This window comes from Sander lucioperca, chromosome 19 (genome assembly GCF_008315115.2).
Source record: "Sander lucioperca isolate FBNREF2018 chromosome 19, SLUC_FBN_1.2, whole genome shotgun sequence".
Taxonomy (NCBI): domain Eukaryota; kingdom Metazoa; phylum Chordata; class Actinopteri; order Perciformes; family Percidae; genus Sander; species Sander lucioperca.
In genome coordinates, this window is record NC_050191.1 from 8,754,646 (window position 1) to 8,816,880 (window position 62,235).

A 62,235-nucleotide genomic window follows, 5' to 3' on the forward strand; every position below is an offset into this window, starting at 1 on the left:
TCAACAAGTGCATTTGTTTTACATGTAAAAGAGAAATTTAAAAGGTCACATACATTTTTTAATCATCTCATTTGTAACGTGTTTCGCTGTATCTGTATGCATGATGATTTAAACAAGCCTATATGCTAAGCAGTACCCCTCCCTGGATAAATAAATGTTAAATGTGTCATGTTACCGCTCAGCATAACAGCACACAGACAGGAGAACAAGCGAATGTGGGGAGAGAGAGCGAGAGAAAGAGAGAGAGAGAGAGAGAGAGCGCAAACAAAGACAAAGAGCAAATGTCTGATGATTTTAACTGCACAATTAATCTTTAAAATATGTTGTTACCACTTAAAGACTATAACCACTTCAGGCAGCCAACTCATATGTGGATTTATAATGTGAATACAGAGTTCATGTTAGGACGAATTATACACCAATCTCACTGAGACAGGGAGTGATGAGAATAAACTTTACCCCCCCAAAAAAATGCATGGCTTGGAGAAGACATTCTCTTCCTATGAAATGTTATGTAGCATTGATATACAGAAATATACAGTAGATAAATATGACGTATCACTGTAAGGGAACGACATGCCACTTATCTGAAACGCAGAGCCAATTCACATTGTGATTTGTTTAACGACTTCCTGAGTAATGTCAGATTTGAATGAGGCTGCACAAAAAGCACAAACAGTGCTGTTAAAAAGCAATTTCTTTTTGTGGCTCTGCATTTGTGCCCTATTTATAGATTTCATTTAATCAGATCTTTTAGACTGAGAAAAAAAAATTCATTAAAGCTTAGCTTGCTTGGTGTTCAAACATGTAATCCACATTTAAGATAGTTTAGTTAATATTTGGACATAATTCAGGCAAACTGCTGAATATAATTTTTAATCTTTTCAAATTTGATGTAATTATTTATTGCAAGAACATCTCATACCAGCTCAGTAAATCTTCATCAGATGTTAGGAAGTGTGATGTTCTCTGCTTCAGAATGCCGAAGCACATGTGGAATACCTGCTCCACTAATAGATGGCTTTTAATTCCTGGGGTTTCAATGAAAATATAAATTCTACTTGCCTTACCATGCACTGATTTTACTAAGGAAGTCACTGAAATAACTAGATAGAAAAGCACGGCTTCTAGAAGGTGCACCCTCTGTACTTTCACGTATAATGATGGTAGGAAGCAGCATGAAGATAGCATGTTTGATCACTTGTGCACATCACACAAAGGAGAAAAGCCCCTCAGAAGAACTTAGGTGTCGGTTTTTCTGTAAACTACACTGCATCACCAAGCAGTGCGAAAATGTGAAATAACATTGTACTTTGAGCTAAAGGAATACAGTACACAATGATTATAGGAGACTATTTTCCAGTATTTATGCGATAAAGGAAGAAAAAGAACAATAAGGTTAACCATGTGTCTCCTTTGTAAGTAGATGGCTCTAATGCTTCAATTAAGCACTGTGTTAAGTGGAAATCAAATCTAGTATTAACAAAGTGTAAAAAGGTATTTTAAGAGGTTGCTTATTTTGATGACATGCACTAATACATTCAAATATGATCTATCAATAACTCAACAATACTGGCATGAAGCAACTTCGATTGGAAGTCATGAATGTTAAACGTTTTTTAATGAGATTTCAATGTTATTGTAGTATGATGGCCAGTGGGACAGTCATACTGTGCAGCTCATTGCAGCAACATTGCTAAAACTCACAGAACTTTATTTTTAATTCTAGTTGAGATTGCAAAGTTTCCAAACATGTATATGAAATTATGTGCATCTTGTACAATACAAGACATCTGAAATATTTGCATTTGATGGAACATTACAGCCATGGGAAATGAGCAGATACACAATGTGGATAAGGTAATTTTTTTGCCAACATTAAAGCTTCTGAAGGGAAAAATGGAGGAAACCTGTTCATTACTACACCAGCTATCACCATTTTATCAGATGATGTAGTATGTAAGGAGTAGCTAACCTTATGGCTTGTAGACTTGAAGGAAGATCCTTGCCAGATCAAAACATTGTAGAGTACATAAGGATGTGGCTGCCAGTTGTATGATGCTTTAGATTTTCATGGTGTACATTAAACACCTCAAGCTCAACTGAGTGTACTGACTCACTATTGTCACGGATTAAAGATGTATAAACTATACTTCTACAAGCCAGTTTTGTACTGAACTGAACTAAACAGCTCGAAATAGAAAAAAAGACAGAAGCTTAAAAATGTAAACAGTAGTTTTGTGTTATATTTTGTGTACATTTTAATGAGATTCTACAAAAAAAAACTGCCAAACTCCAGAAAACTTTTTGGATTCTTAAAGGACCTTGATGATACGTGCATGGTCAGCAATCTGTCACGTCAACTCCCACCTGCTGTCCGTCCCTTTCTGCAATGCTGTCTGGTTCTGGGGTAGATGGCCATTTTGAGTAAACCAGGAACTTTGTAATTTTTTTTTGTTTAACCTAATAATGAAATTTAAAATAGGTGAAGCCTGAAGTAGAGGAGGAATAAAATCTAAACCTCAAATCCTTCAAGATTTAAGGGAGACAGAATATTCTACAAACTCCCAGATGAAGGGAAACACACAAGCACACACATCCTTAAAAGGACTTTACAATACATTTATTCACAAACCTTAACCTACACCTCAACCCAAACCTTATTAATCCTAATTATAGTCTTAACACTTGTATCGTAAGGCCTTGAAAGAGCAACGAAACAAAAATAGCAAAGATTTTCCTCAATCCAAAGATCAAAAACTCAAAGAGAGAGAGAAGCATACACCAAGGACATACACCTAGAAATCAGCAATGGAGTCCACGTTTCAGTCATGTCAAACACCCTTTTTGTGAAAGGAGGGGTGAAAACAAGCCCTTGACAAATAGAGTTTTTGTCTGCAAAATGGCGGGATGACAACCTTTGACCTCTTTAGATTTCAGCGCCTAAGAGGCGGGTCCCGCAGCCCAGTGGGTTCTCTCATTGGACAAGGTCGTTGGACATTTGAGGCCTGTGGGGGGACGTGATTGGAGCGCGAGCCTTATGCAGAGCGCAGGATTCAGGCGAGAACAAGAGACACCAACACAGCATGAGACACATACAGAGAGAGATGGATGGATAGAGGGAAAAACGGGGCGGAAGGTGTGTGTGTGTGTGTGTGTGTGTGTGTGTGTGTGTGTGTGTGTGTGTGTGTGTGCAGCAGAAAAGCCTGGATAGCAGTATGTCAAGAGTGCTGTCAGTCACTCATCCATCCAGCTGGCTAATTGGCTCCTTACCCTCTTTCTCTTTCCCTCTCTTACCCTCACTCAGTCACTCACTCTCTCTCTCTACCTCCCTCGCTTGCCCTCTCTCTCTCCCTCCATCAGGCGTTGCTCCTAACTGCGCGCCGGAGGCCAAAATGCAGATGAGCTCTGTCTCGCGTCAGGGGGAGCTTCTGCTCTGCTTAATTATCTGTGTGTGTGTGTGTGTGTGTGTGTGTGTGTGTGTGTGTGTGTGTGAGTGAGTGAGTGTGTGTGTGTGTGTGTGTGTGTGTGTGAGTGAGTGAGTGAGTGTGTGTGTGTGTGTGTGTGTGTGTGTGTGTGTGTGTGTGTGTGTGTGTGTGTGTGCGTGTGTGCGTGTGAGAGAGAGAGAGTGTGTGTGTGTGTGTGTGTTGTCAGTCTAATATGAGGAAGAAAAGAAGTAAGTAAGAAGGGATTGAAGGGCATCAAACCATCTCTTAAACTCTACAGCTAGTAAGCAGTGTTGCATTGGAGTATTTTATTTAAATACTTGAGTGCCCACACACTCACAGACACACACACATGCAGAAAGAGACAATAACTATTCAACCCATTCTGAGTGTGTGTGTGTGTGTGTGTGTGTGTGTGTAATAGAGAGAGAGAGAGAGAGAGTTAGCTTATCAGCTTTACTGGCCCACACACACACCGTTCATGCTGCTGCTGCTGCTATGCTAAACAGCAAGGCATCCTGGGAATTGCAGTGACAGCTCATTTTGGTTTTTTCGCAGTCTATGTATGAAAGCTGCTGAGAGACAACCCTTTCCTCCCCCATGCCTCCCCCTATTTCCCTTCTCCCTTCCAACACACACACACAAACACACACTGACACATACATACACACATTGACATATACACACACTCACAGAACCCTCTCTCTTTCCCTGGTGCTCATGGGAACAGGTCCGGGGCCTGTCACTAACCCTCCCGCACCCCCTCACCACCCCACCTTCCCCTCATTGCCGCAGTGACAGGGCTTGTTGACAAACGCCAGCAGTCATCAGGGCACCATGGGAAATCTTCTGCCACCATTTTGTCAGCAGAATGACAGAAGCTGTTAATGTCTCGCCTCTCGCCCTGACACGAGACGCCGGGGCTGACAGATTCTGACACGTGCCATACACACACACACACACACACACACACACACACACACACACACACACACACACGTTGGGATACACACTGCTGTGCGCAGCCCTACACTGACACAAATGTCACGCTCGATACAGACACAAACACACACCTCCACGCACACTCACACACACTGACATGCAGCACACACACACACACACACCATTCATGTCCACATTTTGTGCCCCATATCCTTCACTCTCCCCCCATCTCACTCACTCACTCAACTAAATCAGTGTGTGTGTGTGTGTGTGTGTGTGTGTGTGTGTGTGTGTGTGTGTGTGTGTGTGTGTGTGTGTGTGTGTGTGTGTTGTCTGACAACTAGATGTGCATGGATGTTTAGTGTGTATGACTCGGTAGTGTTAATGAGGATATGTCTATGAGTGTGTATGGCTCCTAATGAGTGAGTCCTACTGAGTGAGAAAACAGTGTCTCAGCTCTCGTTATGGATGCAGCGTATGCGTCTGATCAATAACATTAACAATCCCGACAGGAGATCGAGCCTGGCGGACAACCCTAACTGACCGTTATGAGAACATGATGAACTCCGGACAGAGCATACACACGCACACACACACATACAGATACATATGGGCAGCCTCTCTGGACAGCCAATTACCGTTCCTCATAATCCACTTGCTCCACACACAGCCTCTGCCATCCACCTGAGTACAGTCGGTGAACAACCGACAGATGTCAGGATGTATTTGTGAGTCTGTGTATGTCTGTGTGTGGGGGTTGCTGAGGATGCCAAAGTTCCCTCCAGAATCCACAAAGATACACCGTCTTAAGCACACAGGCCCCTGATCAGATTAACATTGGTAGTTTACCACATTTCGCTGCACTGGCTGCACCTGTTAGAAACTGTGGTAGAAAACTGTATTTATTTAATGTCTCAGGATTTTATTGAGTCGTACCTGTGAGGACGAACACTGCAGAATCTGTTGAAGATGGAACAAGGTGTTTTTATATTGTGCTTCAAAGTGTGAATTAGGATTAGCTTGGGTGTTTCAGGAAAGAAGCCCAGCAAGCAAGAAAGATGTGGACAAATTGAGGATACAGAGGTAACACGATGTGACTTTGTGGTTTGTTAAAAAAAACATTTCAGCAGGTTTGAAGGTTGCTTTGAAACAAGACAGATTTCACTTAACAACACAGAGAGCAGTGATAGACACCATCAATTCAACTTCAAAATGTTTGTGATTTACCACTTCAACACTTCAATTCAATCCAACTTTACTTCTCTCTGTTAGAGCAATTGTTTGCAGCAGCTCACCACGCACAATGTAATTAATCTGTACAAAAGCTCTGGTGCATTCTAACGTTCAAGTTGAGCTATTTCCATAACATACTCAGTTCTCAAGCATTTTCATGTAATACATACATGTCATAGAAGGAGCATAATTGTACAATTGGAAAATAGCATTGATAAAAGCAGCAGAGTGTGCACTACATACCCATTTAACAATCAGAGGTGGTTCCAGCTTCTAAAATATGAAGATTTTTCATTATGTCATTATGAAGTGAATTTTTGTTGGGTTTTAAACTGTTGGTCAGACAAAACAAGACATCTGAAGACATCTCTTTGCACTCGGGGAAGTTTTTACAGGCATTTCTCACAATTTTCTGATGTTTTACTGACTTGTTTTTTAACGATTAACCGGAAATAATCCAATTGAATTTCACCTTTTTATTAGGTTCTACTTGGGGTTGAATTATTGCACATTATTGCAAACAATATACTTATGATACTTTGAAATAATGATCTGGTTGCCATATGGAGGTGCATCACCGCAAACTTTTAACGCAACTTTTTAATCTTATGTCATCAAAGTTACTTGAGACCTTTTTTGGGTATCGATTTTGAAAACTGTCCCTTAAGCTGGTTTAGTCATTTTAATTTTGTTGTAGACATTGCACTAGTTTCTATAAAAGCCTTGAACTCAAAAGTTGGAGACAGCACTTTACCGGGCCAACAGACAGTGAACAGAACCAAATAGTTAATAAACTATTATGTGCAGGTACAGTACATTCCTCTTTAGAGCCCTCCAGTCAGAATCTTGTCTATGTTCATGGTACACAGAGCTTGCCTATTAGGGTAATTTGTTTATTTTTAAGTGTACACAGACTCGAGTTCTGACTCGTAGAATAACCAAACTGGTTTAATATTATCACACACATACACAGTGGAGCCATGACACTTCTGCAGTATTACAAGTTGCACACACGCTGTCTCACAAACACTGGCAGAGCTCTGTCACTTGTACAGTCCATACCAAAACTTTTAACATCACACACACCCACACACACTCATTTTGACACTGTACAGTAAGTAGGCTTACTAGACTATATGGAAACCACACACACACACACACACACACACACACACACACACACACTCACACACAGACACACACACACACTCACACACACAGACACACACACACACGCACACGCAGACCGCAGAGAGAGATACAAATAGCTATTATATAATTAATATAAATCCATCCTAATATTGTGTTAATGTTCTTTTAACAGTTTATTGTGTTTTGTCTGATGCTTTGGCAACATTGATATTGAAACTTCCATGCCAATAAAGCCCCTTTGAATTGAACTGAATTGAGAGAGAGAGAGAGAGAGAGAGGAGAGAGAGAGAGAGAGAGAGAGAGAGAGAGAGGAGAGAGAGAGAGAGGGGAGAGCTTGAGAGCATTCTGAATTATTACACTTACACTGTAAATCTTGTATAAACATGTAGTAATACTCTACTCAATTATGTCATTTCAATAATGCAAATTTGAATTTGAGACAAAGATTGGGAGAGATTGGTCAAAACCTGGTTCACACCGCTATTTTTGCTTTTGATTTATGAGAATATGTTAAAAGCCCTGTTGTTTCCTATTATGAGCAATGGTGTTCTACATGAAAACAAAATATTGTAAGTTAAAACACTTTTGGTTATTTCACACGACAGATTTCTGTATTTGTGTTTTTGTCTTCGCTCCTCTCACTGGTTTAAAGCAGGCGGGGCTTTGAAGTAGGCGGGGCTCAGGCATACATCCATGGGCTCAGGCGGGAAAAAAAGTGTTGTCACTTACAAGGATTTAGCAACATTTGCATCAAAATGTGATGACAGTTGTGTGGTTGTTTGCTTATATTGCCATATCTGATCAAACCACACCCACACAGTGATGAAGTAGATTAGAGTGTTTTAGTGTGTAATTTGTCTTATGGGAGTAGGCCTATGGGGTTGTAACATTGTAATCTCCTGCAATCAGAAACAAGTTTGCGTGATGGCACTCAGCCCTGTCATGCTCAGTTGCATTAAAACTTTCTCTCCCTTTTTTTTCTTGTCAGCCAATGATAATTTTGTAATTGAAGTAATTAATAAACATGATAATGAAAATGAGTTGAATTAGTGTATCTGCCAGGAAAAAATTTAGTTATTTTCTTCAAATGCAGCGTGCTAATGGGACACATGTCCTGGTAGCAAGTGACAACTAAATGTAATCTAACTAGAATAGTATACTGGGCTAATTAATGTAGCCTACTTGATGTCAGGAAAGGTAAACAATTAGGCAACCAGAGACACCTCCGAGGAGAGGTGGATCCTGAAGCCCAGAGCCAGACAGGACCCCTGGATAGGGTTGCCACCTTTCATGCAGAAAAATAAAGGACACCAAAGATATTTTTCTTTTTCTTTTTTAAGATTATTTTTTGGGCATTTTTAGGCCTTTATTTAACAGGACAGCTGAAGACATGAAAGGGGAGAGAGAAGGGGGAATGACACGCAGCAAAGGGCTGCAGGTCAGAATTGAACCCGGGCCCGCTGCATCGAGGAGCAAACCTCCACACATGGGCGCCCGCTCTACCAACTGAGCTATCTGGGCGCCCCAAAGATATTTTTCTTAAAACAATGTTGATTTCATACGGACTTGTAGCGTCTACAGGAACAAAAAAAACAAACGGGATGCACTTTTTTTTATTTTGAAATACGGGACGATTAAGTATTTGAAGGGACGGGTGGCAACCCTAGCCCTGGAGCATGTTTATTTTATCAGAGATGTTGTTGAGATGCTATCTAGATGTTGTCAGGAGGCCTATAATTTACTGCCCCACATTAGTTACAACTGACCCTAACATGGGCAGTTAAGATTGAACTTTGAATAGAGCACTAATATCACTACAGTCATATTCAGTGCATCTTAAAAGACATATTATCCGAATATAGGCTAAACAAAATTGTCAAACAAGACTGCTGCACCCTCAGTGCAAGAAGTAGCGCTACCGCAGGTCCTTCATTCCAGCAGCAGTCAGACTCTTTAATGCAACATCATAATGTAGCAATGCTAGCTGTTTCTGCAATATGAGCCATCACTGGACAATATTTTGCACTATGCACATTTACCTATTTATTACTCTGTGTCACCTCCAACTGTGCAATATGTTATCTCTATTCATTCGCACCTTACTCATCTGTATATCTGTCTTTATATACTGTCTGTTTATATAAGGTTGTTTATTGTGTAAATACGGTTGTTTTATTACTATTATTTATGTCTAATTAATGTGTATTTGTGTTATTCTGATGTGTGTACATTTTTCTTTTGAGCTGCTGTAGCACAGGAATTTCCCCAGTGTGGGATTAATAAAGTCTATCTTATCTTATCTTAAAAGTCAAATGAAAATCATAATTAAGTCTGATCATCAGGCTAAACATTGTTGCCCCACCATTAACATGTAAAACACGGAATCAAAAACTGCTATCACTCTCAAAATGATTGACAAGTCTGACAAGTGATTCTTAACCTCAGAAACAGCAGTTGAGAAAACAATCTCCACTCAAGGGCCACTTACTGGAGCTTTATCAGTCTTCATCAGATGAAGATTTTGATCTGATGAACAAGCAGAACAAGCTAAGTCATCATGCTTATGCTGTTGTTCGCACATCAGTAATGTTTCTGAGCAGGACTGCATTTAATTCAGTTGTATGATTATTATGTCACCAACAGTTGGTGTCAGTTGAACATTCTGTTGCTACTGGTAACAGGTTCTGTCACAGTTCCTTAACAGTTTAACTGACATTGTTACATTCTGCCACTTGTGAGATCTGTGACTAAGCAAATATTGACACAGGTATCTTTATTTAGCATACTCCACAAATGCCCTTGTTAGAGCTTTTATCCTTTGGTTCTCTGCTAGTTATAGCTGTTTTGTAAACGTTGGTTTTTTGAATTAGAAGATAACCTTTTTAGGACCAAGCATGCCATAGGCCTACTACCTGCCGAGGCGAATGTGTTACTAATAGGCCTACAACTAGCTAAGTAGTTAATAATTGCTGATATGGTAGTCAGTAGGTAGTAGTATGTATTTTTTTTATTATTACGCCTGCGGACTAAGTGTATTTTTTTTCTGGGTGGACTTAAAGGAATAGTTTATAGTAGTGACATTTGTCACCGTGAGATTCCAGGAAGTTACTTCTCCAGCCAAGAAATAGTTCAGCACATAACTCCATATAAAATAGTACCTTGTGGTTTGTACACTTCTAATTTTGTGCTCATTAAACAAACAGGATATAAGGCGTTAATTGTGACTTTAGAGGTGGATTCTGTTACATTTTCCAGGCTTTATATTTACTGTATGAGAGAGGTGTTGATCGCCTGATCTAAATGGCAAGGAAGGTCTTAAGCTTATCTTCCACAATGCTGTACTGTTGCTTTAATGTTGTTCTTTCACTGGTGATACTTGCATCAGAGACAATGTAACTACCGGTAATTTGAGTTACCGTAGGCTACTCATTTATTTGAATCCAAAAGGTTTTACAATTGCTTTCACTAAAGAGCTTAAAGGCCAACTCTTGGCTTCAAACTTGATTGTGTTTAGCTCACTGCATAGCTGGCACATACATGCATAGGACAGGATGTGAAGTGATACTCGATTTAATTTTATGTTTTTAATCAAAAATGTATATAAAATATAATCTTACTAGTGACTTTTTTCTAAAAATTGTGAAAAAACAAACCCTGAACCTAAAGTCCCCTATATATATATATATATATATATATATCTCTATATCTCTATATATCTCTATATATATCTCTATATATCTCTATATATATATATATATATATATATATATATATATATATATATATATATATATATATATATATATCTCTATATATCTCTATATATATATATATATATATATATATATATATATATATATATTCATTGGCTGCATTACAGTAGGCCTATAGTGCATTAAAACCACAGACATATAAAACAATTTCCTATAGCCTATATAAACAAATCTGTATGAAAAAGAACACAGTAGGCTACATAAAATGCTAATATAATACATATTACAAAAGCCAGGTAATATAGCAGTATTCAATATAAAATAAACAGTGAAAATGTTTAAAAGCAGTCAAAATTTGATTATTGCACAAGGAGTGTGATTGCAACTTGTTTAACATCACACAGGCACGCGCACACTGAGTACGAGCAGGTGGAGGTAGCGCGAGTCAAGTGCAGCTTTCAGCAGGTACCGCGCCGCGTGAGCCAGCTAGGACGAGATGAAAGACACCGCTGCAACCCCCCCCCCCCCCCACTCCTCCCCCCCGCTTCCCTGCGCGCTCGGTGAGGTAGATTTGTAGTGACAGCAGCGGGTGCATTCGCCAGTCATTCCCCATAAAAGGTTCCGTCTGATCAAAGCCCCGCTGAGGCAGGGAGGCGGCCCGCTATGTCGGTGTGTGTCTGCGTGTCTCCGGTGTCTCGCAGGGTTGAGGCGGTTTTGAAGCTTTAACAACACAAAAACCCTCTCTCCCTGCTATTTACATTCGAGCTCCGTTTTGCCTTGGCAGTAAAACATTGGTTTTATTCCCTCCGCCTGTGGCCCGTGTGACAGGCTCGGCTGCATTAATCAACTCTTCCCGCTCTGAGTCAAGGATTTCTTAAACTGAAAGAATTAAATCTCTAAATATATTTTAAACGGAAGTGTCTGACTGAAGTTAAGTTCACAACCCCCCAAACCTGAGGTGTGTGTGTATGTGTGTGTGTGATGAGTAGAGAAGATTCCTGGCAGAAAAGAGCCAATGTGTTGATATACATTTACCAATCCCCTGTCAATTGCACAAACACTTTAGAGGATGTAAAAGTTCGCTTTTTCCAAAAATAAAAACACTTAAATATCAGGAAGACACCCCTGCAACCTGAACTTTTAAGTAACCTGCCAGCCATATTCCCAAATTTTCCATATTTATGTTTTAAATCACCAGGAAGCCCGAGCATCCCACTTTACCTCCTCATTAACATCAGTCTCCCGTCAGAAGCAGACAGCATTCTTCACCATCAATTAAGAGCACAGGAATCCAAAGCCAGTCTACTGCTGACACATCTTGGTACAGAGGCCGGGATGCAAATGCAAAATATTTTGGCAATGCAAATTTGTTTAAATCTGTTAAAAGGAGTAGACTGTACTCCCCTCCCAATTCATTGTTGTTATCTGCAGCACAAAGCTTTCTATACATTGATCTTTTCTCTTGCAATAGTTTCAGTCCCTGCTGAATTAAACACAGCCCATCAACATTACTTGAAGTTGTTGTCCGTGCATCAAGGCCTTCAATCAGAATAGAGTGTAAAGACACGTAGAGACAATGCAATAAACTACTCAGTCGCTGGGTAGTTGTTTTGTAAACCAACAATTGATTAATGGAAACACAACTACTTGAATTTACGTGAAAGCCCTAATCTAATTATCTTTATTGTGGTAAGGTCAACACCTGGTTCACCCGGCGATTTCTGCGAAATCTTTTGATTTATGAGAATATGTTAAAAGCCCTGTTGTTTCCCCATTATGAGCAATGGTGTTCTACATGTGAACAAAATATTGTAAGTTTTTAAACACTTTTTGGTTATTTCACACGACAGATTTCTGCATTTGTGTTTTTGTCTTTGCTCCTCTCACTGGTTTGAAGTAGGCGGGCTCATTTGAAGAAAAACTTATGAGGATTTAGCAACATTCACATCATAAGTGAAGACAATTGTGTGGTTGTTTGCTTATATTGACAAATCTGATTAAACCACAGCCACACAGTATTTTCATTACTGTGTTATCTGCCAATAATTTAGTTCATTGTTTTGTCTATAAAATGTCAGTAAATAGTGAAAAATGCCAATCACAATAATGTTGTCCTCCCTCTTTCCCAAAAAATACTGTCGCTAATGTCTAACATCATGCACCTGCAACCTTGTGTGAGCATTGTGGCACTTATTCACGTTGGCTTTTCCTTGATCTACTGTGGCTCATTTGTACAGGATGTTCATTTGAACAAAAGTGTCCGCAAAATAGATTAACCTAAATGTCTTCAAATGCAGCAGTCCAAAACCCAAAAGTATTCAGTTTACTCTCATATGAGACTAGAAGAAAAACATAAAAATATTCACATTTCAGAAACTGTAACCAGTGAATTTCTGCAAAAGGTCTATTTTAAGGGCGAGAAAGAATAGCAAACCAATTAATGAGTGGCAGCGTGGTCATCATCACACCCTTTAATTCCAACAGTTCGTAAGAAAAAAATATTACAGCGTATATAAACATTAGGATCACTGTAGCTCCTCTGAGTGCTTAAATTAAGCTATGTTACATTCGACTCAGTCACAATGCTGACAAGATGCACCTCAAAGTCTATAAACCTTTCTTTACAAAGTTACGCTATAATTTAACAGCTTTGAAGTAAAGCTGAATTTACACAAGATTCCTAAGACTCACTCGCATATTGCATCCGACTCCTCTCTCAGCAAGGCAAAGATGGTGCTAGTATGTCTGTACAGTCTGTTGTCTGGTGTGTGTAGCAGTTATGATGAACCTGAAGATCGAGGTTACAGATGGTGTTTTAAGTATTTTACTGGGGGTAGGCCTCAATCACCATGGCATGACCCTGGAAAACAATACAAGTTTGTCAGGAAAAAAACAAACATAAAAAGTTAGATGGTCTAAACAAGAAAGAAAATGGAAGCGATGTCAGACTTTTTAAGACCATTATGAATGAAATTTAAGACCTTTATAACAACATCAACTGAGCCCTAAATTCAGTTTTTTTTTTCAAACCAAGAATCGTTAAACTTGCACTTCCCCAAAGCTGAAGAATAAATTCCGTTTTACGTCTATGGTACAATCCGAAAGAGACTCGCACCAATAAGTCAAAAGCTGATTGGCTGCAATATAAGTTGCATGTTGGTCTCATTTGTAGTCGTAATACAGCGAAATTATATTTGGACCAGCGAAAGAAAGAAATACAACACCACGGAATAATAAGAGAAAAATAAAAAAACATTTATGGTAGAGTTGCATAGTTGTAGGGAAATTAAGACCCGTCTAAAATAATGTAAGACCTAGAACACAATACTCGCCCCTCCCCCCATGTTTCCGTAACTGTCATGACTAACTGACTAACTGTCACTAACCACCACCCCCTCCCCCAACCATCTTGTCGGTGATTGGCTGGAGTGGTTTGTTGTATTTTGGTGCACAGCCTGTGCCTCTAGTGTTTGTTTGACGTTTACGACCCCTGTGTTGTCTCCGAGACCGGGCTTTTTCACAGTGTATTCAGGGGGCAGGCAGCTAGCGGATCAAGGAGAGATGCCTACGATTTGAGACAAAAATTAAATTGCGCTGAAACCATGCAGGCACTCATAGTACACCTTTAAGACTTCTTAAGGCCTAAAAACCTTTTTTGAAATTTTAGACTTTTTAAGACCCCGCGGAAACCCTGAAAACCTGGCTTGTGTGACTCTGCTGTCTCATGCACACATGTCAGCCAGTAATTACCTGTCCTCCAGCAGCACAAGCCGCCACCAGTCCGTACTGTCCTCCCTCCTTCTGCAGCCGGTGTGCCACTGTGGTTACCAGCCGGCAGCCTGTGGCACCGAACGGATGACCCAAAGACAGAGAGCCTCCCCACAAGTTGAACTTCTCCATGGGAGGAGCTCCCACCTACACACACACACACACACACACACACACACACACACACACACACACACACACACACACACACACACACACACACACACACACACACACACACACACACACACACACACACACACACTTGGTCAGACTGATAATTAAACTTGTACTTAAGTACTTATTAGTGTAAAATCTAAATATGACACCAGTACCACATGTTGATATAAATCATCTTGGCCTTAATTTACTGTTAATCTGTTGCAGTATGACCAGTGGCTATCTTTACCTTTGATTTCCTGCCCAGGTACGTCTGACCGAACCAATCTGAGTCCAAAGCCTTCATATTTGCCATTATCTGGCCCTGGAAAACACACACAAACATCCACAGAGTTACCATGGATACCAGACAGAAAACATATTGATTTCGACTGATTTTCGACATGAAGTAGACCAGTCAAATCTTACTCAGGCCATGACTGGGATTAAGGCAGACACGGAAATTGAAAGATTCTAGTTTAATCATGCATATTTGTAACTTAAAATATCTGGGGAGATTGACAGGACATATTCACCCACCACTACACAAGCTCATACAGTGTCTCTCTCCCCCCCCCCCCCCCCCACCGTGTTGCGATAACTTACTGCGAATGCCTCATGGAACTCAAAGACGTCAATATCACTCATGGTCAAGCCAGCCCGTTCCAGGACCTTTGGTGTACCGTACGTCGGCCTGGAAAAGTTAAACAGGGCGCAGTGTCAAACCTCAGAATAAAATGTGTCTCTACCTTCCAACACAAATGTACTGTACTGTAGGTTAAAACACACACTAGGTTGGCTTTAACAGTTCCATCCCAAATAGTATAAGAACCCCATGTTTTGCAAATGTTGCTTCGCTTTTTTTAGCTAAACTAAATTTGTGAACTCACCCCAAAAGCAGCTGATCTTTGGGGTCCTGGGACACGTAGACAAAGTCTCTGCCAGGATGCAAATATAATATGATCAGAACATCTGAAAGGGCATTATTGGGGAAAACTGAGGCTGCTCTACCAAAAACAGAGGGTGCAGATACCTGAGGTAGGCTTTAGGCTTGTAACCCATAGCCAAAGCTTTCTCTTCAGACATGATAAGCGCAGCAGACGCACCGTCAGTCTGAGGACACACACACACACACACACACACACACACAAACAAGCAGTGTTTTTAATGCCAGGGCAGTTTATGAATGGTTCCACTTGTGAGCGAAAACAGTTGAAAGAGAATCTGGGGAGAGCAGGGCTATACAAATTTGTTTCATTAATGGACCAAAAATGTTACCAGAAATTCTTAGGATAATAATAATAAACAGAAAAATTAAAAAAACAAAAAAAATCAAAGCCAAAGTTGCTTAACAGTGTTTTGCTCCAGGTACTTTGTAGCTTTGTTTTTGCAGATGGGTGTGTGTAGCTTTGATATAAATGAATAAAGAATGAACGCGTTTTGGAACCGGAGGAATTAAGGACACTGAGTGCCGGGTTTACCAGGAAGGAGGAGTTTGCGGCGGTGACTGTGCCGTGAGGTTTAACGAAGGCGGGCTTTAGTTTGCCCATTTGCTCCATGGAGGATGGGCGGATGCCGTTGTCCTTGGAAACAATATCACGACCTGGTGACAACAAGCACAGACAAATGACATCTACTAGTTACAACAATATAATCACCAACATTTAAGTACACAACCATCCATAAAATTCCTGAAAACTAATAGGACGTATTCAGCCACCCCTAGTCTGGATCAACGGAACAAACCTAGAGCTAGCAAGCTACTCGCTGAAAATGGCAAGTTTTGAAGAAAATTTGGATTGTGCAACAAGGCAGGCCTGCTTGGCTCTTTTGTGGAATGTTTGTTAAGATTTCCAAAGAATATGTTGTTTACTGCATTTACTCTCTAACTGGGACGTTTTGGGACCGATTGGTGGGATTGCTGTGGACCAATACACACGGCGATACACTGGTGAGAGCAAATTTCTTTTAACCATGTATCCAGCTAATTTAAATAGTTCACGTTACTGTATTGTGTATGTGTGAACAGTTAACTTCATTTAACATTTTATGTTGTTTTTGTTTTTTTTTGCGGGGTGCAAATGTTCCACCAAAACAAGCTCTTTCCGGAGATTAATTTGCCGAGGCAGCGTCCAGAGCTTAGCGCCGCCCTAGACGGTTGTGATTGGTTTAAAGGTCCAGTGTGTAACGTGTTTAGTTGTTCATTATCAAAATCTGTGTTGCCCGTTCACAAACTTGTCCTTTTTCATGAATATTTACCACCACCATCAATTCCAAGTATTCCTTTTGGCTTGAAATGTTACATTTGCACTTGCATGAACTGGGGTAGACACTCCATATTCATGCGCCATCTTGAAATACGTTAGCCGGTAAGGGACATACAGGACATACTGCTCTGCCTTTCGCGTTTTCGCTGTCACATGATAAACTCACAGGTGCTGCTAATGCTGCTAATGGGTATCGTAGCTTCCCGGCCCCAGCAAGCTTGAAGAAGGAAACATGGAGGACCACACATATTCAAAATCCAAATTTCAGGAACGGGAGTCTTCTTCTTCGCCCAGAAAAAGAAAAAGGATATTGAAAAGAGCAAAAGCGCTTTTTGAAGTGTGAAGGCGACCGTAGCTGTAATACGTACTTTGAACTGCGTGGTGCGAGAGAGTTGATTGCGATATATGATCTCAACGCTAGATGGGAGAACTTCCTACACATTGGACCTTTAAAGAAATGCAAACAACCAGAGTGTATTTTTCTCCTATCCCAGAATGTTTGTGTGGTGGAGCCAGACCTTACTCCACAGCGCTGTGGAGATAGGGCTGGCAATGCGAGACTAAACCATCCCTAACCCTTGAATGTGTGATGTCATGTATCTTGAGTTTAAAGAGTGGAGCACTGTTTACCTGGCACTTTAAAGGAGATGACATCCTGCAGCAGACCGGCGTCCTGGGCCTGTTTGGCCAGAGTGTGTGATCGCACAGCGAACTCATCCTGCTCTATTCTGGAGACCCCAAATGCAGCAGCCAGACGATCAGCACTGTGGCCCATCGTTTCAGCTGTGGAGAACTCAGCCACAGCAGGAAGCTACAAACGCACACAAAGACACAAGAAATTAAATTTAACAAACTGAAAGTGGTGTAACTCTTAAGAGATTTTAAGTGAATATATACCTCGGGGGAGAGATGTGCCAGCCGGATACTGCCAATCAGACTGAGCCTCTGGCCAAGGGTCTTCGCCCTGTTGAGGGACAGCATGGTCTTTCTCATCTTACGGCTGTGACGGATAGGAACATCGGACATGAACTCCACCCCTCCTGCCACAACAGAGTCACACTGGCCTGCAGCAATCAGACCAACAGCTGGAGAGAAGGACGGAGGAAAGAGAGCCAAACAAAGGTCAAACAAAGAGGAGGACAACCAAAAAAATCTTAATCTTAATGTATGGGCCTTACTGTAATGGCAAGAGGACACATCTGACCTCGGCCTCCTGCTGTGATCCCCCTTTATTATTTCCCCTTCATTGTCATAAGACATCTGTGTAGTATTTCCTTATTTTCCTCATCTATAACATGCTCAGATGTTGTGGTGTGTTACGTCTTTAGCTCAGCTTGAGTGCTTGTTTGTTTAGCTTTTTTTGTTGTTGTCAAGATTAAAATGCATTTGTATTACTTCCAATTGATTCTCACAGCAGCAGCATACAGCATAACATCATCGTTGTTGTTTTTTCTCCCAGCTACAATGTAAGACTACGTAGTTTAGTTTACTCTCAGAGGCGATAAAAGCCATGTCAAATGGAAGAGGCTTGGTGTAGAGATTACTTTCCCTGACATACCTGAGGTCATTGCCTGGTTGGAGGAGATGCAGGCCATGGTCACGGTGTGAGCTGGGATCTTGTCAGAGAAGCCTGCACCCAATGCTGCCTGAAATCACAGTGAAAAATGAAGGAGATGCACAACAAAATAGCAGCTCAAAATGCTCCTTTGGTTAATATTATTAGCCTTAGCATGTAGTGGTAATGCTTAGGACAGGGCTGTAGTACTTGAGTCCAGACTCAAGACGCTTTTCTGTTGTCTCTGACTCGTCTTGGACTTGTTGGTATTTGGACTTGGACTTGTCTCGGTCATTGGACTCGCCAAATATTCTAGTTGGTCTCGACCGAGTCCAGCACTAAATGCTTTTGTTCTAAAGTAACTTCCTCCTTCAAAACAAACCATAGATGGAGCGTGCTTGTTCAGAAAACAGGTATTAGTTTAATTAAAAATCCATCTAGAACAGGTATCGAGATTGGTCGCCTGGTACACACCTGGCTGCATCATATTCCTCAATCATCAGGCTTCAATCATTTTCATTTTGGCCACAGACACAATGTCAACGAGCACTTTGTACTATGAATTCTTCAGGACAAGTCATAAGTTCAAGAATGGGAACATTTCCATTTTATGTTTTAAGTAAATAATATGGCTTAATTTGATCCTATAGTGTTTTATTGCACTTGCTTTTTGATTATTACAAATAATAAAGCAAAATGATCATCTTAATAGAAGATATACTGTCTCTCACATCACATAAATTATGACCAGATAAGTAAATGGTCTTGAAGAGGATTCTTTTTTTTGCTGTCTCGGTATTGACTGTCATTTGGACTCTTGACTTGGACTCAAAGTTTTTAGGACTCGGTCTTGACTTGGACCTCTTTGGACTCGGTCTTGACTAGTCCTGGTCTTGGACTTGTCTTGGACTCGACAAAGGTGGACTTGACTACAGCTCAGGCTTAGGACCAACGCTTAAAGAAAGTACATGTACGTTTGTGTGTGTGTGTAAGATAATACCTCTCTTGCTACATTGCTGGTTTTGACCTCCTGAATGACTGTTCCATAGATGATGTAGTCTACAGCATCTTTGGGTAAGCCCGTCCTGTGTAGCAGACCCCTAGGGAAACCCAAATGGACAATTTTAAATCACAGTAGCACAAAAAAAAAAAAAACTTGTTTTTTTTTTTAACAAAACACTCCACCCCCCTCTCACAGCTGTCAGTGTTGCTCCAATGTTCCTCTCTCTCTCCCCTCTTGTCTGAACTGACGTGTTTCAGCCGTTTTCAAATGTTGTAACGCCTAGATATTACATCTGAAGGTCACCCATACTTCACAGAACCCTAGTTATACATGTAACTCTTGTGTTTACGTCTAATCCGGCAACAGCTCTATTATTGGTCTATTACGTACCCTGGGTCATAGATTTTTCACAGATTTTTGGAGTCTAGACATTCTTCAATAACTGGATTTTTTTCTGGTGAAAAGGAAAATAACTTCTGTTTTAATGAACATTATAGGATGGGACAAGGATCAATTGACAAGTGTTATAATATATGACTGTACATGTAATTTACTAACATAAAAATGTACTTAGTATTAAGGCGCTGCTTGGTGGCCACTATTGAAAAAAAAAAAGAAGTGGTATCAATGGCCAGTTCATCGGAACAACTGCACGCTATGTCAGTAGGGCTGGGCAATATATCAATATTATATCGATATCGTGATATGAGACTTGATATCGTCTTAGATTTTGGATATCGTAATATCGTGATATAACATAAGTGTCTTTTCCTGGTTTTAAAGGCTGCATTACAGTAAAGTGATGTACTTTTCTGAACTTACCAGACTGTTCTAGCTGTTCTATTATTTGCCTTTTCCCCACTTAGACATTATGTCCACATTACTGATGATTATTTACTGTATATAAAATTTAAGTGTGAAGATATTTTGTTAATGCACCAATTGTCAACCCTAGAATATCGCCGCAATATCGATATCGAGGTATTTGGTCAAGAATACCGTGATATCTGATTTTCTCCCTATCGCCCAGCCCTATATGTCAGCAGAACGTAACTTGATTTATGATGTCAATTAAAACTCTGATGGTAGATTTGTTAGTGTTATGACACCACTGACACAAAAAAACACAACATATGAAAACCACTTACTGCAGAGCTGCTCTGGCCAAGTCATGGGGCATTAGGTCAGCATATCTGTAAACACAAACCAGAAAGGTACCTTCAAGATAAGACACTCTCTCTGTAAATGCCATTTGAAAACAGGCTTTCCCTCTTCCTAAAGTTATGCTGGTCAGATGCTCCAGCCAGTGAACTTAACCATAAGAAAAGAGCCAGAGACGTACGTGGTTCCAGACAGCAGGAAAGGGGTTCGAACTCCTTCCACCAGAACTATGTTCTTCACACCAGGCCGTGCCAGTGTCTTTTTGCTCTTTGTCTGAACTGAAAGAAAATGAAGACAGTAACAGGCAGTTAGACTCTGATAGTTGTGAGCTGACCTGAGGATTGAGTATTATCTTAAAGCAGCCATATTATGCTCATTTTCAGGTTCATAATTGTATTTTAAGGTTGTACCAGAATAGGTTTACATGGTTTAATTTTCAAAAAACACCATATTTTTGTTGTACTGCAGTGCTCTCTCTCACTGCTGCAGATCCTCTTTTCAGCTGGTCTCTGTTTTAGCTACAGAGTGAGACCTCTTTTCTTCTTCTGTACTATCTTTGATTACACTTGCACATGTCCAGTAGCTCAGATGTAGATCATGTCAGCTAGCTAGCTCCATAGACAGTAAAAGAAAGGCTGTTTCTACAACTTCGGTCAGTTACAAGGCAGGATTAGCTGGGAGACTTCTAAATGAGGGCGCACATGTAAGTAGTTCTTTTGTAGATTATGGTGAACTTGTGTGTGTTGTAGCAGTGCTTTGCTATTGAGAACGAGGTAGCATGCTAGCGTTAGCATTAGCGTTAGCATGCTAACGAGCTAATGGTTGCGGTTAGCCTGCTCGTTTCGGCTTGTGACGTCACAAGCCGTGCCGATTTTGAACAGCTCACCCAGAGACTGAAGGCAGGACACGTTCAGAAACCGTATCTCACTCTAAACAGCATGGATGGATTTTTTTCAAAGTTTGTATGTGTGTGGAAGCACCAGAGACACAACATAACACCCCAAATCCCAGAAAAAGTGATTTTTTCATAATATGGGCACTTTAATATCAAATTTTCAACCATTTAAATTCCACCTAGACAGGGTAGTTTTGCATAGGTTCTGTCTAGGATAAAAGAGGCTCACGATGTTCAGCTCACATTTTAAACAGTGGGATCTCCACAAGACTATAATCTGGATTGGTATGTAAGTGATATCACTTAGAGTAATGACTTACCCTGAGCCTGAAGCTGAGCTGTCATACTGAGAGAGCGTGCCCCTGAGACAGACAGAGAAAAACATTCCTTATCATCCTCAATTATATCATTTAAAAATAGGCTGTACTCAATATTCAGCAGCACATTAATATAGCAGCAAACAAATATATATATATAAAGGCAGTTGGACTGATCAGTCTCCCCGAGTTGGTCAAAAAAGTGCCTCGGAACACACCAAAGCGACGAGACGTAATACGTCTCCATAACAGCAGGCGGCGCTAATCTGTATTGTCGCCCAAAAATGAAAACCGGCAGCTGATTGGACGAAAGCGTCACGTCACGTGGGTCTGGTTTCTCCGGAAATTCAAAGACAGACTGTCATGGCGGCTTGTTCAGAATACGATCTCATATTGTACTAAAATAGTTCACCGAAACGTGTTTCTGAAAACATTTTAAGCGAGAAATGGGCCATGCAGTTGCTGAATCTGTCTTCATTTCAGATCGACAAAGGTCAGTTTAAAGGATTTTCGTCAGATTTTGAGAGACTCTAGTCACGCTCATCCCGCTCCTCGTTTCCGGGTTAGCACTCTACCAATCAGATTGGTCATTTAAGTCAGACTGCCGGCAGTGCCCGCCTTCCGATTATACACCGGAAATTGGCCAAAATGAAAGACGACGGCTCCTCGGACGGACGACGGCACGGAACACACCGAACAGACTCGAGTCACTGACCTCGCCAGACTGTCCGACGGCCGATTATCGGCTTAGTGTGTCTCGGGCTTAAGATATAATGGCTGAAAAGAGAATCAAGTCTATACTATACAACATCATCTTAGATGACAGTGTTGAGCAGTCTGAATTTAAAGACCAGACGTCTGTATTTTAGATTTTAGGCGATGATCACCAATCAATCGATTACCAGTTAGTGTAATGTGACAAATAGAAAGGCTAAATAAACAAACGTGACAGTGGCCAAAGATCACTGTATGTATTCATAATGACACATCAAACAATCTATTAGCTGTTGGTGCTGTACTTCTGACTCTATATATAGTATTGCTTTCACATATATTTGAATATGTTTATCTGTGAAACAAATAATATTAAAGAAAACGTACCCAACCACACCGCCCGGGAAGGGCGGACAGAGCCGCTCCACATTGTGTTCAGCAGCATGGAAGCCATTATGTTCTACAGAGAAAGAAACTGTAATTGTTACTACAAAGTTATAACCAGGGTTGTGATGAAAAAGTTTATGGCCCTGCATAACACTCATAACATTAACAGTATCGTTTTTTTCTCAAACAGAAAAAACGAAGACTTCCACTTAAACTGGACTGCAAACTGCCCGCTAATTCAATAATATACAATACAATAATACAAAATAGTGTTTTAAACTCAATGGGGGTAGGCTCAATAACAGAAACACCTCTCTGTATAATGCAGTACAATTCAGTAGCACCTCAAACTACATCCTCCAAAATAACCATAACATTGAATTAAGCTCTCTCTAAAACAGTTATAACAAAAATTGAACAATATAAACTGCATGAAGAGGACTTATTGCAAGACTGTTATAAGACTGGTATAAGATAGCATTACAACCTGTCCATTGCACACTATATATAGCCTACACTGAACTTTTGCACATACCTCAACATCTTTGCTCATCCTGCACTAAGCCTTACAGCCTTCTTTTCTTATTGTTAAGCATTTATATTTGTACATATTTGTTTGTTTATGTTAATATTCCTTTTAAAAATTGTATTTCTATATTTGTGCATATAAAATAAAATAAAAAATAAATATACAATAACATAATAAAATACAGGTGGGATAAAAAACAACAACGTGAGGGCTAGTAAAGGGAACCCACCTAACATTAAAATTAAAGACAGCTGTACATGCTTGCTACAAATTTGCAAATGAATTTAATTATTTTTAAAATATTTAAGGAAAGAAAGAAAAATATTTAAAGGAAAGAAAAGAATAAAAATACCATGCAAGGGGTACTACAGAAAACAAGGAAGAAAAAAAATTACAGTAATGTAGTATTTACACAGCGTTTTGCCACTGTGTCATAACTAAATTTATATAGTGCTGTACTCTTATAAACAGAAGATAATTTATCATTTATTTCCTTTTAATATGTGTATCTATGTACCATCCATCTAGTCACATTCCTTGTAAGTGTTACTTACTTGGCAATAAATCATTTTCTGATTCTGATGCATGTTTCTACATTCCCGTACAGTGTTTGCCAAAGTCTTGGCTTTCCTTGTCTGAATTCACAATGTCATTCTTATTTCATATATTTAACGGCATATTAACCCATGGGGACTATACCTTTTTGCCATCATTTTTAGGTGACAGTGTAGCCTGGAGAGTGGCATAACACCACACTACAAATCCTCTCAGGTTGGCTTAATACTCTAATCACATTAACTAGACATAACAATAAAGGCTTGCTTGATTGTTTATATGATTAGCTAATTTGACGTATGATTACCCCCAATATTCACACTCCATATAATACTGTGGAAATGCAACGCTACTTTGCTGTGGATCAGTAGTACTGTACTGTATTGATATACTTTTCCCCCCCGTGCTTTTTACTGCTACTCCACTATATTTCAGAGAGAAATATACTTTTTACTGCACTACAATTATGAGACACTCTGTTAATAACAATTACATAAATCTACATACAGTTTGATATGCTTATATGATATAATGCAGTATTATGCTACTATTCTACCCAGTAGTATTAAGTATCTGAAAATAATAATGCTTCTATATTATTAATACTTCTGTAACATTTTGACTTCAGGACTTTTAGTTGTAATGGATGTATTTTTAGACTGTGGTATTTCTACTTTAAGTAAAAGATCTGAGTAACGTTACTTCTTCCAACGCTGACCTCAACGTTACCCCTACTAACTATAAAACTAAAGACCTTTAGGGATTTAAGGCTCTACTCTGCTACGCATAATATAAATATATATACATATACACCACAATATGTCTTATTTATGTATTATTATGTAGGCCAGTATGACGGTCACCCTGCCCAACCCCCTTCTCTGCCTTTGACCCTTCACCTAGATTCCTATACTAGAGAATGACAGAGACAGAAATGCAGGATCACGGGACTTAAACAGGGTCATAACTATCTACGGATCGATACATTATTTGGTTCTTTAAAGTAACGTTTACAACAATCAAAAACACATGACTGAAACACTGTAAACAGTAAAACAAAGCTGGACGCAAGATGCAAGCTAACGTCAGTAAAGCTAAGTAGCTACTAGTTAGCTGAAGTGTCCATTCAATTGTGATCTATTTCCATAAATGTATCGTGATACGATCTATTCCGCTATGCTTGGGGTGAAGAAACGCATTTAAAGAGTTCATACCATGTATTGTCTCTGTCTAGTTCTATTATTAATAGTTATGGTTCAGATGTAGCTTACCTATATTTGAGTTCTGCCTTTGCCGAGACCTCTTCCCTGCTGCTCAAACTAACTGACAGACTCACCAGCGCCACAGTGGACTACGTTTTCAAGGACCCACCAGTGTGTTAGCCGACTAAAATATGCCTGAACGAAACATGGACAACAAATGAATGGTTACATACCTGCTCTCGTTTAATCATAAATTACAATACCGACACAATATCATGTATTGCTTTTCTAAAAAAAGACAAGATAAGTTAAAAAAAGATAACGTTTTTACTACAAGAATATTTTATGCGACGGCAATATTTCAGCGTGCTTTGAGGTCCTTAACCTGTTATCGACACTTTTGCGCCCCCAACGGTCAGTATATTTAATGTGCGCACGGTGTGCTGAACATCTTTTTGAAGAGTTTCAGGTAGAGATGGCAGTTGTTCGTGCAGCCGGAGTTTTTTCCAAGTTTGCAACTAACAAATATCCTTCACTGTCAGGTATGTGATACAAAATGAATAATTTAATATCTGTTTTATATTAGACAATTTTAATGGTTAATGGCACACTTTTTTGTTGGTTAATGGCATATGCTACATTCTTGTTTTTCACAGATTTGTTGAATTTGTAATAGGCGACTTGTTAGCAGCTGCTTTGTGAAATTGTACTGAGAATGGACAAGAGAATGGTTCTTTTGCACGCTTACTCAGGGGAGATTAAAAAAAACTAGTTAGTAATTGTGCCAAATTATTGTTAAAACTTATGATAATCTACGTCATTCCAATGTTAACAGAGACAGAGATACAAAATTAGCATATACGTGGAGGAAGACGTATTCAGATATATTCCTTAGTGAAAGTAGCGTTAGCAGTAGGCTAAGTGTAAAGTCCTCTGTTTACAAGTGAAAGTCCTGCATTCACAATCGTACTTACAAAAGTATTAGCATCAAAACATACGTAAAGTACCAGAAGTAAAATTAGTCATTATACAGAATGGCCCATTTTAGAATATTAATGTTTATTATATTATAATTATTATTATTATAATGATTAATGCAGATGCACTTATGTGTACATCACTTTAATTTTGCAGCTGTTAAAGGTCGATCTTATCTGAATTACTTCATATATTGTTGGATAATTTAACCTATGATAATTTATCATAATCTAAATCTGCAAAGTAACTATGACTAAAGCTATCAAATACATGTAATGGAGTTCTGTAACTTACCCATCCCACACAACCACACAGCACCAGCCATAAGAACTTTTATTGCATTTTTTTTTTATACAAACATACACTTACACACACTCACACACAAAAACTGCTGCTAAACCAGCTTGATTTGTCCTCTAAATGTCATGTACATATGGCAGAATTTACAATAAATGTAGAGGAGTAGAAGTATAGTATCATAAAATGGAAATACTAAAGTACCAAAAAAAGTGTATTTAAGTACAGGAGTCGAGTTCATTCCACTGCTGGTAATGGTTGTTCTGGCTACCAACTGTGGAAACTATGTGCTTAAAGTATTTGGTTACTCACTTAGTCAATGAAAAAAAAAGAAACAAACTAAAATAATTGCCAACAATTTGGATTAATCGTTTAAGTAATCTATCTCTGGTTTCAGCTTGTGGAATCTAAGTATTTGCTTGTTTCTCTGTTTTATATCATTTTAAACTGTATAGCTGACAGTTGATTAGACAAAACAAACTATTTGAAGACAGCGCCTTGGCAGCTGGGGAATTGTGATGGGCAGTTTGCATTATAGGATACACAATGAATTGGTTGACTGAAAAAAATAATTCAGATTATATCAATATTATAAATAATTGTGTGTTGCAGCTCTATATACAAGGCTCAGTCTGGTACTGTCTAATATGTCTACTGTTTTGGTTTGAGCTTTATTGACTCCATCTGCTCGCCACTGACTGGCTGGAGTAGAATTGTGTTAACACACTGCCTTTACTGCCAGTGATGTGAGGGTCCCAAAAGTAGATCATGGCTCACTCTTGCTTCTTCCTTATTGGAGAGCATTCTGGGTTCTCAGTCCTCACTGCCTCTCTCTCTGTGTTTCTTAGGTCATGCCAGCCGAAGCCTCTCAGTGTCTTCATCGTTGACAGGTAAATAGAAACTTGATGCTGATTGGTCCATCTAATATACACACACTAATGGTATCAGACTGATGATTTGCCAATATATTAGGCCATTTTATTTAAAGTTAGATATTATTAAGTTTGTGTGGGCTTCCTTATGTGAAAGATTTTAAGGAGGTTAATTATACTGCCCTGCCCAGCCTGTAGCCATTTCCCCCCTTCTGTAAAATCTTTAGTCAAATGTTAGCTTTGTTTGCATTGTAACTGACGTAAGGGTGCCCTGTGGAGTTTTTCTCTAACAAACAAGTCTTGTTTACTTGCAGTATTGACTCATCAAAACACACAAGTGTGTATCCTTGAGGTCTAACAGACAGATTAAATGCATTTTCTTCATGAAACATTTTGCAAAGCTGTTGTTAAAACCTGTGGTGTTAAAATCCTTATAACTAACCATCAACCTGTTTATTTGTATGACCCTTGCTTCTTTACTGTTTACCTTTTAGCATTGTGTATATCTGGAAGTTGCATTTTACTGTTAACTAGTTGTATTTATGATACTTTAACGGTAACTGTTTATATTTCTGACATTGTACATTTGGTTTTTGCACCTTACTGATAATCGTTATTGTTTATGATTTGTTTTATTTATACAACAATTCTCTCGGGATAAATAACGTCTAATCCATAGACTGTATATTAATTAATAATAATATAATAAAATAATATATAATAGTATGTTAATTAATTAACATACAGTCTATGGTCTTATCTTATCCACATTTACTAGCTTGCAGTCTTCCTCTCCCCTGCCTGTGTTGGCACAATGCTGGGTATATTGGCACATTATCGCCACCTGTAGGTCAGTGGCATAGTTAATAAAAACCTGGTCCATAGAATTCTATAGGTTACATATTTTTTTAATGCTAGATTTCGGACTAAAGCCTGTCCGATGTAATGTTTACTTTAAACAATAAACTGATATTGATGTCTTCATCATTGCCGGTACTATCTGTCAGAAGGTGTGTGTCGCCTGACTTTGAGGACCAGCCAATAGTGGTTTTGCAGTTCAGTATCTGTGTAGATTTTTGGCCACATTCAGATTTAGGCTGTAAAACATTCACACAATAGTTTATTGGGCCTTGCCAGTTCCAACAGTTCCCTATATGCCCAGGTGTCCTGAGTAAGGACACTGTTCAAGTGTATTTATGCTATTATTCTCGAGGGATCATGTTAAACTAGCAGAAATTAGCATAATGCGATACTGGTAACCCTCTGTCTGACTCTCATCTGTTCTCTCCATCAAGCTCGAACACACGTCAGCTACGAGCTCAAGGATGATGTGGCAGTTATACGACTCAATGATCCAACAGCCAAGGTGTGTGTGTGTGTGTGTGTGTGTAGGGGGAGGGGGGGTATCTGTGTGGGTGTAAGTTTATGGAAGAGAGTATGAAACAGCGTATACATGTCAGAGAGTAGTCGTGACTACCTGTCTCTGTCTCTCACTCTGACATGATGACTAATCAGAGTGTGTGCATTCATGTGTATATGCAGGTGAACACCCTGACATGGCAGTTACAGTCTGAACTGATGGCGGTGATGGAGGAGATCTGGGCGAACGGTGCTGTGAAAGGTGCCGTCCTTATCTCCAGCAAGCCTGGCAACTTCCTCGCCGGGGCAGATATCAAGTAGGCTCATTAGGGCTCGAACAACGATTCCCAGTAATTGTATGTGTGGTCACTCCTACACTTGTGTGTGGTTTGAACCAGAGGGAAGACATTTTTTAAATTTGTTTTTAACTTTCGTAACTGCAAGCAAACTGACTTTATACAAAATTCAATAATAAATTTGGTTAAATTTAATACGTGTAATGGAATAATTTAACATACTTTATTTCTTTACTCGTAGAATAATCCAATCTGCCAATAGCAGCGAGGAGGCCACAGGGTTCTCTCGGCAAGTTCAGAAGCAACTTGAGAAGTTCGAGAAGTCTCCCATCCCTATTGTCGCTGCCATCCACGGCTTATGCCTGGGTGGAGGCCTTGAGGTACAACTGTGCAACATATCAGGTGTGAAAAATGCTGCTTATGTGCACTAAGATGTGACCACAAAATCTCGATTCTGTGTCTTCTCTGTAGTTGGCGATAGCCTGCCAGTACCGAATCGCCACAAAAAGCAAAAACACGTTCCTGGGGACACCAGAGGTCAAGCTGGGACTGCTGCCTGGATTAGGCGGCACTCAGAGACTGCCTAAATTGGTAAACATAAACACACTCATATTCATCAGTTATTCAGTTAAAGCTTTAGTGCGTAACCTTTTGATATTAATAAACATCCGTTACATTCAAGCCATTGCCAAATGAGTTGCTACAAAGCTAATTAAGACTATCAGCTCCAAAAAAACTCTCTCTGTATTTCTCAGTATGGCTGTGTTTAGAAAATGGTGTCGTCCGGCGACTTTCGCTCGCAGAAATTCGAATGAAGATAATTACCTCTTTTGAAGAGTTCATCATGTTTTTTTTTAATCCTCTGTGTCCTCCTTGGTTACAAGCAACTGCATGAAGGAGGGGTAGGGGTGGCGCGCGCGGTCACTGAAGGCTTGTATCATGAGGATGCAACCCAGTTTAGTTGTCATTACTTAGAATATCCATGGGGGAGAGAGAAAATACGCACTATAGCTTTAATGTCTTGAAAACACTGTCTCAGTATTGTGCTAGTGGCTACTGACTACTGGTATATTAAGGTCAAGAGCTTCACTTATGTGTGTGTGTGTGTGTGTGTGTGTGTGTGTGTGTGTGTGTGTGTGTGTGTAGGTGGGTCTCCCCGAAGCGTTGGATATGATGTTGACAGGCAGGAACATCAGTGCAGATAGAGCTAAGAAGATGGGTCTAGTGCACCAGCTTGTGGACCCTCTGGGTATGTTCTGCATGTGGCATTTCTTCATTGCTGTACTACACTGCTGTAGTCTTCTGTGATGTGCTCCTCCAGGCGAGGGTGGGAGGGGATTCAACTCTGTGTTTGTTTCCTACAGGTCCTGGCACGAAGCCTGCAGAGGAGAGGACTATTGAATACCTCGAGGAGGTTGCAGTGGGCGTGGCCAAGGGAATCGCCAACAAGCAGGTTCCCCTTACAAAGGAGAAGAGCCTCATGCAGAGTGAGTGAATCCTGGTTCACACTAGTTGCCCTAATCTCACTAGATCTCTTTGCTCACTTCTAGTTGTGCAAAGACTTGATTGATTGATGATTTAGGGTACAACCAGTCAGAAAATCATGTTTTGAGGCGTTATCTCACGACTGTTTTCAATTACATATTTGATATCCATAGAGCAGATATGCAGGAAACACTTAAGCAATATTGGAGAGCATAAATTCATATGCAATGTTTAATAACAGAAATAGCCTGAGACCCAGTGGGGGAAAAGTAAGTAAATCTACTCAAGGAATGTACTTTAGTGCAATATTGAGGTATTTCCATTCTGTGCTTCTTTCTACTTCCACTACAATTCAGAGGAAATATTGTACTTTTTACTGCACTACAAGTATTTAATAACTTACTTTTGCTGATCAGATTATTAACACAACATATGATCAACAAATAAATAATGATGTATTATAGGTTGAAATAAGATAAGGCTTTGTTGACCACAGGTGGGAATTCAGAAGCTACCCAGCAGTATGCAAAGTGATTAAAATGAGCCCCACCTTTACCAGCTGCAACATTAAAGTGGTGTACATATTAATGCATCAATAATCATAATCCAATGATAGAATATATACTTTTCTGAACGTCCATAAATCCGCTTAGAAATCATATCCATAATCCGCTTTAAAACTCCAGAACTTGCCCGAGAATCATCACAGCTTCAAGTTTGAAGTAATCCAGTGACAGTTGCAAACAGGAACTGCTAATATCTAACTCAGCATAAGTTTAATGGTGCCACTTTGCCCAGATGTAAAGGCTTAAAAAAACAAAGCAAACAGGGTATAGCCCACAGCATAACTCATTGAATAACAGCTCTTCTTGTTTACATTCCCCAAAGCACCAACTGTGAAAGACAGAGCATGTGAGCATGGGCCCACTCTGTCAGACTCTGAAAACCCCTGCTCTACTGCAATTTCTTGTTACTCGTTTACCAATACACTCACTGATACTATGTCTGTGATGAGCTCTAATTGGAAAATGATATCGGCCATGCAGATATCCCGGTCAGGCTGTAAATGCACCATAAATATTGAAATGGTCCACATGTGTAAATTGTCACGGTGTGTCTGTGCAGAGCTGCAGGACACAGTGATGGGCCTGGGTCAGGTGAGGAAGATGATCTATAAGACTGCAAGCGAGAAGGTCCAGAAACAGACTAAAGGTCTCTACCCTGCTCCTGTCAAAATCATTGAGGTGAGGAATTCATGAATTGGAAGTAGCAAAAGACAAATGCATTTCCACCTGATTTTGCTCATATGTGTGTCACTGTCTTTTGTTTGAATGTGTAGTCTGTCAAGACTGGACTGGAGCACGGCACAAAGGCAGGTTATCTGGCTGAAAGTGAGGTGAGTTTGTGAAAAAAGAACTATTCTTTTTTTTCTTTCTCGGTTGTATAAAAACCTTTTGCCATTTTTTTTTTTTTTTTTTTTTTTAGCCAAAACACTGACTTGGATGTTTCTACAATTTAACAATTTAGCCGTGAGGTCTCAATAATAGTGCATTCCATTGACCTCGGAACTCAGAAACTGGAGCTGGGAATGACGTCACGCCCGAGTTGAATGCGTTCCATTTACAAGTCGGATTTTCATTGTTTTCATTAGCTCTAGCCCGGTTAGCCATTGCTAGCAATACAAGTTGATAACAACACGTTTTTTTGTGCATACAAACAGCGTAACAACATGTCCACAGATAGAAGTTGAACACGCCTGTGTGAACGACTGATTTAGTGAGTAATAAGACTGACGTGCTTTCACAACTGTTGATACAGGGGGCAGCCATGTTGGATTTTGAACTCGGGCTACTGCGAGGTTGTCCGAGTTCCGAGATCGGAAATCATCAGGGGTCAGGGGACGTGTTTCCGACTTTGACCTTGGAAAATCCGAGTTCTGAGTACAAATGGAACGCACTATAAGTCACCATGGTCTCGGCTCTCGTATCACATCGGCTAAATTCTATATAAAGTCTATTTTTGCCTCTTACACAGAACTTTGGGAAGCTGACAGTAACTTCAGAGGCCAATGCTCTGATTGGCCTTTACCACGGTCAAGTGACTTGTAAGAAAAACCACTTTGGGACCCCGGAGAAGGACGTGAAGTAAGAGCTGCAGACAGGAGTGAAATATTGTTAATAACACCCCAAACATTTGCAGTATTGGCTCAATGTCAGCAGTAAGACTGTACAATGTGTGTTTTGTGTGTCAGGAGGCTGGCAATCCTGGGTGCAGGGTTGATGGGCGCTGGTATAGCCCAGGTATCAGTACATAAAGGCCTGACCGCCATCCTAAAGGACACCACAGAGGAGAGCATCAGCAGGGGACATGAGCAGGTCTACAAAAGGTAAGATGCACCTGCAAATTAGCATTTCGCTATTCCTCCAAAAATGCTAAAAGCACGTGGCTGTCACAACGACTCGGAAGAATGGAATGGGATCCTCGTTGAGTTGTCATTTTCAAAAATGTTCTGTCTTTGTTTTCAGTCTCAACACTAAGGTGAAGAAGAGAGCCTTGACATCATTTGAGCGTGACGTCACAATGTCCAATCTCTCAGTCCAGCTTGACTACTCTGGTTTCCAGTCTGCTGACATAGTGATAGAGGCCGTGTCCGAGGACATCAATATAAAACATAAAGTCCTCAAGGAGGTGGAGGCGGTGAGTACAGTCCCCTGGAGGTCTCTGGAATTTCCCTTTTAAATAGAGTTTCAGTTTGAGAGTTTGGACAGTACCACTGTACCAGAAATACCTTTTTTACACATGAAAGATAGTAGCTCTCTGAGAATAAAAAAAAATCTATACTATATATGCAGTAGTTTTGTCCAGTGAAATGGTCCAAGTCTGTATTAAAAAGTTTTTTGATTGGCTCTTTGACCACAGTCAGTTACCCAGAGTCGCTATTGTTTTTTTATTGGTTTTTTATTGGTTTTTTATTGGTTTTCTGGATTCTTTGGAGCAAGATCAGGTACACGTTTTGGCTGCAGAACTAAAGACTCACTCTCTGAAAGCTCCACTTTATCTCACCTTTAATGAGGTTTGAATTAAAAAAAATCATATATTACCGTCCTCCACCTTTGCAGAATTACCTGTCATTCATGTCCTGGTAATTAAATGTATGTTGCGTAGAATTAGCCTTTTCTCTCCCTTCACAGATAATCTCTCCCCACTGCATTTTTGCCTCCAACACCTCGACTCTGCCCATCAAGGACATCGCTGCTGCCAGCAAACACCCTGAAAAGGTCAGACATACTTAACCCTTAAAGGACAATACCGGCGCAAAACGAACCTAGGGGTTAATGACAGATGTGTACCCACTCGATCGTTCTCTGGGACATGTTTTCATGCTAATCGAATGTGTTTGTAGCTTGAAACAAGCTAGCGCGGACCGCTGATTAGCTTACAACGCTAGTATTCGGGGCACAGGGAAAGTAAAAACAAATCGCTTATTATATATATATATATATATATATATATATATATATATATATATATATATATACTCAAAATATCACCACACTTCAACGGTAGCATAATAAGGGTCCCTGAATGTTAACCGAAGCATTGAGAACATTGTAAGTGTACAGACAGTTTATTAAAAAGATAGATTATAAAGACAGTCACGTTCTCGTATACAGGCGGCCGCCGTCTTGGGAGCTACTGTCTTTCTAATCTATCTTTTTAATAAACTGTCTGTACACTTACAATGTTCTCAATTCGATTAGCATGAAAACATTTTGCGCCGGAATTGTCTTTTAACACTTTTTTTTCATCAGTACTGAAAATGTTGTTAAATTTCCATTATTGAGCATAGTGTCAATATGCTTAGTTTTCCCTTAGCTTATTTTGTTGTGCGTTGTGGCTGTTAACAAGGCTGTTAGGAGCAACAGGAGCCACAATGTAAAGAAAAAAAAAAAACGACAAAATGACAAACTCTGTTTATTGATTTGTGTGTGTGCGGATGTGCAGGTGATCGGCATGCACTATTTCTCCCCGGTGGACAAGATGCCGTTGCTGGAGATCATCACCACAGATGAGACGTCTAAAGACACCTTGGCCTCTGCTGTCAGTGTGGGCCTCAAACAGGGCAAGGTTATCATCGTTGTCAGGGTGAGAGCAACTCTCAAAGTGTACTTTAAGCTACATTTTTGCTACTTTGTTACTCATTAATCTTTTGGCGTGTTTGTCTGCATCTTGTCTCATTCTCTTTCTGCCTGCCGACCCCCTGAACCACAGGATAGTCCAGGGTTTTACGCCAATCGCTGCATCTTTCAGACAATGGCAGAGGCTATAATACTTTTGCAGGTAAGCAAAGGAATTTCCTCAGAAAAAAAAGTGATGGACTACAGATGTAACGCAGCACTGGAAAAACATTAAAGTTTTTTTATTTTTATTCTTCTAAATAAATGTTCAGAATGCAATAAAGTTAGTGGGATTCTTGTGAAGCTACATTAGCCAGGGATGGATGTGTCATACTAGCTGCGTTTAGATGGCTAACTACAGCAGTGGGGTGATTTCAAATGCAGGGATTGGGGGCTTTAATCGCCACAACATTATGCAACATCCTGTAAATGAGTCCTCTCTAAGACAAATACAGAACTCATTCACAAAAGAGAGATTACAGGTCTTGTTCTTCTCAGCCCTTTCCAACTAAAACACACCATCAGTGGATTTGATTCTCCGCATACCAGACAGATAACAGCCTCAAAATGACCTGTGTTTTGTTTCATAGGAAGGTGCTGGGCCAAAGAAACTGGACTCCCTGATGACAAGCTTTGGTTATCCCATCGGCCCTGTATCGTTGTCTGACGAAGTTGGTTTGGATATAGCAGCACACGTAGCAGAGGTAATGTTGTCTGGGTCTTGGCTACTGCCAATTGAATTAACATGGTCTGCCTTTGAAAGCAACTGTATTATCTCTTAGAGCTGCACGATATGAGGAAAATATGCAATATGCGATAACGTTGTTGAAGATAAGATAAGATAGACTTCATTGATCCCACACTGGGAAAATTCCCTTGTATATCGTGATAACGATATTACTTGCGATAGATAAACAGATATTAATGAGTACTCAGTTCTGCCTTTCTGCTGGTTTCAGTATTCTGATAAAATACAACAAATTGGTTGGAGAGAGAGAGAGAGAGAGAGATTGTGCAGCTCTAATCTCTTGAAACATTTTTTTTCCTGAATTACACTAATGTTGATGTGTGTGCTTGCATGTAGAATCTGACCAAGGCCTTTGGTGTTGAAGGAGGACATTCTGCCCACACGATTCTTAGTGACCTTTCGGAGAGAGGCTTCAAAGGTAAAAAATTGATGAGAAATGATGCATTACATTAATTCATACCACTAATTTGTAATTTAAATATTCAGCTTGTGTGAAGATGCACTGCTGTCATACTGCATATTGCGCTTTACATCAGGTTTTCTAGAGAAATAGTTCATTTTCTTTCCTGATTTTTACTGAAACAGGTAGCGTGTGTTTTTGGTCACTTATCTACAAGCTGAATCAATATCATACATCTTTAATCTATCCTCCTAGTATCAGTTGCTTTCCCTGTCCCTTTCACCACACTAAAATTAGAAATATTTACAATTTTATGTAAAACATTGTCTGTTTTTGTCCATCGGAAAATATTGAGCCCATACTGAGAAATAATATTTAGGCAGTGACTCCAAAAAAGCCTACTTTTAACCCACCGTTACATTGTTTTGTTAATGATTGTATGCTAACCGAACCCTCGTGCATCACCTAGTACTCAGTGAGTCTAATATGTGTTTTATTACTAATTGTAGGTCGCAAATCTGGAAAAGGCATATATCTCTATGAAGATGGAACAAAAGACAGGAGTGTGAATCCTGAAGCTGAAGAAATCTTGAAGAAATACAAAGTGGCAGCTCCTCCTGCAGTGTAAGTCAACATCCTCTAGATCAGACCGGAGACGGGCCCGGGCCGGGTTCGGGGAGATATTCAGAAATGATGTTCGGGTCGGGCTCAGTCACATCAGCGCGATAAGGCATTGAACATTTTAACATTTTAAATTAAAAAAAAGCTTATTATGTAGATGCGCGCCTGTGTTAACGTGCACTTGTTGCCCCGTGTGCGCTGATACGCTCATCTGTTGACATTTCTGAATACCTTCCTACAATTGCTTAATAAAAGCGGGCTTTCCACAAAAACAAACGTACATGTGTCAATAGTATGAGAAAAAAAAAGATTTTAACTGTGTCGGGCTCGGACAGAAATATTTTAATGCCTGTCGGGTTCGGGCCAGGCTCGGTTACTGCTCTGTTGGACGTGGGCCGGGCTCGGACAGAAAAATGCGGCCCGATCCGCACTCTAGCCTAATCTACTCATTACTCTGATCTTTCTCTCTTAACATGATCATGTGTGTTTGTTGCAGTTCTTCAGACTCTGACCGCCAGTACCGGGTGGTGTCTCGCTTTGTAAATGAGGCCGTTCTGTGTCTCCAGGAGGGAATACTGAGAAACCCAGTAGAGGGAGACATTGGAGCCGTGTTCGGTTGTGGCTTCCCTCCCTTTCATGGTGGTAGGTCTCATACTTAACACACATCCTGAACCGGACTCATACACTACAGTTCAAAAGTTTGGAATCACCTCTTATGTTAATGTGTTACTTCTATCCTTTAATGCCTATTTTAACTTAGATAAAAAAAAGCATAATTCAGACACCAAATGTATTATTTACATTAGAAATAGTTTTGGACCCAGAAGGAGAATGAAATGATTTAAACTTCCATTTAGTCAGTGTCCCCACAGTGTTGCATGACGGGGGAATACTGTTGTAACCATCTTTCCCTCCCAAATTACCTTTCGATTTTGAATTTGTTTTCCAGTCCAGAAAAACTTGATCATTATTGAACCACAACAGTGCAGTTGGGCTCTAACTAGTTTGGGAAGCAGTTTTTCTTTTGGCTTTTTTTTTTTTTAAAGATCAGTTTGAGGCATTTTAGGCCTTTATTTGTATAGGACAGCTTAGACTTGAGAGGGGGAATGACATGCAGCAAAGGGCCGCAGACTGGAGTCGGACCCACGGCCGCTGCGTTGAGGAGTAAACCTCTATATATGGGCGCCTGCTCTACCAGGTGAGCTAACCAGGCACCCTTGGCTCTCTACATTCTACTCAGTGGTAGATTAAAGAGGTTTGAACTGTGATTATAAGTATGTTCAGCTGATATTCCAATAGTGCTAACCGTAGAGCTTTTTCTTTTAATTGTGAGCTTTAATAAAGCAACATGCCTGTTAATTCCAGCTTGTAAAAGGCTGCATTATTGTGCACTTAGTCTCGCTTTGCCAGACCCTCCTCCAAAGCGCAATAGAGGAGGGTCTGGCTACTCCACACAGCATTTGGGGATGGTAAGAAAACCTGCTCTGGTTTATTGGCATTTCTTTAAACCAATCACAATCGTCTTGGGCGGTGCTAAGCACGCTGCAAAATAGGCTCGGAAGGAACTTGTTTTGGTGGAACATGTGTACGTTTAAAAGTTGTTTTAGTCGTGCAACAGAAAACTCAGACTGGACAGATAGTCTAGCTAGCTGTCTGGATTTACCCTGCAGAGATCTGAGGAGCAGTTAATCATAGTCCTCAGAAATCCACCGGAGTTTAAAATGCGAACACAGAAGAAGCCCAAGGCAGCGGATATCCGGCCTAAATGAGTGAAATCAGGCGCATTTTCCGGCGGCAACGGAGCAATCCTGGATGTGAAACGTGGTGGATATAGGCTATTGTGCACTTGAACTTGAATCTGCACACATTTTTATGTTATCTTCCTTTTTTTTTTTTTTTTTTTTTTTTTAACCAGTGACTGCTGATTTATTCTATTCTTATTGAACTGTTGCTCAGAGGTGTCTTTGTCTCTTTCTGCCCTTTCAGTTGTCATAAGTCTGGTTTATAGCGACTTCTTTTGCAAACCCTTCATACAAAAGAACATTTATTTGGAAAAAGGAGTTTCTACAACCTGAAAGAATGAAAGACCATTCACATATACGTAGACTATTCCTCTTAGCCATCGGCCTGATGACAACATTTTGAACGGTTTTAATTAGATTGTCCACTGCTGATGGTGCCAACTTTGTAGGTTATCGATCATTTTAATCAAAATGGAATCCATAACTCATGTAAAATTGCTGCCCTGAAGTACACAGCTTTCTCTGTATTGTCAATACTGATCCTGTTTTTTTTTTTTTCTTCTATTTTTTTCTTTTAATGCCATGTGCAATCAGGTCCGTTCAGGTTTGTAGACTCGATGGGCGCAGAGCGTCTTGTGAGCATCATGAGACGTTTCGAGGATGTTTACGGAAACCGATTCACACCCTGCCAGCTTCTACTGGACCACGCCCAAGACCCCAGCAAGAAGTTTCACTAATGGTCGAATTTTCATGTGTTTTTATTTTTTTTTTATTACAAATGTTTGGCAAACTGGATGTGACTTGACTGGATAAGCCGAAGGTGTACTGAAGGTATGCACTATAGTTTTGTTTCTTTTTCTTATGTATTATGTATTTAATTCCTCTTGTACTGATAGTTCTTTATTCTGATGGCTCTCAATGAGTCAAATTCAGAAACTGCGTGGAGTCACAGTTTGATACTGTAAGGTGGACTTTTTTGATTGTTAAACTATTTATCTGATTTCAGTTGTGTAAAGAGTTCCTTGCAGTACACTACACTACCCACAAGCTTTAGCAAGTTCCCATCAATCAAAAAGGTCACTTGTAGCACCAGTGGCGGAAAGTACATTTACCCAATTATTGAACAATTTTGAGGTACTTGGTACTGAGTATTTTAGTTGTATGCTACTTCATTCTTCACCACATTCCAGAGGAAATGTTTTACTTTTTTCTTCACTACAATTATCTGACAGCTATAGTTACTGCTTACTTTACAGTAGAGGTGTTGAAATTAATCAAATAATCGATGCATTGAATCGTGGACATGGACGATGCTGCATCGATAATCGGCCGGGCCATAATCGCTTATTTCTGTTTACAATTGAATGTAGGCCTAACAACCTTTCTGTTTACATATTCTGTTACGTTTTGCACATTCAGGAAGTGCCATGTGCTCAGTGCTGTAGTTTTATATATCCACTTTATTCAGTATTAGAGCACTGCAGAATGTTTTGTTTTTGAAGCTTTAAAAGCTATGAATTAAATATCCTATATGGCTTTAACAGAAAAGTATTTGACGCATCGAGATGCATCGAGATATCGAATCGAATCGCTGACATGATAATCATAATCGAATCGGGAGATCAGTGAAGATTCACACCTCTACTTTACAGATTACGATTGATCATAATAAGCTTATGAAATACTCATTGTACAACAACAAAAACAAAGAAGGTGTCTGTCAAGTTTCAGATGTCTGTAAGTTGTCAGCAGTTCCATCAGAGAAACAGTTCTCATTTAACTTTTCACATGGTTTCAATCATATAACTTTTTGAGGCCCCAAAAAATGAAAATTATCAAATAGTTCACACAGTTTCTTTTTTTTTTTTTTTTTTACATATAAATGTGTTAATTTATCATGTGACCGTTTGGAGGTTATTAACTATTGGAGTAAACTACCAACATTACCTGTTTTATAAAGCTCTCTATATACAGTCTACGATATAAAATAGTCAAGACTACCATACACATTAATGCATCAGTATTAACAATCTAATGTTATTTAACATAACATTTGTAATAATCAGTTACACTTACATTGTAACGAGTACTTAAGTCCATGTTACTGATAGTACTCCTGTACTTTTACTTAAATAAGAGATTGAGTGCAGGAATTTTACTTGTACTGAAGTATCTTTACATTGTTTTTGTTTTGAACTTTTACATATGTAAAGGATCTGAGTGCCTCTTCCACCACTGCTTACCACTGAAGCCTCACCTTTTCACCATTTAGATTATTGCTATCTAAACCAAGGCAAAGCAATCAATTTGATCACTGTTACTGGAAAAAAAAAGGGGGAAAAAGGATCAGTGATATAATTTATCATGCTGATTGAGACACATTGTATTCCCTCGTAAAAAAACAACACGTTTTATACTTCTGATCTTTGTTTTTCATATCTGTTTTAAAATATGTCATAAGCTTTCTCATTCATCTTTTTTTTCAACAGTTGTAGTGATATGTTTGAGCTGTGCTTGAATGTGGTTGTATTTGTACCTGGAATAAGATGTATGTATTAATACTTATATACCTAAGATGTATATTTGTACTTATAGTAAAAGTTAATTAACCGTGGGCCTGGCTGTCCTTTGTAGTTTGTCCTTCATGTATGTATGTTGTGGCTGCCACTGCTAAATGCCCTGTCACACTGCCCATGTCTCTGATAGGTAACCGTGGTACTGTATCCGGCCGTATCTGCAATAAACCTCACAACCTCCTGTCTGCCAATCCACCAGGGGGAAAAAAGACAACCTGGTTTTCAGAGGTCATTTTGTTTCTATTTATTTTGTATTCTTTTATTTATTTCTTCACTGCTCTTACAGCGAACATGATTACAGAGAGAGTACATCAATATTACTGTATGTGGCTGGAGTAGACCAAGTAGGAGGGTGTGTGTGTGTGTGTGTGTGTGTGTGTGTGTGTGTGTCTGAGAGCCTTTGACTTTGACATTTCAACTACATAAAATGGCATTTTCACTGTTATCTGGGTAACTTGGATGGGCTTGCATCTTGAAGTAAGTCCTTGGTTATATAACATTACGATCATCAGCGGTACCTGCATGAAAACATTGTTTGCACCCCTATTAACGCTGGATATATGTGTAGAATTCACAGAGCAGGCCAATTTAATTTGAAGAGCTGGAGGGAAACTTCTATTCCTCTAATTGCTGATGTCTGGATTCAGTGAGGAGGAACATTTTGTTGCTGCCTAGAGAGATGCGGCGGCCCTGAGAGCTCAACGCTCTGCAAATTAAGAAAAACACATCGCCACTTTGACGACTGCAAATAAAAAGAAACGCGCTGCAAGAAGCTCACATCACACGGAAACTGTTTCCAGGGGGCACGAAAAAGTGATGCACACGGCTGGGACACAGGTGCACAGGTGTTGCCATGGTTTGTGTCTTATTAAGTGAATGAAGTCAGTTATCTGTCAGTGGTGTTGGAACATCGCCTTAAATGTAAGCTTTTTTGGCTTATTGTCGCATGATTCAGACGTAGCAGATAACTGCTGTTAAACTAGCGTTAGCCTTTCGCTTATTATTAGCCTGCCAATTCAAATAGTCTGACGAAATACAAACAGTAGGCCTAATTGTGACACCGGGTAACGTGTTGGGAGCTTCTTGCAGCGCGTTTCTCTATTGTGTTGTCAAATTGGGGATTCCACTTCAGAAAGTGAACTTTAAAAGGCAGATGTTCCTTTTGAATTATTCTTTTTTTATGATTAAATATCTGGACAATAAGTTATATTAACATCTAATGCCACATTCTAATCCTTCAACAATTGTATTGTATTATCTCTAATGGGGCTTTGGACCTTTCATCATACTTCCAGGCTTTTTTATGCTTTACTGGAGGGACCTATTATTTTCAAGCAGCATCGGGGTATACGTGCAGTTTAGTGTCCCAAATTCCCTACAATGTCTTTAATTATGAACCTGCTAAACCACCTGTTTAACAGGTATTTTATAGCTCAAAGCCCTAACCATAACCATAACCATAACCATAACCCCCATCATTTGGGACACTCAGTTTTTGGAAAATAATTTGTGACACAAAACTGTATACCGCCATCGGTGTATTTTATACAGTGGTGTGTAATTAAGAAGTAAACAATGTGAACACATTCAGTGTAATTTCATTTATTATTATTATTATTATTATTATTATTATGCATGGCTAAATCAAGCATATCTGAACAAGTGATCTGAGGTACAGTTTGAGAACTCTATTTCTGAGGCAGTCGAAAATGTTATTATAGCATGGCAACACATCTGTGTATCTGACTTTACAGACAGATGGACATCTTGTGTTACCCTTAAAGGGAATGTTAATACAAATGTCACCGTCCCAAAGCACACAATGGCCTTGATACAGAATACTGTATATTAAGAGATGTTCAGTGAATCATTCATTGATCAGTACCAGAAACTCGATAATTACGTCATTGGGTGCTTTTGACTTTCTGCATTTCTCTTTTTTTTCATTTAGCTTTAAACAACTCAAACAAGCTCTTTTTTATCTCCTAAGAATTGTTATTTATACCAAATACAGGCCACTGAAGCTCAATGCACAGATGAAGAACAACGGATGAAGAAGGCTGTGCAAGAGACTCAGGTAGGGAACAGATTCAGTGTTAACGTCAGCGTGGTTACATGTCCTACTGGTCAACAATGGAGGCTGTAAATCTCTTAATGCCCCTCATATTGCAAAAACTCACCCCTATATATTTTTAATGTTGAATAAATGCATGTTTTCGCCTCATATCAGATATGATGTGGGATCACAGCATGAAGGCCACACAAATCCATATAGTGCTTAAAACCTTTAGCTGTCTCGAACATGTGGTTGACTATCTGCACCGAAGACGGACTGAAACGGGGCACCTTCGTAATGTAGCTCTCTGTTGTAGCCTTTTGTTAGTAAACTAGTCCCAGTCTATGATTCAGACAGGAAGTATGCAGTCAGTCTGTCAGAGACTCCTGGCATGAGATCCAGTCAAGTCAAGTGTCAGTTTTATACTTTGACCACAGGGTGGCGTGGTTTCCTTCAGCAAAGTCTCAGCAAAGTCAGTGGGGCTCAGCAGCCGGTTGGTCACAGTGAAAGGCACATTCAGGATGGCTCAGTAGCCAACAGGCACATTGTGTGTGTGTGTGTGTGTGTGTGTGTGTGTGTGTGTGTGTGTGTGTGTGTGTGTGTGTGTGTGTGTGTGTGTGTGTGTGTGTGCGCGTACGCGTGTGCGCGTACGTGCACGTTAGATCTTGGGCCTCCAGCCCTGTATGAACTGTGTGATCTTGGTGACATGGAGTCGGCTCAGGTGGAAGTCATGTGACAGGATGTCCTCAGTCAGCTGCACCAGGAGGCTGCCGTCGATTCGCTCCCTCTGGAACACAGCCACCGCTGCCTCTGATAGGCCAATGAACCGCAGGCAGGCCGACACCTCCTCCAATGACAGCACAGACAGGTCAGTGGGAGGCCGCCAGGTGGGGTCAGGGGGCGGGCACAACCCTTCAGTGACCCCTGTGGACGCCCCGCCGCCCTCTGCACCTCTGGAGGAATCTGTGGTGGGATTGGCAGGGGGCTCAGGCGAGGGGCAAGGGGACTGGCGGTTGAAGGGGTTCAACGCCCCGAAGGGGGCAAATCTGCTCTGTGGAGGTGGCGGCCTCAGTCGAGGTCCGGAGGAGGTGAAGGAATCTACCCACGGCTCTGCCCAGGTGGCCTGTGCTGGCTGGGGATTGGCTGTGTTTGCTGTGTTGTCTGCCGGGGCGGCAGAGGCCGGATCAGGACTGGCAGGGTTAGGGGCCGGGCAGTCGGCCCAGGAGCACGGGTAACAGTAGAGGGAAGCATCTGGAGAGGGCGAGCAGCTAGGACAGAGCAGGAGAAAGTGACATTAGCTTCTAGAATCAGTCAGCATGTCTCAATACACCAAGAAAAATTTAAATAATATACATTTTATTGGGGTGTAGTTTATAGTTATATTCCCATATCAACAATTTCCCGGTAAGCATTTATTTTGTGATTTGCAGGTCAAACATAATCTATACCTGTAGGTTAAAACTTCCCAAACTTATTAGTAATTAACCATTATTTTAACAGTATTTAAATGAATATATTTCAACGTCAAGCAGGTCGTAACATGTTGAAACATTATCATTGAAATACCGTCGATACAGTGGTTATACAGTATGTTAGCTAGACATAAAAAAAAATGTTTCCTTTTCAACCAACTGTATCACCAAATAATCTCACCACAAGGTTCCCTAAGTAGCTGCTCTGGAGCTTTCGATCATATTACATGATCATCAGCAGATGGAGTTTAGCCACTGCCAGCACAACACAGCAGAATCTCCAAACTGTCTGTGGTCCAGTTGCACTGCTGATAATGCAGGTGGCAGGTTTTGAATTTCTCAATAGAAAGTTGCTATTTGTCCCTGTTAACTTTCATGTATTATCTGCTTTAAAGAGTAAGAAGGATGAGATTCGGTGGCTTCCTGCTTGTGCCGTAAAGTACATCCAGAGTGCGATCCGGCGATTCGTCACATGATTGTGCGGCGGTGGGAGTGTCACTGAAATGGCCCATTTGTGTGACGCCCTGTTGTGTACTCCCCCCCCCCCCCCAATGTAGCACAAGTAGACTTTATACTTCACAATCATTGTTTTCCGTCAGACCATGTATAGACCTTGACATTTCTCATCAAACTTAAAGGCAGCTTTATTTCACAGAGAAAGAAAAGAGACGAGCGACTGTGTTTTGGGCTGGAGCTTGTTGCAGTAGGCAGTAAAGTGCTTGTGTTTCGTTTTTTTACCCTTATCGTTTTTTTTTTTAACTTTTTTTGTGGCAGCGATAAAGGCAGGGAGGTTTACTGTTTACTGTACGAGCCTTTCACGCCGCCTCAAAACGGGATGCATTTCTGCAAAAGTTGAATCCGTCTCAACTTCTCGCGCAGTCTATGTGAACCCAGCCTAAAATGTGTCGAGGCCAAAAAAAGGGCTGCCAATCCTTTCATAATTATACTAATATTTCCAAATAAATGTGATACTGATTAGCACAGGCTAAAACATTCACACTGTACCTGTCCTGAAGTCCAGAGGAGTAGAAGGAGAGGTTGGGTCTCGGGGAGGTGGAGGTTTTGGGGAAGCGAGGTGGGACGGGAGGGCTTGGTACCGGACTGGAGATGGAGCCTCCTTTAGAGCAGCGAGGGGGAACTGGAGGGGCGATCAAGTAGCGACACTCCTCTCTCACCTACACACACACACACACACACACACACACACACACACATACACACACACACACACACACACACACACACACACACACAGAAAATGAGAGCTACAAAACAGCAAAAAAGTAAACTCGTAAAATTTGACTTCTCAGAAAGCTGTGTGTGTGTGTGTGTGTGTGTGTGTGTGTGTGTGTGTGTGTGTGTGTGTGTGTGTCTCTCTCTCTGCTGGCTTGTCTCAATGTTCTACTTGGTAAATGTCAAACTTGGTGACCTTTACACCTCAAACAAACTCACACACAGTAGCAAGCTCTTCACACACATACACACATGCGCACATACACACACACACACACACACACACACACACACACACACACACACACACACACAGACAGTGTCTTGGCAGGCTAAATATCATGGGAATGAAGAATGCTGTGTGTGACAGGGTATAATTCTGCTGCATAGCAAACATTAACACCCACACACTCTCTGTACCACTTCTAGCTGCCATCACTTTGAAAGAAAAAAGTTAATTAAGCAAAACAAAGCGTGATAATTTCCCCCTTACAAACACATATGCCATATACACTTGGATGTGAGTACTAACGTTGAAGAACAACCTAACAACTCCAAAGTGAGAACAGATCAGCAAAGAATACAACCTTGGTTTTAACTTGACACACCATGTCCTGGTTTAAAAAACATTTGTATTTTGAAATGGTTTCATATATCTTATAGAGGAACATAAGAGCCTCCAGTTGAACATGAGAAGCATGAAACAATAAGTAGATAGAGTACAATGTTTAGACTGAGCGTTGTCAGAGCACATACAATCCTGAACTCAACAAGTAAAAAAAAATTAAATAAATAAATAAATAAAGAACTGGTAGAAAAAGTAAAAAATGTAGCCACAACAATCTGACAAAGAAATTCAGTTACACGTCATATATTACACATTGCACTTGAGCACTACGAAAGAAAAAATTCCACAACTTTCTCATATATGTCAAATAAAAATCGATTTCCCTTTTCTGTCACCAAAGCTTTCTATCAAGTGATGTACCACAGTAATGTTACGACCACATGTTGTTTATGAAGGCCAGTAGTTTTACAGTTCTAAATACTCACTGTTTGGTTGCAACGTCATGCAGTGGAACACATTTTTGTAAAAAAAAAAGCTATTAATTCTAATAAAGCTATTAATTCAAGTACTCTGGATTGAGTTTACGTGCCTTTCCTCTATAAGAAAAGGCCGAAGTTGTGTCCCCACATCTATTTTTAAATTATGAGGTGCTCAAATTGTCTATCCAGGTAGCTTAAAATACAGACAGGAGACCCCCAGGAATGAGTTTTAGCTTTTCATCAGGAAACCCTGATAAATGAACTAATGACTGAACTAGGGGTGCACGATTCAGAAAATGTCACGATTCGATCGATTTTTAGGCTCACGATTCGATTCAAAAATCGATTTTCGATTCAAAAAACGATTCACAGTATGTAAATATAGTTACTTTTCCCATGTGACTGTGGTAGACATACAATTTAAAAATTTTGAATTAAAAAAAAAAAAAAAAGAATCGATTTTGAATCGGTACAGCTTGAATCGCGATTTGAATATGAATCGATTTTTTTGCACACCCCTAGACTGAACCGTCCATGAGGTAGACTGGGTAGGAGGAGGGTGTACCATTTTAGTGTTGTCATTAAACTAAACTAAAAATGTGGTTCGATATGCTGCATTAATGCATTCATAATTACTTTATCAAATGAACTATGGACAACAATTTTTAGATTTGTCGTTTAAGTATTAACAAAATTACCAGCTATTCTTTCTTGCCAACATGGCTGAGCAGACAAAAAAAAAAAAAACTAAAACTTCTAAGACAAAAAGTCTAAGACAAAAAAAAGAGTGCCCACCCTTTTTGATTGACACGTGATTTTCATGATGATCAATCGCCATCTTTTGTTTTCTGTTCTAATCACCAGAAATGGTTGTGGCCGTCTTCGATCGTGAAATCGATAATAATTTGGTCATTCTTAAGACCAAAGGCTCCATCAGTATTCTACTCTACCATCAAGACTGATCTGGCTCGTTGCTATTTATTGAATTATTGTATTCCAGCACACATGTACCTGCATCCTTGGTGATATGTATTCATGTGTATTGGTGTGTGGCTGTGAGTGTGTGCGTGCGCGCCTGTGTGTGTGTGTGTGTGTGTTTGTCCATTGAGGTTTAAAAGCTGTAATGTATGAATAATTCAAACCAGGCATCCTGACTTCTAACAACCGGATGCTGCTGTGGACCGATAAGAGGAATGAGAGACAGAAGGGTGAAAGTAAGGACAGGAGGTGAAGACTGAAACTCACAGCATCAGATTTGGGAGGTACGGGTGGCGGGGTAGACACTCTCGTCACCATGGTACCAAGAGATCCGTCCAATGAGGCAGACGAATGAAAGGAGATGAGATTTGGCTCCTTCCCCAAGCCCTCTGCATTCTGATTGGTCCAGAGTTCCTCGTAAGGGATTTCCTCACTGGTCCTCATTTCAGCCTCAGTCCACTCAGGAGTGAAATACTCCCGCTCCTCACCTGGTCCCTCCCCCAGCCGCTCTCCAAGAGAGTCCCTGCAGCGCTGTGATAAGCTGTCCGAAACCCCGCCCCCGTACCCGCACATGGAGAGGCGCTGCAGCGCCGGTGCCAAGGAGTCCTGACCCGACACACACATGCGAGAGCGCCGCGGGCTCACACACTCCTCTGTCATACACTCCAGCTCTGGCCGGGTTTCTCTAACAGCTCGAGAGTAGGCATCCGGGTCGAATGCGTGTCGCAATAGGAGGCTTTCCAGCGCTGCCGTGTGGACAGAGGCCTCGGCCACGTTGAACCGGGGCATGCAGCGCAGCAGCAGGAAGTGGGAGGGGGAGACTTCCTGCCGGCGGAGTACCATGCAGAGCACCACCGTCTTGCTGACGATGTTGAGCAGCTTGTAGCGGTGGCCCTCTCGGACCGCGTGGCGGTCGTAGGGGTTTCGTGGCGGTCGAGAAGGCACGGACACATTGACGGGGAGGCGAACCCTCTCGATGATGCTGCGTACCGTGTGCTCCCCTCCCAGCATGCCTTGCTCTAGAGGGGAGCGTGTGCAAAAGCGTCCACGGCAACCAAAGGGTAGGCTGACGCTCTGATTGGTGCGATGGTTCATACAGACCAGGCATGGAGTTTTACCTGAAGATGCAGAGACATTTGGATTAGTCAAGGGTCTTCTGTTCAATGATATTTCTCAAACGTTGATAACGTGATGTACTAAGCATGGTTATGAAAAACACTAGAATGATTAACTTAAAGGTCCCATGGCATGGAAATTTCACTTTATGAGGTTTTTTAACATTAATGTGAGTTCCCCCAGCCTGCCTATGGTCCCCCAGTGGCTAGAAATGGTAATAGATGTAAACCGAGCCCTGGGTATCCTGCTCCGCCTTTGAGAAAATGAAAGCTCAGATGGGCCGATCTGGAATCTTCCCTTTATGACGTCATAAGGAGGAAGGTTACCTCCCCTTTCTCTGCTTTGCCCGCACAGAGAATTTGGCCCACCCATGAGAGAGAAAGAGACATCATGGCTCTCAAATGAGCAAAGTGGCAGTTGGTCAAGACCACACCCCCACCCTCCACCTTGCCCCCCCCTCTCTCCTCCTCAATAGCATTTAAAGCTACAGACACAGAAATGGCACATACTAAGGAAAGCTCATTGTGGGACTGGCTCTAGTGGCTGTAATTCTGCACCAAGGCTGAATTTCGGGAAAGAGACTTCAGATACAGTATTAGGGGACCACTAAGGTCTATATAAAAGAGACTTCAGATACAGTATTAGGGGACCACTAAGGTCTATATAAAAGAGACTTCAGATACAGTATTAGGGGACCACTAAGGTCTATATAAAAGAGACTTCAGATACAGTATTAGGGGACCACTAAGGTCTATATAAAAGAGACTTCAGATACAGTATTAGGGGACCACTAAGGCCTATATAAAAGAGACTTCAGATACAGTATTAGGGGACCACTAAGGTCTATATAAAAGAGACTTCAGATACAGTATTAGGGGACCACTAAGGTCTATATAAAAGAGACTTCAGATACAGTATTAGGGGACCACTAAGGTCTATATAAAAGAGACTTCAGATACAGTATTAGGGGACCACTAAGGTCTATATAAAAGAGACTTCAGATACAGTATTAGGGGACCACTAAGGCCTATATAAAAGAGACTTCAGATACAGTATTAGGGGACCACTAAGGTCTATATAAAAGAGACTTCAGATACAGTATTAGGGGACCACTAAGGTCTATATAAAAGAGACTTCAGATACAGTATTAGGGGACCACTAAGGTCTATATAAAAGAGACTTCAGATACAGTATTAGGGGACTACTAAGGTCTATATAAAAGAGACTTCAGATACAGTATTAGGGGACCACTAAGGTCTATATAAAAGAGACTTCAGATACAGTATTAGGGGACCACTAAGGTCTATATAAAAGAGACTTCAGATACAGTATTAGGGGACCACTAAGGTCTATATAAAAGCATCCAAAAAGCAGCATGTCATGGGACCTTTAATTTCCAGATACAGTGCATCACTGCTTCTATAGGCCGACAATGCACAGTTGCAAGTTGAACAAACAAGTCGCTGGAACTGAAACAGGCAACAGGCAACGCATGCTTAGAAGTGAATGGGAGTGAATATTAGTGGGATGGAAGTGTAATGTGACCACAGTATATAGAAAAAAGTTTTAAGTTTTGAACCGAAACCAACCAGCGTCAAAGCAAAAACATCCATATCAACTTCCAAAATAGACAAAACCGTTTTCTTCTTATTTTTTTATCTTTTTTAGGGCTTTTCCCTTTTCATTTTGATAGTGACAGACAGGAAATGGGGGGGAGAGAAAGAGAAGGGGATGACACGCACCAAAGGACTCAGCCCACATGGGGTGCACGCTCTTACTGGGGAAGCTAGAGGTCGCCCCGGAATGAACGTTCTTTTCCAATACTGTATTACCAATGATGTCACCGATTGTCACCCTTTTCATTCTCATGTCATGAACAACCCCTGAAATAGGACTCCATAAAACATAGAACCCAAAAGTTTGGCCTCACGTACTTCTAGGAGTCTTTCCCAGGCGTCTCAAGAGCGCGCTCAGTCCAGTCTTGTCCTTAGAGGGCGTGGCACACAGAAGCTCCGCCTTCCCCATGAGTGACAGCTCATCTCCAGCCTGCAGAGTGAAGCTGTAGGGCTCACTGTCCTCACTGAACTCGCCCGAAACCACCTGCAGCATACACACATGTATGGATGCATGGATAGGATATTGCATGACAGAAACGTTTTAAGTATGATATTCTTATGTTACTCAAACCTTGACACTACAAGTGATCGTCTCCATGACAAAGACCCGGTCAGGGAAGACTCCGGCAACTTCCTCCACACTGGAAAAATACTGGACCGGATCCCTGACGTCTCGGTCTTCATCCAACAACTTGAACTTCCCTACAGAGGGGATGGGAGCGGGATAGTGGAAAGAGAAGAGAAGGGTGAAGGAGGTGTACGAAGGGAGGTACAAAGATGGAAGGAGGAAGAGGAAGTGAGTTGGAAAAGGAAGTGGAGAAAAGCATGAGAGAAGAATAAGGTGGAGGGAGCCCAGAGGAAAGAGGAATATGAAGTAAAGGGGGGGAAAGGAGGAGGAAGGAATGTAGGAGAGAAGAGTAGAGGAAGACAAGAAGGGAGAAGAGGAAGGAAAGAGGAAAAAGGAGAGGTGAAACCGTTTTTGTTGTCTTTTCTGTTTTTGACTTCCTACAGTATTACTTCAAACTCTCTCTCTCTCTCTCTCACTCACACACACACACACACACATACACACACAAACCCTTGGTGGACACTGTTTGGACGAGAAGAATACAAAGACACCTCCGTGACCTATGACCTGGCACCAGCTCTCGACCAATCGACAGCCGACAGGGTTGGCATGGCAACCAATAAAGGACCCCCATTCTCACGCAGAGCAGAGACACATCACCATGGAGACACTCACACATACACTCACACTTTCACCCTTTCTTTCCCTTGCTCATCCCCTCCTCCGTCTGTAAATCTTTCACCCGAGCGTTGCAGTCCAGTAACTGTTTGTGTTCTTTAAACTGCTCTTCTTTTTGGTTTGTGCCACTTTTTGACGTGTAGAGACCATTTCAGGATTGCAAAATTGGCTCCAAATCAGCCTTTTTAAAATCACATTATCCTTTCTTCTTATTTACCAGTTTATCGGATTGCATTTAACTGCTACGACCCCTCGAAGGATCCTCCTTTTTCTCACAGTCTAAATGTTTGTTTGTGTGTGTGAGGGAAAGAGACATGAGAAAGTTTGTTTTTTTTGTCTGGGAGGCAGAGCAGAATACCAAACTCCAACATCCTCCTCGCCAGCGCCTCCCTCCCTTTCTCTCCTCCTCTTTCTCCCACCCCCACCTTCCAATTCTAACAGACCCCCAGGACCAGGAGCTTCCACCCACCGAACAATACCAGCAAGTGCTGCTTTTCCGCACAACCCACCACCACCCCTCCTAAAGAAGTGAGACTCCTAACAGAACTGAGGCGTAACAAGCTATTACTACGTTTCAAGAAATAAAAACGGAACCACTCAGGCTTTTAAATCCCGACACACAAGGCTTTGGCCACCAGTTCCACATTACCAGGGTGGCTGTGGCGCCACTTACTTTTCTGAAACACATTCATTCAGCTTTTCTGTCCTCTACCCTTCAGTCATCCTTGGCTCTCTCGCTGAGAGAGAGAGAGAGAGAGAGAGAGAGAGAGAGAGAGACAGAGAGAGAGAGAGAGAGAGAGGTTAAGAAGGACGGAGCATCCTGTTGTCTATCCCCATGGGGAAACCTATATTGCTCTCCTCCTAAGCTTATTTAGACTTCCTGTATGAAGTCATCACACAGACATTAGCTCATCACTGGCGGTGGCCTCTGATTCAACAACAACTCACCTGTCATGTTTAAAAAGACAAAAAGCGTCCTAAAAGTATGCATACATTTAAATTGTTTTTTTTTGGCTGGCTTTTCCTTTGCTATTGGAATGCATCAGTAAAATTGGTTCACAACTGATGTCGGGTTGATGGAATGCTGCAGGGTCCAGCGACAGAAATGCCCCCAACAATACAACTATCCCAATGCCATATGGCAGCCCTTACAAGGCTGTTATTGAAACCTTTTTAAACTATGTTACAGTGAAGCCTCTTTTCCACCAGTGCAACCATTTTAGTTTCCTGTCTACTGTTACAGCTACCTAAAAAAAAAAAAAAAAAGGTGGAAGTAAATCATGGACCTGCTGCTTTGTATCTTTTAAAGCTGGTCAGACACTCAAATTCCTGCCAAGCCAGAGGTCCATCTGATCACCCAACAGCCACATGATGGTCCAGACAAGTAACAGTGACCCCCTAAAACTGAATGTGAAACGAGAACCAATCTGGCAGGAATAAAATTGGTTTGGGCGACCCATTCAGGGTTAAAATCGGGCTTAATCTGTACAGTGTCTGCCCACCTTTAAGAGAAGGAGATTTAGAGTGTGAGACATTAAATAAGGCTATAGTACAAATGTTCACCTATTCCCAATGTGCTTATTCTTAGTAGCTCTTTTTGAATGTGTGTCTCTTTATGGAAGTGCAATACTAAATCACTGGAACACCCCTTTAAGAAACCCTGGTTACACTACAGCCCATTGTTATGCTGAGACATCCCTTATTGGACTTGGACTTAATTAAAGTCCTTCTGCTATAGTGAAACCAAGAGAGCTCCTGTTGAGGCAGTACATCTGTTACATTTATATACTGTATGTTGGCTTTTGAGATGTTAACTTCTTGCTGCGAACTGCTTATATTGCCAGTAATGACAGTCACGTGATTCCGCAAGCGGAAATGTCTAAAATGACAATGACCTCAACGCACCCCCTCCCTCCCAAGTTTTCTTTCATTCTTCCGAAAAGGAGCCTGCGAGGCGGCAGCAGTGTGAGGTGACATCAGCACTCCATCGGTGGAGGAAATGAATGAAGAGGAGGCATTAGGATCCAGTTACACAGCAAATAATGTGACTGGTCGGACAGTCTGAACAATGGGATTGTGGGGGATTGAGCTCCGGTGAGATCATAGTGACTGGACTCATTCAGCAGGAAGATGACAGGTCAATAGACCAGGAGGAGTCAGGGAAGGTCACATCTACAGTAGCTGGTTGGATGTGGGTATTTGGCTGCGCATCAATCAATATTGTTAAATGTGACCACTTACAGTAGGCCTACATGTTGAAAAATGATCATTTAATTCATGATTTTCCAATTTCACCCAAATAATTTTTTTTTTTTTTTTGGCGTAAGCATGAGTTTGTAGTGCCTGGCTTGAGATAAAGGCTTAGACAAGATAAATGGCAGTGGTATCTCTAATACCTGGCACGCATGCCTTTTCGAAGAAGCAACCAGAGGACGGTCACACAAACTCAGAAAGAACGTGCAAACTCTACAAAGAAAGATCCCAGTCAACCCTGGTGGGGTTTGAACCCTCGACCCTGCAAAATGCAGATGTACCATTTCACCGTTCAAATTACAGTAAATCATAGATTGGGATGATACTCTCTGTTGTATTTAAGCTGGACTTACACAAATTCTTATCAACTACGTTCACATGAGAATAAAGTATTTAACTTGAACTTGTTTTATTTCATCTTTAGAATGTATCTTTAGAGCGTGTGTGTGTGTGTGTGTGTGTGTGTGTGTGTGTGTGTGTGTGTGTGTGTGTGTGTGTGTGTGTGCGTGCGTGCGTGCGTGCGCTCACCCTGGTATTGCAGAGGGATGTCTATCTTGGGTCCAATAACGTAGTGTCCCTCCTCTAAGCTGTGAGCAGTCACAGTGGTCCACTGACGGCAGGAGTGTAACAGCACCACATCCTCCTCCGAAAGCCCCTCCACACATTCACCTGGAACAAACACACATTAACACACAGAAATGGATTAGGATTAACAACAAATTGAATTCAAAAACAGGTTTTTAACTTCTAAAATCAGACTACAGTAGGTAGCTAAGCAATGAAAAACACTAAAACACTCCCACACACAAACACCCACATGCATTCAGGATTCAGAGTCTGTAATTACCACTATCAGTGACAGTTCACCACCCCTAACCTACTCATCAGGATCCTGCTGTGCAACTGGCAACCCACTATTACACAGCCCACACACACACACACACACACACACACACACACACACACACACACACGTGTCTCCCTCACAGACTCACATGGATGCACATCTGTTTATGTTGCTGACTGATAGCTGTTACTACCTTTTAAACTAACAATCATGTTGATGGATGGCTGAATACAAACACAGGACAGACGATGAGATGACATGTCAAAGGTTTTGCTGCATGTTAAAGGGTCAGTTCGCCCAAATCACAAAAAGACACATTTTCCCTCTTATGCCTCGCGGTTATCGAGCCATGCAGATCGTTTTGATTACGGATTTTTTTTTCCCCCCACCGCTAAGACTACAGCTACCGTCCAAGAGCGATGAAGGGGACTTTTTGTGTTGTTACGCTCAAAGCAAAAATTGTACACAACAGTAATGCCTTTTTCCATAAACACATGGTTACTCTGGATGACTCACAGACGTTGCTGTCAACGGTTTTCAGGAGTTACCCGCAAATTACCACGTGTCAAAAAGATACTGGATGTAAAAAGAGTCAAAAGAAGTCAACTGCACAGATGTCTCCATTGCAAACACCCACATTATTATTTATATAAGTCCAATATTTAATGGTTTATTTTCATTGGCTTTATTTCACACCAAAAGTAAAAAACTAAGTAAAAAACAGTGCACAGTGAGGTGGATATTTTAAGTAACCGAGAATCTGTTAGTAGCAATACCACACAATAAAAATATAAGAGTAGTCCCACCTTCAACAGTACACGACTATTATCAGCAACATGTACTCAGGCTATTAAGTATCAACAGTGAAAGTACTCCTTATGCAGAATGGCTCCTTATTAAGTATTATCATTATAATATATTGTGTTATCATATTATGCACTTTACATACCATTGGGTGATTGAATCTATAACAATGCATTGTATCTTTAATCTTAATCTGATATGTTTTGTATGTAAAATCTTAATCTGCAAAATCAGTGGTACCCGTCAAATGGAGTAACAAGTACAACATTTCCCTCTGACATGTAGTGGGGTAGAAGTATAAAATAACATTAAAAGGAATAGGGTACAAGCACCTCAAACATGTAAGTATGTTTACAGTATGAGCAAATGTATAGTTACTTTCCACCACTGGTTACAGCCACAGATAATTCCACCTGGGTTATATGAGAGCATGTTTTCATGTGATTTGGATTAACTGACACTTAATGTATGACATCAATTGCCTTTGTGTAGCATAATGTAGTCTACTTTTCCATCATGGCTATACATTATCTGTTATGCGAGTATGTTATAGCATGCAGTCTGGATCATTCATAAATTTAATAAAGTCATCACACTAAATTACACCCCCACACTCACACTGAACCACAGTCTCTCCATGCAGACAAAACACTGTTGTTGTGCTGTTTTTAATGTTAAATGGAGGGGTTAAAAGCTTAAATGAAATGCTGACATCAAGCCTTGTTGTAAATAACTAACCACCAACTGGGTTGGCTGGTTGTGCAAACAAGTGCTACAGTGCAGTTAATGAACATCTACGGGTTCTCTCTCGCTCTCTCTCTCTCGCTCGCTCTCTATACAATGCACGCGCGCGGCCAGAAGTAAGGTGCGTAATTTTCGGCGACCGTGACACGGCTCGGGTGCGCGCTTTTGTCCGAGAAGGAAAGTTGGAGGTTTTCCTCCTCGTCGCTGCTCGTTAGTATTCACCACATTCACCGACAGATTACAGCATTTACATATGAAAAGAATTGAGCAGCACTTCAGCAGCACAACAGATACTTTGTGGCTTTCCGGGCCCTCGCTGGACAGGAACAACTTTGGCCATGACGTTCCCAAAGTAAAGACACCAAATCTGGTGATGCAGAGAATCATTTTGGCTGCAAAACATGACACAAATAAATAGAAAAGCTGAACACAAATGTTACTCAATGGTTGGTGTGAACTCGGAAAGTCGGCGTCCGAGAGTAAATGCAGCAGCTGCATCAAGACAGCCAGATTTAATCAAAATAATAACGGAAATAAAGCGGCGTTGGTTTCAAAATAAGAGCACCAAATGTGCCCGGGCAACTGGGCCAGTGTATAAAACGTGTCATTATATTCCATACTTTGGCCCCCAGTAGTGGCTTCTCCAATATTTTGTCGAACTACATCAATAATGTCCAAAATGTTGCCCGTGATGAAAAAACTCTATCACTCTAAACACTCTAATGATTGATTGACTGTGACAAATTTGCTTTGACAGCACAGCTCGTTTTAAAAGAAACGTAATTGGACTAATGCATGCACTGTAAAGCTATTTTAATTCAAAGCAAATCTGAGCAACATCTTTATTGAACCCATCAGCCAAAATTAAAAAAAAAAATGGTACTAAAATAGTAAAGCACACCCGAGATCATAGATTCAGGCGGTAGCTCCAGGGCAGACAGGAGACCTTCGGTTGGCCGCTGTGGCGGCTCGATTTCAGCCAGCTCCTGGGGTCTGATATGGACCTCCCCGACGAATCCGCAAACTTTCTTTTATTGCCGTTAGGGTTTGTGCTGGCTGGGTTTAGGTTGCTGTAGTTGTTGGCTGGGGGGGTATCAATAAATTAGGTCCCTACTGTATTACTGTGTTGCAAAGTGGCATGTAATTAATGAAAAAATGCTGCTGTGTGGCAGAAAAAGTATGTATTACTGAGTATAATTCTGTAACATTATGATTTACAATTCCTCTCTAACGTTATCATCTAAGGATTTCGGGCGTTTCTCCTTTTTTTGCATTAAGTAATAGCAACTTGAGGGGATAAAGGTTATATGGCAGGCATCCAAACGACACGCTCCGTGTCATTGATAAAAATTACAGAATTTCCTGTGTTTGAACATAGTTGGAAACATTTGGGATAATGTAAGTACACAACAACAAAAGATATACCATATAGTTGTTGTTAGACATTTTACTGAGAAATATTACATATATCTTTAAAGGTACACTGTGTAGTGTTTTAAGTATTTTATTAGCTAAAATCAATGTCTTCATTCATAAATATGTCCTCATTGGTGTAAAATTACCTCTGCCAATGATCTGACTTATCCTCGTAAGTGAAGAATTTCTTTTCTGTATTTACATTAGACGGGCAAGTCCAAGGAGGCTTCCATGTCGTTCCGCCATTTTGAAAAACTATAATTGCTGAGAGGGACATAAAGCACTAGTTGTCTAGCTAATCCACAGCACGTTTTCGTTCAGAGCCAGCGTCACGTGACTGAAACCAGCTGAAACGGAGAAGGAGATCAGTGAGAGGTGCTTGTCACGGCCCCGGCAAATTTGAAAGCCTGCACTGCACTTTAGTTCATAATGGAGGATCATACTTATGCCGAGCCACAGGAGAAGGAACGCCTCATCGCCAAAAAAGCGAAAATTGGAAGACATTTTTTCATAGCTTCTTGGTACTAACGGCTAGGGGTGGGGGGGAAAATTGATACAACATAGTATCGTGATCTTTTTCCGTGGCAATACTGTATCGATACACAGACGCCAAGTATCGATATTTTATTATATATGTGTTGGTCAGTTTGTCTGCTTGACAATCCCATTTTGCAGCAATAAAATTGAAGTGAGATGAACAAACAAAGAAATGTATCTTTTTAGATAAAACAGATGTTGACAAAGTTTACTTTTTGGGACGTCGTTTGAAATTGGGAAAAAAATTGAAGTGGAAAAAAAGGTCATAAATTGCAATATATCGCAGAATATTGCAATATGTTTAAAATTGAAATAATATTATATCGTGACATACGTATCGTGATGATATCGTATCGTGAGGCCTCTGGTGATTCCCACCACTACTAACGGCTACCGTAGTTGCAACACACATTTGAAAAAGCGAGGCGCTAGAGAGCACTATTCGTTTGAATGCAAAATACAATTTCACCGCTAGATGGGAGAAATTCCTACGCAGTGTACCTTTAAAAGACACAAGCCTTCTATGTACTCTTGAACTGTTTAAATTCATTAAAATTCCCGCTTTAAACTATTAGCCTACCACTATAATCCTTCTCAAAATGTCTGCCTAAATTAGCTATGGTAATTTAATTTGTTTTGCTAATAGAGGCTGTTCCGTCAACATTATTCCCAACTAGGTTATGCTCTAAGCTACTGATAACTGATAATAATTATGTATTAATGTTATTATTCAAAATGTTAGTTAATCTCCAAAAAGTGTTTTCCTTATTGACAACGGCCAAGGTTAAAGATTTATTTTGAAAACATTGACCGGAAGCTGTGATTTCTCCTGCCAATCTTGACACTGTTGAGATACTCTTCAGTAAATTGCTACACTTGTTCTTACATGCTGGTGTCGTGATACTAAAAATCTAAGAAACACACTTCCCTCGATGAAAGTTTGAGTTGACCTCTTTTACTGACTAGAAAACCATATTTACCGCCATGTATCATCATTAGCCTGCTGTCAGTTAGCCTACTTTAACCCTGGTGATATGAACCGACGGAGGAGCGAGTTCTGTCTCTTACCGTGGGCCAGACGGACCAGAGTGGGCAGACGGAACTTGCTGACCACCGCGTCCAACGGCAGCGCCAACGGGCTCCAAGTGATCTCCGACAGGCTCGCCGACAACTTCTCCATCCTCCCGGGTCATCACGCTACCGGAGATAATGGTGATAGCGATGGTGAAGATAGTGATGGTGGTGGTGATGACGATGAACTGGAGGAAGGTGATGGTGGCGGTGGTATAATGGCAAAGAGTTTCGCCATGTTTGAATGGAGGAGAGGGAGCGCAGTCACAGTCGGTGCGCACGAGCGGTGGGAGGGAGCGCGAGCCCTCTCTCTTTCTTCCTCTCTGTCATTCAGTGTTTGTCGAGCACCACCACCCCCACACATAAACCATAACAGGGTAGCAAAGTCATTCAAATTTTGATTTTGTAGAGTTTATAATTATAATGGAGATCATATGTCAAGCATGTCACAAAGCCTTCCTTTTTATCTTCCCGCTTATTGTTTGATAACCTGCCCTGTACTTCATGTTTTCCACATTAATTATTGCACCGCTTTGTCCACAGAGGTTAATCTGAGCTGGTGTGTGGGCGGAAAGTGATAGATGCAGGGACTTTTTAGGCAGGATTTCTCAACATTTGGCCTGCTGAGGCCAGAAATTCTGGAGATGGTATGCAAGTGATGAGATTGCGTTTGGCAATTGGGTGGAATGTAACGGGGACATGTACTTAAGGCGTGTATTGAAGTACAATGTTGAGGTACAGTGCTTTACTATAGTGTTTCTATTGTATTCTACTGTATATTTCGAATTCACTACTTTTTTTTTCACTGTAATACATTTATTTCACAGCTATAGCTAACCCTCACTTTGCAGATTAAAACTTTACATACAAAACCAATATTGAGCTCATAAAATGTAATACAAACCCCAATTCCAATGAAGTTGGGACTTTGTATAAAACGTAAATGAAAACAGAATACAATGATTTGCAAATCCTTTTCAACCTATATTCAATTGAATACACTACAAAGACAAGATATTCAATGATAAACTTTATTATTTTTTTTGCAAATATTCACTCATTTTGAATTTGATGCCTGCAACACATTCCAAAAAAGCTGGGACAGGGGCATGTTTATCACTGTGTTACATCACTTTTCCTTTTAACAACACTCAATAAGCGTTTGTGAACTGAGGACACTAATTGTTGAAGCTTTATAGGTGAATTATTTCCCATTCTTGCTTGATGTACGACTTCAGTGGCTCAACAGTCCGGGGTCTCCGTTGTCGTATTTTGCGCTTCATAATGCGCCACACATTTTCAATGGGAGACAGGTCTGGACTGCAGGCAGGCCAGTCTAGTACCGGCACTCTTTTACTACGAAGCCACGCTGTTGTTACACGTGCAGAATGTGGCTTGGCATTGTCTTGATGAAAGAAGCAGAGACGTCCCTGAAAAAGACATTGCTTGGATGGCAGCATATGTTGCTCCAAAACCTGTATGTACCTTTCAGCATTAATGGTGCCTTCAAGATATGCAAGTTACCCATGCCATGGGCACTAACACACCCCCATATCATCACAGATGCTGGCTTTTGAACTTTGCGCTGATAATAATCTGGATGGTCGTTTTCCTCTTTGGCCCAGAGGACATGACGTCCATGATTTCCAAAAACTATTTGAAATGTGGACTCGTCAGACCACAGCACACTTTTCCCCTTTGCGTCAGTCCATCTCAGATGAGCTCGGGCCCAGAGAAGCCAGCAGTGTTTCTGGGTATTGTTGATATATGGCTTTCGCTTTGCATGGTAGAGTTTTAACTTGCACTTGTAAATGTAGCGGCGAACTGTGTTAACTGACAATGGTTTTCTGAAGTGTTCCTGAGCCCACGTGGTAATATACTTTACATAATGTCAGTTTTTAATGCAGTGCCGCCTGAGGAATCGAAGCTCACGGGCATTCAATGTTGGTTTTCGGCATAGCCGCTTACATGCAGAGATGCAGAGATTTCTCCAGATTCTCTGCATCTTTTGATGAGATTATGGACTGTAGATGATGAAATCCCAAAATTCCTTGCAATTGTACGTTGAGAAATGTTTTTCTTAAACTATTGGGCTATTTGCTCACGCAGTTGTTCACAATGTGGTGAACCTCGCCCCATCCTTGCTTGTGAACGACTGAGCCTTTTGAGGATGCTCCTTACTTTTCAGGAACCATAAGCTAGAAAGGTTAGGAACAACTGAGGTATACTGCCAACGGTATGATGTTGTTAAAAAAGCTCCACCTTGGCCAACTGCAACATTAACGTGTTAATATAGCCTACCTTATCACATCAGTGAATATGACTGAATGTTACAATCCCTAAAAGACTACCATTACTCACATACAATGCTTAAAGTTAAAACAATTCTGTACAAGTTGTGGTAATACTTTACTTTTGCCGATTGACTTGATTAAGATTATATGTAGAAAATGTAACTTATAGGCCAAAACAATTTTATTTTCATGGGGGATCCAAGGAAGGTTAAAAATCAAGGGCATCTGGACTTGTTTAAACCCGCTCGAAGACGTTTAGTTTCTTATCAGAGAGACTTCTTCAGTTTAACCAAGTCCAGTCCAGTTCTTTGGATAACTATGACCCGGATGACTGGGAAGCTTCACAGACTTCAAGGGGGATGCACTTTGTATATTTAGGCATACATGGCAGGAAAACCTTGCCACTAAAATCAGGAAGCAAGCATGACAGCTCATCCAGACACTCAGGCCAGACATTTACTTAATGATGTAGCATTACGTTAGAACATATTCATGAACGCCTACACACCAGACAAGCATCTCATCCCTCCCATCAAAAGCAGTCGATTGATCTCAGTAATAAGAGAGCAACTCTACAAAGGATCTAAAATGTAATCAATAGACAAAGTTGTATGATTCTTAGATTTGAAAGGGTTATAAAAATGTTCATATTGTTGGTTTTGGAGTGGACTTTATGTTTAGTTTAAACACAACTAATGAGATAGTACAGAGATATGGCTTCTAACTAAACGTACAAGACAAATTTTCAACAAGTTCAGAATAGAAAATTGACAGATTTTAAATCATTAGCTTTACTATCAGAAGAGTGGAAATACCATCTTCTATACACCAATATTGTGCAGCTGTTTATGAATTATGGACACTGTTAATATTCATATAGTCCAACCACTAGACAGTAGTGATGTTGTGGAAGTGGAGTCAGCTGGTCAACTGTGCCAAAACCCAGAGTGAGCAG

At 40.7% G+C, this 62,235-nt stretch overlaps 3 protein-coding genes across 4 annotated transcripts; 1 reads left to right on the forward strand and 2 right to left on the reverse strand.

Moving 5' to 3' along the window:
• Window positions 1-12,614: 12,614 nt before the first annotated feature.
• hadhb (hydroxyacyl-CoA dehydrogenase trifunctional multienzyme complex subunit beta) lies at window positions 12,615-25,185 on the reverse strand. The gene is made up of 16 exons (XM_031322376.1): window positions 25,068-25,185; window positions 22,713-22,785; window positions 21,615-21,656; window positions 20,581-20,677; window positions 20,387-20,431; window positions 19,236-19,335; window positions 18,239-18,326; window positions 17,578-17,765; window positions 17,311-17,491; window positions 15,895-16,016; window positions 15,447-15,526; window positions 15,304-15,351; window positions 15,020-15,107; window positions 14,664-14,738; window positions 14,237-14,401; window positions 12,615-13,346 (listed from the first exon to the last, which is right to left on the reverse strand). The coding sequence occupies exons 2-16, from the start codon at window positions 22,777-22,779 to the stop codon at window positions 13,311-13,313; spliced, it is 1,422 nt and encodes a 473-aa protein (XP_031178236.1). The 5' UTR covers window positions 22,780-22,785; window positions 25,068-25,185; the 3' UTR covers window positions 12,615-13,310.
• Window positions 25,186-25,322: 137 nt separating this feature from the next.
• On the forward strand, window positions 25,323-39,230 carry hadhaa (hydroxyacyl-CoA dehydrogenase trifunctional multienzyme complex subunit alpha a). The gene is made up of 21 exons (XM_031322351.2): window positions 25,323-25,540; window positions 27,122-27,163; window positions 28,441-28,511; window positions 28,688-28,821; window positions 29,042-29,180; window positions 29,272-29,391; window positions 29,947-30,049; window positions 30,165-30,287; window positions 31,411-31,529; window positions 31,625-31,681; window positions 32,320-32,429; window positions 32,537-32,671; window positions 32,811-32,982; window positions 33,477-33,563; window positions 34,291-34,431; window positions 34,558-34,626; window positions 35,054-35,167; window positions 35,548-35,629; window positions 36,121-36,235; window positions 36,729-36,874; window positions 38,569-39,230. Exons 1-21 carry the CDS (start codon window positions 25,426-25,428, stop codon window positions 38,709-38,711), a joined length of 2,337 nt encoding a protein of 778 aa, XP_031178211.1. The 5' UTR covers window positions 25,323-25,425; the 3' UTR covers window positions 38,712-39,230.
• Window positions 39,231-40,885: 1,655 nt separating this feature from the next.
• On the reverse strand, window positions 40,886-59,363 carry gareml (GRB2 associated, regulator of MAPK1-like). Of its 2 annotated transcripts, XM_031322355.2 has the most exons (8): window positions 58,984-59,363; window positions 54,096-54,236; window positions 50,640-50,770; window positions 50,387-50,552; window positions 47,604-48,454; window positions 45,084-45,253; window positions 43,258-43,874; window positions 40,886-40,940 (listed from the first exon to the last, which is right to left on the reverse strand). In XM_031322355.2, exons 1-7 carry the CDS (start codon window positions 59,093-59,095, stop codon window positions 43,265-43,267), a joined length of 2,181 nt encoding a protein of 726 aa, XP_031178215.1. In that variant the 5' UTR covers window positions 59,096-59,363; the 3' UTR covers window positions 40,886-40,940; window positions 43,258-43,264. The 2 variants fall into 2 exon arrangements, with proteins under 2 accessions (XP_031178215.1, XP_031178214.1); XM_031322354.2 differs by lacking the exon at window positions 40,886-40,940 and having other exon boundaries at window positions 42,496-43,874.
• Window positions 59,364-62,235: the final 2,872 nt, after the last annotated feature.

What these genes read in the sequence shown, in the direction of transcription:
- hadhb (XM_031322376.1), bottom strand. Translation starts at nt 22,779, where the DNA reads ATGGCTTCCATGCTGCTGAACACAATGTGGAGCGGCTCTGTCCGCCCT. An exon ending in AGCTCAGCTTCAGGCTCAGG is followed by an intron (nt 20,678 to 21,614) that starts GTAAGTCATTAC and finishes ATTTTCTTTCAG; the next exon opens with TTCAGACAAAGAGCAAAAAG. An exon ending in AAGCCTAAAGCCTACCTCAG is followed by an intron (nt 15,352 to 15,446) that starts GTATCTGCACCC and finishes GCATCCTGGCAG; the next exon opens with AGACTTTGTCTACGTGTCCC.
- hadhaa (XM_031322351.2), top strand. Translation starts at nt 25,426, where the DNA reads ATGTGCGCACGGTGTGCTGAACATCTTTTTGAAGAGTTTCAGGTAGAG. An exon ending in CAAATATCCTTCACTGTCAG is followed by an intron (nt 25,541 to 27,121) that starts GTATGTGATACA and finishes TGTGTTTCTTAG; the next exon opens with GTCATGCCAGCCGAAGCCTC. An exon ending in TCCTCAAGGAGGTGGAGGCG is followed by an intron (nt 32,983 to 33,476) that starts GTGAGTACAGTC and finishes CTCCCTTCACAG; the next exon opens with ATAATCTCTCCCCACTGCAT.
- gareml (XM_031322355.2), bottom strand. Translation starts at nt 59,095, where the DNA reads ATGGAGAAGTTGTCGGCGAGCCTGTCGGAGATCACTTGGAGCCCGTTG. An exon ending in TCTGGTCCGTCTGGCCCACG is followed by an intron (nt 54,237 to 58,983) that starts GTAAGAGACAGA and finishes TGTTTGTTCCAG; the next exon opens with GTGAATGTGTGGAGGGGCTT. An exon ending in CATCCCTCTGCAATACCAGG is followed by an intron (nt 50,771 to 54,095) that starts GTGAGCGCACGC and finishes TCCCCTCTGTAG; the next exon opens with GGAAGTTCAAGTTGTTGGAT.